This window comes from Melitaea cinxia, chromosome 21, assembly GCF_905220565.1.
Source record: "Melitaea cinxia chromosome 21, ilMelCinx1.1, whole genome shotgun sequence".
NCBI classification, from domain to species: domain Eukaryota; kingdom Metazoa; phylum Arthropoda; class Insecta; order Lepidoptera; family Nymphalidae; genus Melitaea; species Melitaea cinxia.
The window spans coordinates 2,169,940-2,222,876 of NC_059414.1; the positions used below are offsets into that span (position 1 = coordinate 2,169,940).

At 35.3% G+C, this 52,937-nt stretch overlaps 1 protein-coding gene across 1 annotated transcript; it reads left to right on the forward strand.

Annotated features, from left to right (window-relative positions):
* Positions 1-18,134: 18,134 nt before the first annotated feature.
* LOC123664122 (synapse-associated protein 1-like) lies at positions 18,135-29,142 on the forward strand. Its single transcript, XM_045598725.1, has 5 exons — positions 18,135-18,309; positions 20,876-21,015; positions 22,014-22,126; positions 23,469-23,582; positions 27,104-29,142. Exons 1-5 carry the CDS (start codon positions 18,139-18,141, stop codon positions 27,226-27,228), a joined length of 663 nt encoding a protein of 220 aa, XP_045454681.1. The 5' UTR covers positions 18,135-18,138; the 3' UTR covers positions 27,229-29,142.
* The last annotated feature ends 23,795 nt before the right edge of the window (positions 29,143-52,937 follow it).

Consider the following 52,937-nt stretch of genomic DNA (forward strand, 5'->3'; position numbering starts at 1 on the left):
ATGTATAATATATCTTGCGTTTTTATGCTTAAAAAAATCAGTTTTAGGTTTAATTTAAGGAATTACAATATAATGGATAATAATTAATTATTGGAGATACATTATAATTTAAAAACATAAAATTTCATGAGTTAAATTTTATTTTGTTATTATTTTTTATTATAATGGCTACACCGGAAACTGCTCGTCAATTCGATTCCGATTTCAATTCAATTGAAAGCTCGATTTGGTCAAGAGTACCAAAATATTACAGATTGGAACTGGAACTGTATTGAATTCGTGTTTTTGTGAGATTGGGATTGAAGTCAAGAGTAAGCCTACTGGTTTGTGGCTGTTCAATCCCCGCACATGACAAACATTTGTATTGGCCATACAGATGTTTGTCTTGGTCTGGGGGTTTGTGCAGTCCTTGTGGGTCTCCCCACCGTGCCTCGGAGAACAAGTTAAGCCGTCGGTTCCGGTTGTTATCATGTACACCTGATAGCGATCGTTACTTATAGTAGGGAATATATCCGCAAATCCGCATTGGAGTAGCGTGGTGAATTAAGCTCTAATCCTTCTCCTACATGAGGAAAGAAGCCTATGCCCAGCAGTGGGATATTACAGGCTGAAGCAAAATTACTTTGTTTACTTCCTTGGTTAAATTTATATCGTTTTAAATATCCGAAACGGGGTTAACTTATACGATAACGTGACTTACACGTATTAGAATTTGAAATGGGTTATTAGTGTTTATACGATAATATCGCGTCGTTACTTGCAAATACCATTTCTACTGTATAAATTGCGTTGACAAAAGTAGTATAAAGTACAGCAACAAAGGATTCAGGTATACGTGTATTAAAAGACGTAACTCGGAATAATGAGCTGACGAATCAGACGGCGCGCGCTCCGAGCGGCGATCAAATTAAAATTAAATTCCACTCGCTCATTGGTCGAGCGTCGAGTCGGTTGGTGAGGGGGTGGGGATGCGATCAATACGCTGCGTTACGTAAGCAGTCGGCGCCGTTCCTCTGCACGCACTGGTAACACTGAAATAGAATGGGTGTAAACGAACTCAAATGAATGCATATACTATCCATGTTTTCTTAACTAGTCCGTTTGTAACTTATTTCTGTATAATAATTAATTTAAAAAAGTTTTTAATACTTTAGAGGTTTGATAATTTTAATAACGTGGTCAGCTAATTTCAGTTTTCAAACCATCCATCGTTATTTAATAAGACTTGACACGCATTAATTTCCTTTAAAGTGAGGTCTCATTTGATTTAATGTTATCAGCGTTAAAATGAATATTAATGTAATTTTTCACAGCGGCAATTTCAAAACCTCTGTTGCGGTTCGGGTTATACCGTTTAATTTACGATCTTTGCAGCCGACTCCTTTATTCCGAGTCTGTAAGGTTGTTTTATGAGTCTGAATTTATTGCTAAATCTAAACTAGATGGAATTCTAGATAATGATATGTTTGCACATATTACAATATGACTTTATCGTTCTTTGTAATGAACCAGTATAAAATAAAACAAGAGGATCTCCGTTCGATTTTTTTATAAACCGGTCTGCAAACAACCATACGGCTCACCCGCTGGTAAGCGATTACCGTAGCCTTACAAGACCAGAACCATCGCAAGCGTGCTACCGACCCTATCCCCAATCCCGCGAAGAGCTTTGATCACCTTACTCACCACAGGAACACAACACTGCTTGAAAGCAGTATTATTTTTAGCTGTGATCTTCTGTATGGTCGAGGTACTTCCCTCAGTCCGACTGACAATATTTGAAATAGGATATTTTGTGTGTGTGCTATAAACGTTGAAATAATTCATTGTTATTACATATTTTTTTAAAAAGGACAAGGAGGAGGAAGGAGTCACGACCATTTTTTTAAACCAATATGTGTTTGTTATCCTTAAATAACAAACATATCCACATGGATAATTGTTGTCATGATTATATTTGAAATAAAAAAAATAAAATATTTTTATCAGTTTTATTAATCGATTTTCGACAAAATAAAAGTTCAGTTCAATGACTAAAATATGGGTGAATAAAGTAACAGTTTTACAAGGATTTTTTTTTTATTAATTACATCCTTGTTTTTAACCGACTTCCAAAAAAGTAGGAGGTTCTCAATTCGACTGTATTTTTTTTTATGTATGTATGTTACCTCAGAACTTTTGACCGGGTGGACCGATTTCGACAATTTTTTTTTAATCGAAAGGTGGTGTGTGTCAATTGGTCCCATTTAAATTTATTTGAGATCTAACAACTACTTTTCGAGTTATATCTAATAATGCGTTTTTACTTTACGCTTTTTTCGTCGACCTACGTTGTATTATACCGCATAACTTTCTACTGGATGTACCGATTTTGACAACTCTTTTTTTGTTAGAAAGGGGATATCCTTAGTTTAGTACCATGATAAGGAAACCAGGATCTGATGATGGGATCCCAGAGAAATCGAGGGAAACTCTCGAAAATCCGCAATAACTTTTTACTAGGTGTACCGATTTTGACTATTTTTTCGTCAATCTACGTTGTATTACTCGTCGATGAAATTGAAGTCGGTTTTTTTTTCGTTTGTGAGCAAACACAATTTTTTTTTTATGTCACTACGTCGGCAAACAAGCGTACGGCTCACCTGATGGTAAGCGATTATCGTACCTTATAGACGCCTGCAACACCAGAAGCACCGCAAGCGCGTTGCCGACCCAATCGCCAACCCCTCCAGGAGCTCTGGTCACCTTACTCACCAACAGGAACACAATACTGCTTGAAAACAGTATTATTTTGCTGTGATCTTCTGTAAGGTCGAGGTACTACCCCAGTCGGGCTGCTCCATATTTTAAGCAGGAAATTCCTGCTGCGCCCTACCTCAGTTGAAAAGAAAGAAAGTTTAATAAAAACGATCTGCAAGAGCTTAACGAGGAATATTTTGTATTATTTGATTTTTCAAGTCAATTAACTTTTCTGTCGTTTTCATACGAGTATTGTTTAGCAAAGTTACCGTTTAGTGGATTAAATGTGCCACGATTTGTGCTCCGTTACGTTCCTCTTAAGTAACTAAAACCTCTCAGTTTAAGCCTTGTTTGCGTGTGGAGGTTGTATCGATTCCTAATCCAAGATAACTTTTCCATCTCGATGATTCGCTTGGAGCTTTTATTACTTTGTGAAATATATTGGAAAGTTTGGCATGCGAGCGATTCTTTTAATAACGATTGATCGCGATTTTCCATTATGAAGGGAAAGTTATGTTTCTCAAGGTTTCTCTAATCATAAAACGAGATGATCTTTTTTGCGGTATGAATTTTAGATGATTAATGAATGATTTCTGAGATGGCCTAGACTAGGGGATATGATGTTAGATTATAATGAGAGATTTTTTATTAAGATTTTTTATTTACACACATAACAAGGTATTTATTAAAATGTTTTTAATATTTTTGTTCAGCGATAAAGGACCTTAAAGGTTTCAACCAACACCTAAAAAGATTGTTGTTTGAAATTCTGAGATCTGTGCGTTGGCTAATCCTTTAAGGGGTATAATTAGGCCAAATTAAACTCTGCACTCTTGAGAGTGGTACAATCTTTCACTTTTATTTGAGACAAAACGTTTTTTTTTTGCTTAGTTGTGCTAATTAGAACATTAATAAAAGTAGAAAACTTTAACTTTCCAAGAGCGAAGTTAAGTTAATTACACTATATTGAATACAATCTATATTAGATATAAATTTTTGTAAATGACTGTCATTTTTGAAATGTTTAAATTAAAGGAGTACGTTTAAATATTCCTTGACAAAAAGAAAGCTATAATATACAATGGGTGCTATATTCATTATATCTCAAATGTCCCACGAAACGACCTTTCTAATTTTGTCACAAAACGCCAATTACTTTAGGATGGTAATTGCTTGCTGAAAGTTAAAATTGTCGACAACCGAGATGACATTCGAATGAAAAGTGTTACGCAACTGGAGACATTAATTTGTCTGGAGGATATTGTGTTTAAGTACTTTACACATAACTGCCTAACTAATTATAAATTATGTAATACAAACAAAACTCTTCCCGATGAAGCGTATATACAAACTGACTTATGACACTGCTTTGAAGTAATAAAATTTATTTTTGTAATAGTTATTTATTACCGACTTAAAAAAGGAGGAGGTTCTCAATTCAAGTGTTCTTTTTATGTGTGTTGCTTCGTAACTTTTTACTCATCTTGATATTAATTATTCTTTTTTTTTATTCAAAAGCTGTTGCTTATCATGTGGTTCCATTTTAATTTGAACGAGAGCTTTTTTGAACTATCTACGGTATATTACTTGTCGATGTAAATCGTCAATTTTTTTTCGTTTGCAAGCAAAAACTTATTTATTATTATAGTTAGTAAATTAAGTATTATTATTATTATTAAAACCACATACTAATTAATTCAATAACTAAAAATCATTAAGCTTCGTATTCAGACAAAAACGTTTTTATAAACTAGTAGCAGTAGTAGTTCTTTGTTACCTCTTTATTTATCATCATCATTAATTATTAAAACGACAATATTATGAAGTGTGTCTGACTGTCGTTTTTTTTTACTATGATTTAACAAATTATATTAATTCTGTCGAATCTGATAAAGTCGGTGAATTAATGCGAAGTTTGCGTTGTAAATATTAATCGTAATTATCAGTGGAATTAGGTAGGAATAGTTTATTTGTGTCATAAAGTTCTTCATCCTCCTCTACCCAATTAATCGAAAACTATTAAAAAGTATAAATAATACGAAACGTTTGATTGACGGCCTTGTGGGTTCTACAATTTAATACGAATTCACGTCAATTTTTTTTAAATTCTTGTTATGGTGCAGCTGTAGTTAAATTTTTAGCTAAAAACCGATATATTTTATACTTTTGGAGTAGAATAAAAGTAATTTTTGTCAGTTTAATACTGGTTATCTACTTCAGTAAATTACATGTATATGAAATAATTTGTCTGTATTACAAGATGAGTTTTTAGTGTATTTATTTCTATATTGTATAAAAATCAAATATAAAAGACGATAGGAAAATAAATGCATATAGACAAGCATGCATAATATGCAATATTATACTATAAGCTAGCTTTGTTACAGACAACTTTTATTGATTTTACTACCAAAGTGCGGATCTTGTTAAACAAATAAGTAAAAAGTAAATAAATCGTAAGTAAAAAGTAATAGTAGTAAATTCCTATCATATTTAAATAACACTTATTTAGCATGAAAGAGCATTTTCAGAGCAGTTGATATGATTCCATGCTATACAGGCATAACTAATTAACCAGTTGCAATTAAATTAATGCAAAGAGTATGCATAATATTATTAATTCGATTGTTTGTAATGTGTACAAACTCATTTGTATTATTTTTAACGTCTGAATTCGAGTAATAAACAATCGCTCTGGTGTAGGTGGTACGCGCCAAAGCATCGGGGTATGCGGATTCGATTATTCGCTCGGGCATGATATTTTTGTGTGTACAAATATTTCTTTCCGGTTTCCGGGTCGGGTCCGGGGATGTCTGTTCTTGTGGGTCTCCCCATCGTCCCTTGCAGAGCACGTTAAGCTATCAGTCCCGGTTGTTATCGTATACACCTGATAGCGATCGTTACTCATAGGAGGGAATATGTCCACCAATCCGCAGTGAAGCAGCGTACTGGATTAAGCTTCTATCTTTGTCCTTAAGAGTGAAAGAGACAAATGCCCAACTGTGGGATATTACAGGCTGAATCGTGATCGTGGTCGAGGTTCGAGTATGTAATATTATGTTAATGGAATTAAAGAACTGATTGTTTATGTGATCTGGACTCGTGTGATCTTTGTCCCCTTTATATAGTGATTTTTACATATAGGTCTGTATAAAGCTTTTTGATGTAAAATTGCTTTACGCACGCTTGATTTGGTGAATACGTTGAGCGGTGAATGCGTGATGAGAGCCTTACGAAAAGTGTGATCGGGCGCGGCGAACGGAAATTGAAAGGAAGATATAAGTTAGTGAAGATATTCTATCTTTATAGCGAGAGATTTACGTTTCGTAAGTTTTACTTCAGTCGCGTGGTCTAAAGAACACTCGTTTTTTATTTAGTTACGATACTATTTACAAAAAGTTTCCTTTTTATAGAAATACGGTAAAATGACGACGAGAGACACGTTATATCAGCAGTTTTCATTAATAATCGACTGATATGAAACTTACTATACAATTCCAAAGCAACAATTGATATAAATGGTAAAAGTTTAGTAATGGCTTTCAGGAATGGCGTTGCTTTTGTTAGTGAAAAGTTTTGTGTAACGTTGTTCGTTCGCTTTGGAGTTATATTGGAATGGGCTTCCCTTTCTGTATTATTTACAGTTAAAACTTTATTTGCATAAACTGTACAATTTGAAAGTACATACATCAAGTTTTATTTCACTTTTAGGTCAGTTGTTTTTTTACCTCAGATATATTCTTAAAGATGTGGTCCAAGTTTAGGCTTTTTCTTTTTAACCGACTTCAAAAAAAGGAGGAGGTTACTCAATTCGACCGCATATATATATTATGTATGTTCGGGGATAACTCCGTCGTTTATGAACCGATTTTTATAATTCTTTTTTTGTTGGAAAGGAGATATCCCTAGTTTGGTACAATGATAAGGAAACCAGGATCTGATGATGGAATCCCAGAGAAATCGCGGGAAACTCTCGAAAATCCGCATAACTTTTAACTAGGTGTACCGATTTTGATAATTTTTAATTTAATCGAAAGCCGGTGTTTATCATGTGGTCACATTTAAATTTCATCCAGATCTGATTAAAACTTTTGGAGTAATCTTTGATAATGCGTATTTACTTGACTATTTTTTCGTTTACTTACGTTGTATTACTTGTCGACATAATTGAAGTCGGTTTTTCTTCGTTTGCCTGCAAAGACAAATATTAACTTATCACATGAACGTGCAAATCTAGTAAATTAGATTGTTTCCACGTAGTGTTATTCTACTAAACTCGATAGTGAACATTGTGCCTCGGGCTGTATAAATTGGCAGCGGACCAACATCAAAATTTAATATTGTTACATGTGACAAGATTGATTATTTATGGTTGCAGGCTATTGGAATATCAAATTCATTGCAATTTCAATATTGTATACATTTATACAATTCAGTTATATTTTTGTTTTGCTGATGGAATTGAATTAATGTAGGCGCACACTAGGCGACACGCGACGACGACAGCTCGACGACAGGCTGCGGCCGACATTTTTCATATGTTTTGTTCAAAGCTCCGCACACTTCGCGTCAGAGCCGTAGGTAGAGGCGTGACGACAAGCTAGGGGAGTCCTGTCAGACTGTCAGTTTATATGACACATTACTGAAGAAGTATCTTCTGTTATCAAGGCAGACAAGAACGTTAGCATAGGATGCGATCAAACGATTAAAAACAAAGCTATTTTTTAATTTAAAATCCAAATGCGTTTATTTTTCTAGAAAATTCTTAAATGTTAGATTTGTACGTAAGAACGTCCACCACATTTCAAGGTTTTCGTGGTGAGAAACATTTCTGGAAGGTTTTCTTCGTGTGTACTGCTCTTGAAACGGTGACCTAATAATATGAACAATTAACTTTTGTTTTTTGTAATTTTAAATGGTTCTAACGAGATGATTAACTTTTAAGAAAGGTATCTTTTGTTCTTTTCGCTAGGTTTTCATTCAGATCTTTTCAAAGGATGTTTTTGTTACATTTATTTGCTATGTATTGAACACAAAGTAAGAGGTTCTTTGTATTTATGTATCTACCATATTTATTTTATAAAATTTTCAATTTTGATAAATGAGTGAGCAATGTATAAAAATATCACGCCTGTACGGTCAGGTTTGTAAAAGTGCAAAAAAGGACTATTTTTCGAAAGTTTTATTAGCGTTTTTTATTGATTCTTTATATTTTGAGTATCGACTGATGCAGAATTCAAATATCAATGCAATATTTTTTTTTTACGATAATTGAATACAAATAGCAATTGTATGCTTAGCAGTTAGTTGTAATGTCCATAAAATTTAGTTAAATGGCTTCGGTTGAATGCTAAATACAAATTTTCTTGACGGGTCTTCATTGTTAATGCAATCCACATTCAGAACAGAGTGTACTTTGAAGTTGGAATTTCAGACTTGTAAATGACTTAAAAGCCGAAGCTTGAATTTGTGTGTTTCGTCCCATTTCCTTAATATAAGTTCGTTCATTTTATATTCATTAATATTTGTGTTTGATTTTATTTTAGTACCGTTTAATATAAACAACAACACGGCCTTTAGTAACCTTATATTTGTATACAAGTATTAACACAATTTAAACTAATTAGACAAATATTGCAAGGAAGTAAGATAGTTTCCTTTTATGAATCTAGTTACAAGAGTAGAATTGCATGTCTAGCTAATTGAAGCTGCCACAGCGCAAAGATAATATCGTAAAGCCAAGATAAAATCTCCCATTCTCTCGCTTTTGTTCACATTTTCGACCTCCTTTTGCAGTGCAGTTGTTTGTATTTTTCCAACGTGTACTTATAAAAGTCTGCGGAATATATTGGATATGGATTTTACAAGGAAATCGTAAAAAAAAAATATTTATGTTATTTTGTACTTTGTACCAGTATTGCTTAGATTGTAATATCGAATTGGTTAAAACCTATACAATAGTAAGTAAAACCTTATTGACGCAGTTTAATCTTAACAATAGGTTACAAGAAATAATGATATCTATGATAATAATTTGTTATACAAAAATCTGTTCCGAAATTTCAACGTACAAATTTAAGTATCAGACTAATGAAAACTGACTTGGAGACATCTCGCCAAGCAAATATAAGCGAATAGACAATATATGTATCTCATATACAAATGAGGCTTTTACGTTGTGTGTGGCAAGGGAGCCCTTATGGACGATTATGGACGCGAATGTTGACCTAATTCAGTGACGTTACATGATAAATCGTGACAGTTTGAAGTTACTAGCTGTTGACGAAATTATACCGCCTTTTCATCACCTGCTGATATAACTATTTGATGCATAATAGTATCCTAATAATAAAAGTTTGTTTTTCTTCTAATCTTTCGCACTGCGAATTAAAAAGTTGTAGTTTATTTTTTTAAGCAATTAAGGACCCCTAGCGCCTGTTTTACTACTACTATCAGAACTTATATGCGAGTTTTTTTTTTCAGCAACATTAAAAAACTGAGGGTCTGTTCAGTGTCAATTAATGATGTGAGATATTTCAATATTGATTTCATAAGAATATCAAATAATGTAGTTTAAGATTAGTTCATATTTTTTTTGTTGAGCGTGTTGTTCATATTATTCTTAAACGAATTTATGCAGGTATTTAAATATTTCTTAATTGGTCTCTATTAAGTATTTTACTTAACTTACATTAAGAAAATGTTTGCTATAATTAAATATAAACAGAGTTACCGTATCTCATCAGAAAATGAATGTTCATTAAAACGTCTCTAAATTATTTGTAGGTTTTTATTAGCCGTATCCTTTATAAATTAAATTAAAAAAAAAAACGTAAGTTTTATGTTAGCTAAGCCACAAGCTCAACGACATCCATCCTTAAACATAAAAGTCGAAGAATAAAATGAACCTAAAGCGAAATGTGTCGAGTCGATAAAACTGGTAGTAAACGATCCGTGGCTCGTACTCGTATTAAGCTGACGTATAAATGAAGAGCACCACGTGACCGACAACTTAATCCCCTTAATGGTTATGTAATTTTAATGGTATGTCTCAACATGAAAGCTGGTGTTTTTCAGATGAAAAGATTTACTCAGAGATGCTCTGATGATGTTATTGTTAATATATAAACTAAATAGAAGTTTTTTTATGCTACTAGTGTACACTTAAAGGCTAACTCAGCATGCAATTCACATTGAATAGTTGTTTCGAAACTTATTCTAACAATAAATGTTTATCTTATTACAAATTAACTCATTAATAAAAGTGTAAAACAGAATATAAAAAGAGTACAACATTTAAAACCCGTAATCATACTTACAAATAAAAACTATAAAATAGATGTAAAGGAGAAATGGGACACATTCTAAACATTATTTGTATTTTAATTTGACTAGCCCGTTGGCGCAGTTTGTAGTGACCCTGCTTTCTGCTCCGAGGGTTGTGGGTTCGATTCCCACCCCGAGTCTGGGTGTAATATAAATATTTATTTATATATTTATATATGTATTATTTATAAGTATGTTTATCGAAAAAAAAAATATGTAGCTATATACCAGTCGGCTGTTACCTATGACACAAGCATTAAGTTGCTTACTTTAGGAACAGACGACCGCGTGTGTACTGTGTAAATATTTATTTATTTATTTATTTATTTATTTATTCCAGGAAAATATCCTTATGTCCAACATAGTAATATACAGTAGTACTATTTATATTTTTAAAAGGGATAAAGTATGTTTCGAAAAATATACTGTAGAGTATGGATAATCCTCTGCTCTCTTTTAGTGAACACTTCGCCGCATTAAAAAGCTTTTCGGCGTTGCGTCATATTGGCGAAATAACTAACTTCCCTCCCGTCACTAAAAGCTATTGATTTAACAATTGAATAAAAGGGTTTTTTTTTTATACGTTTGAATGTGTTTTTGGTAGTGTTTTATGTTTTACGTCACAAAGTCGTCAACTGTATTGTTGTAATAAAACGTAGTTCTTTGATTTATCTTTTTCTAAATTAAAGTATGAGAAAGTGAGTGTGAGTTCTAGTATTAAAGAGAACACTTAAATGTATTCTTTAGAGAAGTCAGAAGAACAGGTGACCTGTTTCCTTAGCTCTCATAACAATTAAAATGATCGACCCTATTTAGCCTACTTAGCTGTGATCTTCTGTAAGGTTCAAGTACTCCCCCAGTCGGGCTGCTCTAGGTTTTAGGCAGGATATTTGCATGTTGTGCCCTATCTCTGTTATTAATTAATTACTGCGATAAATTGTATGAGGATGTAAGACTATATTCAATATAGGTTTAAGGCCTGTTTCTACCATGTAGGGCAAGGATTGGAGCTTTATCCACGACGTTGCTCTACTGCGGATTGGCGGATAAATTTCTATTATGAATAACGATCATGTATTACATACCTTCTTATGTATAATGTATTATTTATATTTTAAATACTAAGCATAAATTGCACTAAATAATTTTGATAATATCGTCTTCACATAAATATTATTTAACCACAGTATTGGCTATAAATGTCACTATTAAAATCTTTATCGTGCGCTTTACGAGCTGAAGCCAAGATCGATTTTTCGTGATATTCCTATTTTATCGGTCTTACAGGCGTTGATATCATCTGAAATTAGTGATTGTTATATCTATAAAATTTTAGCGAACAGTTATTGGTAAATTGAGACCGCGACATAAACTCGTACTCGGTGTGAGAGATTTTTAAAATAATGCATAAAACACGTCGAAGACGAATATCGAAAATTATGGCATTAAATTTGATTGGAGCCTTTTTCTACTAAATCTACTGATATATATAAATATTAAGTTATAAAAAATCTTTTAAAATTAAGTAACGGAAGTCAAAGTAAGTCACAGGGTAGGCTCAAATCCAGAGGAGTAATATACATATTTTCCCCCTTCACTTTACATTTATATTATTTTTTATAATTTTTATTCCTAACTCCAATAACTATAAATTCACGCTCTAAAAGCACCCAATTGTACCAGTATTTGAAATCTTGTAAAATGTGTAAAAAAATTCACCCAGACTCATAAGTCCAGAAATATATATCTTCTAATATATAAAATTCTCGTGTCGCGGTGTTTGTAGTTAAACTCCTCCGAAACGGCTTGACCGATTTTCATAAAAATTTTGAGTGCATGTTGGGTAGGTCTGAGAATCGAACAACATATATTTTTCATACCCCTAAGTTATAAAGGGGGGTGGGGGTATTATGGATGTTTAATAACATATATGGCAAAACAACGTTTACGGGGTCAGCTAGCACACACACACACACACACACACACACACACACACACACACACACATATATATGTGTGTGTACCATATAATATTTAATACCATACACCATTATGACTATGTGTCATATGCAGAGTTTGAATTTGGGGGATCGCTTACGCGTTAGTCAGTTGCTATGTTCTCTGCAACGTCTTAGCATATCTATAAAATAATTAATTATTATTGCCCGCAAATTGGAAGCCTTATTTTCGTAACTTTAAGGATCCTCTGTTTAGCAATAACGAAATAAAATTATTAATTTACTTTATCAAAATTAGAGCAACACAAGCATGCCAGGATCGTTAAACAATAAAAACCTATTCGTATTACCATTTATGTAAATGATATAAATTAGTTCATTCAAAGTTGTCTGGTCGAGTTATCGTTGAATATTTCAGCATCCTTTCGAACCGAACTGGCGTTATCTGGTACGTGGAAATTTACATGAATATAGGATTATGGTAAAAAGCGGTGGCCTCTTTTCGATGACAGATTCTCCACTAATTCTGCTGATACAGTGATCTTAGTTACCGACGCATCTCTCCAACAGCAGCGCGTCTTATATTCTTGCTTATAAATTTCACACGCAAAAATCGCACATAAAATTAAATCGCACGCACGCACGCACGCACGCACGATATTTGTAAAATTATTTTCCTAAGCGAGTTAATAATTTCTGAAGATTATATTTAATTTGATTTTCAAAGTTATTACCGGTAACGCTACGCATAAATGAGATAAAGGCTTTTATAATGGTGTCACAACCTTATCAATCTCACGCTTCCTCCAACGAGTCCTAATCAAATGACGAGGTTTAAGCGTCTGTGTGATTAAATTTTCGGAAACGAATTTAATCTTCTCTTTTAACGGATTGTGAGGAATTATTTTGTAGATTTGGGTTATTAAAAACAGTTGGGTTAGATGAAATGATTTACGGCTTATCTCAGTTGTCTATCTATCTCTGATTTGTTACTGTAGATAGAAGCTTGGAACAGTTCAAATAATTTTATGGCAAAATAAATCTAGTAAGTCTATGTACCTCCGTAGATAAACAAGTAAATTAAATCACTTGACCTGTTTGATTTTCATTTTCAAACAAAGTTATATAAAACTTGAGACGAGCTTTAATATTCTTAATATTATCCTTTTGTACGTGTGTATGTCACCAGATTCCGAAACGACATTTCAATGGGTTTCGTGGGTTTAAATACCCATACTCGGTATGACAGCAATCAAAATTGGCAACAGGGCATTCTAGGCAGGTCAACGTTTGCCGGGTCCGCTAGTATCGTAAAACTTGTGTTATGAGGTTTAGATGTTCATAGTTAAGGTTTTAAAGGGGAAAAAATATTTTTTAGCTTTTAAGAAAAGCTTTTTTTAATTACTTTTAATTTATTATGTGTGATAAAAATTCAGACTTTTAGCTTTAACTAATACTCTGTATATATGTACCACTATGGTTGTAACTTTTAATGAAGTAATTTAATGTACGATGCTGTAAATCTCCCACTGTCAGATAAAGACAAATTTCTCTATTAACAGATTGAAAGTAATTGAGCGTATTCTGCTACTGTACTAAAATACTTTTTATTTTTACATGTTAATTTATCCCGAGGTTACGCGGGTTTTCTCCCTGTTTTGAGTATGTGATAAATTATGAACCAAATGTATTACCTACTAGAATTTTCAGAAAATGATATACAGACCTTGGAAAAAAATGTCAGGAAGCTGACTGATATGTGATTGTTGTCTGCTATTTGGATAAACATACTTCGTGATAATGTCACATCTGTTTTTTTCAAAGTCTGCATGCACACTAGCTCTGTTGTCACGCGTATACAACATGCTCTGAATAAAATAAAATAAAAAAATATGTTATGTCTTCCCGTAGGCTCTATTACGGTAACAGTGTTGACGTGTAACAGCCCGGAGGCAGAGCGCTTTGAATGTTAAACTCTCTTTGTTCAAGGCCTATTGTCTGGACTATGCCTGTTTATGTTCGTTTTTTTTTTGCTGTCACGGATGAATAAAAATGAAAGTTTGTTGTTTTCAATAAAGGAATTAATTTAAGTTACTCAGAAGAGTAAATTTTCTTAGGCAAGCTAGCGGATTTCCATGAAAATGGCGTTCCTTTTATGTATATTGTGCAAAACCAAAAGAGGCATAACCTTTAAGTCACACGGCTTAGGCTTTAGTATTATTTTGTTATTCAGTTTTAGATTATTTACATAAAACTCAAAGGAAATGTATAAAATAAATTTTAAACCTCAATTGGTCGGACGCTTGCAAAATTAACATTTGTTCCGGATTGTTCAGATAAAGTGTATTACAAAATACAATCTCGATCCCGGTTACAGTACTTGACATGGGTCGCACAGTTAATGCGGTGAATTTAAAAACCTTTTATTTCATACCCTTTATGAAGTCAGTTATAACGTTTTGCTGATCCAGTCACTTCCACACATTTATCACTCAAGTACTATCTTCATTTTTTACACTGTTTCAAATATATTTTTACAATATATTATTTTTACAATATACAACCTAAACCGAATTACCATGGTCTGACGGTACGAACCCCAACTTTCGGAAATTCAGTCGGACTTCGTGTCCAGAGCTGGACTTAATAATTGATGACGTCAACGATTATGCTTTATTAAAAAAATAGTTTTATTCCGTATCGAATACAATACCGTAGTTTCCTATATTATCGTTTATATTTCCTATATTATCGTTAAGCCGTCGGTCTCGGTTGTTATCATATACACCTGATAGCGATCGTTACTCATAGTAGGGAATATATCCGCCAACCCGCATTGGAGCAGCGTGGTGGATTAAGCTCTGATCCTTCTCCTACATGGGGAAAGAGGCCTATGCCCAGTAGTGGGATATTACAGGCTGAAGCGTAAGTTTCCTATATAAATTAACTAGATTTAGAAATGCCACGATTTGGGCGAATTGATATAGCCGTTTGACCGGAAGGTCATTGTTGTAAAAATCAGTTTCCTAGACTATTTCTATTTATCGTCGCTGGGTCGCCGATCCTTTCGGTTAAGTGCGTATTTTCCGAACTTCTTTCGCCGATAAGCAGCTTTTGACGTTTTTTGCTCCTTTATATCTATAGTCTGCTGCGGTTATAACAGACTATATTACTTTTTTATTTTACAAGTTAGTTATTCGTTTGGTTTTAACTCTTTTCTGTCATCGAATTACAGCTATCGAATATATGTTAATGTTATAAAGCTTAAGAGTTTGTTTAGTAGAACGCGCTAGTCTGAAAAAACTTACGTCAGAATATATTAATGAAATCTTTGCTGAATTCTTTACAGTCGTAATATTTCGCGCCGTTGAAAGAATTATTTAAATGAAAAAAAAAAGATTGATTTGAATTTATAATTTTAAACAAAAAATACTACATATAACAAACTTCTATTATTCTTCAAATTATTGTTATTAAATTATGTATATATTTCTGTACTGTTGTTTAGTTAAGAAATATTTAGTAAAATCTTCTGTTCGCATTCTCAAAGGAAACGGATGTACCGGAAGAAGTTGAGAATGGCTGAGCAGGAAATGAATCCATAATTGTATAAAACTTTATCTTTTACATAAACTTCGCTATACTAAAGAGTGAGAAGATACTCTGAGTCTTTTCCCGAGATGTTATCGGAGTAATTAGGACTCCGTTTTCTTATTTGTCGACCTGCCTCGTTCCAAAATAAATCTTATGAGATAAAAATCGACGGGCTGCAGAAGCAAATTCATTTACATTATAATACCTGATATGCCTTGTTTGTCAACCGACTTCAAAAAGGAGGAGGTTACGCAATTCGACCTTGTATATAATTATTATATATTTTTTATGTATGTTCGGTGATAACTTCGTCGTTTATAAATCGATTTTGATAATTCTTTTTTTTGTTGTAAAGGAGATATCCGAAGTGTGGTACCATGATAAGGAAACCAGGATCTGATGATGGAATCCCAGAGAAATCGATGGGGAACCCTCGAAAATCGTAGTGATGAATAGTGCGTTTAATAACAATAATAAATAAATACTCTTTACTGTACACCACAAAGAAACATTACAAAAAAAGTAATACAAAGAAAGATGAACAAAGGCGGTCTTATCGCTAAGAGCGATTTCTCCCAGACAACCTTTGGGCATAGGACATGGCGTAGAAAAAGAGAAGCGGTAGGGAAGTTTTCAAACAGTTGATAAAGAATTGGCATATAGTTAAAAAACAATATAATACATACATATTCACATACATAGTATGCATACACATATACAAATAAATATTTTCGTCTACTTACGTTATATTACTTGTCGATGTAATTGAAGTCGGTTTTTTGTTTCGTTTGCTAGCAAATACAATTATAAATTTTATATATCAGAGAAGACCTATGTATTGTAGTGACATTAATCTCCGTTAAGTCTCTGAATTAGTTTAAACACACGATGAAACGGATAAATCTATACGTCTGTGTCGTGTAATAAAACATCACAGCGAAACACTAGCACACCAAGGTCCCCGATGAGCTTTCATAGGCATCCATCTCTGTCATCCGGTTATTTGGATCGTGAACGCAACCGTAAGCGAACAAAACCCCGGTATGACAAATCATTTCTGTATACAAAATGCAAAAATAACATAAGGAATAGCTACGATAAGGTGACAAAATGTAAACTTTACTAACTTGTAAATCATGTCTATTTGCTCGTATAATAATTGACAAAAAAGTTAGATAATGTTCCATATTTCATTTATTTATAACTTATGTACGTTTTTTAAGTAAAAAGAAAGAAAGAATTATATAAATTCAGAATATCGCAAACACTGCATATTATTAAGAATTTCTTAAAAACCAAAACATAAAAAAGTATTGTTCAACAAAATAATGAAAAAAAATAAAATAATAAATAAAAAAAATGTGATTACAAATGTCACATATTAATGTATCATTTTAAATAAAGTTAAAAACAAGTGTTAAAATGCTGTGCATCAAAAAAAACCTAAATATGAATTGCAAATAAAATGCCTTTTTAAGTTTTTCGATGAAAATTCTATACATGGAGAGCAATGGTGTGGTTTTCTTTGTTTGTCTCATTCGATATTTATGTGGTGATCTTGTATAGGTACCTACTACATACTACTACGAACCGAAGTTATATTTATTCATCTTATTTGGGGTAGGTAATTTTGCACAACACAACGAATTTTGTTATCATGACTTTTGTTAAAAAGATTTACAAATATTATTTTTTTTTGTGATTTTTCATGAAGAATTTTGTTTGTGATTTATTGATGAACTTAAAAGATTTTTATCTTTTATGTTACTAGCAAAAACAAATGATGCACTCTATGCTATCTATTATGTCATTCATCAACAAGGGATGAGGAAAATCCGTGTGATGATGTATGTGACACGTTAGCGTTTCTGACGGTTTAGTGGAGGTCAATATTACCCGAAATTCATTTCTGCTAATCCGGGTATACGGTTATATTTTATTGTACGCGATTTTCGCTTCCCGGGCCGGAGATTTAGAGGTAATGAGGCTGTGTTGTGTGTGAACATAAATACGTGTTTATCAGTAACATACAGCCGATGAGACCGTAATGAATTGTGCGCTAACTACTAAGCTAACTACTGACTAGAAGATTGTACAGAAGGATAAAAAGTATCCTATATATTTATATCCTAGTAAAACAAACTATTTGTGATATATAGTTTTTCTACGATTTTAGATAATTAAATATTTTGTTAAAAAGACCACGAATACATATATGTATTAGAATAAAATTATATAAACATGCTCAAGTATCCTGCTTACTATTTAATCCTGGAGAGATAAGATATGTCAGTGTAAAAAATGTGATTTATATGTAAAACGTGTCATGTATCATGTTTAATGGATGTCATTTGGAGTTTACGATATTCCAGCACTATTGCGAGTGCCACAGTCACTGGTGTCAGTACGCTGTTTTTGAAAGTTAAAAAAAATAATTTCACGTAACATCCCACTGCTGGGCCTCTAAGATAGGCCTCTTTTTCCATGTAGGAGAAGGTTGGAGCATAATCCTCTACATTGAATGGTGATGAATTTATGTTTGTTTCTTCAACAGAGCATTCTGGGTGAATTTAATCGCGAACAAGACGCGTTCATCAAAGGGCAGGAAGGTCGCGGTGGCGCTGCCGTGCCTCCGTGGGTAGGAGCACCGAACGAAGCGGCCCTCAAGGAGGAGTGCCTTTCTCTGTCTACTGTAAGTTGTTACTAACACTATCTGCTTTTTTAATACAACTAGGTCGGTAAACAAGCGTACGGCCCACATGATGGTAAGCGGTCACTCTTAGCCTATGAATGCTTGTAATATTAGAATCATTGCAAGCGCGTTGCCGACCCTACCCTGGAGCTCCGGCCATCTTACTTACCACAAGAACAACAACTACTAGTACTAAAAGAAATATATATTATAAATTTACAATCTTACACATGATGGTAAGCGGTCACTCTTAGCCTATGAATGCTTGTAATATTAGAATCATTGCAAGTGCGTTGCCGACCCTACCCTAGAGCTCCGGCCATCTTACTTACCACAAGAACAACAACTACTACTACTAAAAGAAATATATATTATAAATTTACAATCTTACGTCTAAATCTATTCAAGTTTTATGTAGCAAGTATGTAGTAGGTAAGCAAGTGGTGTAGAACTATTACGGGATCACCACCACGCAGATCTAACGCACCGCAGGTGTGACTGTAATATTTATCGAGATGTAGCTCTGTTGAACTTACGAGTTTTCAATAGAAGAAAAAATTGGATATATTTAAACAAAAAGAAGAAAGAAGAGAAAATAAGGTGATAAAATTATGTAAATTCATTGCAAAAATTAAAGTACTTTATTTGTAGGATATATTTTTATTATATTCGTAATGGACATACATTTTTAGTTAGATTGAAATCCATACAAGTGAATGAATAAACTATAGGTAAAGACGGTAAAAAGTTACAGTAAAAAAAAAGTTAAGTACGGTTAAAGTTAAGGTAAGGTGCTTCAAGCCTTCAACACCAGAATACTCCACACCTACATATATCTTGTGTAGGTCTCAGGATAGAGTCCATACAAGTGTTCATTAGTGAAATGTGCGGTTCATAACGAGAGAGTTATCTCTACTAGCCAACGGGTATAGCGAATTGTTTCGTGTTTCTGGACTGTGGATTTTAATTGGGCCTATCATTAAACAGTCCGATAGAGTAATAGTTTTGTTTCCGTTTTATTGAATGACAGTTTTTAATAGCTCTGCCAGCGTTATAAAACAGGAACAAATTGGTTTCAATAAAATATTACAAGCGAAGGGAAATAAAAAACGTTGACAACAATGAATTCAAAAATTGTATGTGGGATTAAAATCAAAAATCCACAGTGGTTAAAAAAGTGGTTTAATCGAATACACAAAAAAATAGAAATGTATATATAAAATAGTACTTACTCGGTAACAATGGGCACGGCTAAATGACAAGTAAAAAGGACGTATTTTAATTAAAAAAAAACTCTTTGACAAAATCTCTTTGATTTGAGGTAATTAGCCTCATTCGAAATCGTTTACAGTACCAGTTCGTTAATTAACAATTTGAACAATGCAAATCACAAAGCTTACCTGTACACATGTATTTTATGTGTGTTTTGTATATATTTTTTTGTTTCTTACCTCAGAAATAGAAAATAGTATTATTTAGTATGTACACACACTACCCAGCTTGAAAATATTTCTATTTTTCATTAGTTACGTAAATTTAATCTACCCAACGTCTGAATATCTCGATTTTAAATTAATGCACCATAATCCGCCAAACATATGAGCCAAATGGTATGACAATTGGCAGTGAAAGCGTAACAGGCAGAATGAGCTTGAATTAATATTAGTGTAGATTTACGAGTACGGATATTAAATATGTATGTATGTTACACATGTTACATGTTATAGTATGTTAATTTGATCTCACTACTATTTTATATGCAAAAATTTCGACGTATTATATTTGGTGAATAAAAATGAACGAAATTAGGTCAGTGATGGGTAATAATCTCGCATAGGATAAGGATTTTTCATTCAAGACGTTTCTTTGTCTTATAAAGATTCGAATATTCGATAGCAAGTACTTGTCAAGAAGGAGTATTAATAAAATTTCCATTCCAGAAGAGAAGATCGAAGATAAACTGTCAAACAATCCTTAACTAACAACCTGCCGACGACTGCCTTTCATTAAACAAAAGACAATATAGTCTTCAATATCTCATACGATATGACGACCTCATTCGTGGCGTCAGCGTCAGTAAAATTCGTTTGCTTGCGTCAGTATTGCGATTGTGCGAATTCTCTGATATCTGCCTGATTGGTTGAGTATATACTGGTATCTAAAGCTAAAATTACTTGGAATAACATATGTATCCCGATCACGATTCAGCGTGTAACATCACACACTTCCATGTAGGAGAAGGATCGGAGCTTAATACACCACGCTGATCTAATGCGAGTTGGCGGGTATAGTCCCTACTATGAGTAACGATCGCCATCAGGTGTACATGATAACAACCGGGACCGACGGCTTAGCGTGCTTTCCGAAACATGGTGAGGAGACCACAAGGATTGCACAAACACTCAGGCCACGACAAACATCTGTATGGCTAATACAAATGTTTGTCATGTGCGGGGATCGAACCCGCAACCACCAGCACTACAGCCCAAAACCAGTGCTGTGACCGTTGCACCAACACAATATTATAAATCGTTTTCATTAACGTTGTTCATTTTCTAATCTCTAGGACCGGAGGAATTTCGTCCGCGCGCCTCCCGCGGGTGTGGAGTTCGATTTTGATTACAACAAGATGTACCCCATCGCTGTCGCCATCATGAATGAAGATCCAAACCTGTCGACGATGCGCTTCGATCTCGTACCCAAAGTGTGAGTTTTTGTCTGTATTAGAATTTAGATAAATAAATATCTTATAACACACACACGGTCGTCTATTCCTAAGCCAAGCAACTAATTAAAGCTTTTGTTATAGGTAACAGCCAAATGATATAGCAATTTTTTTTTGTTGAATATTGATAGAAATAGTACATAAAGTTAATTCTTATAATACACCCATACTGAGGTGGGAATCTAAACCACATCCACAGGAGCAGAAAGCAGCACCACTACAAACTGTGTCAACTGGCTAGTCAGATATACTCAGCAGCATTTTTTTTTGAAGTGCTGAAAAATTGGGTTTGTGGTGAAAAAAAGTGGTGGTTGTTGGTTGTATTATAATTTGTATTTTGACTATCATTGCCATTGTTAATTTAATAATAACAATCTTCACATTTGTTTTTATGTCTCAGAAAGTTTTGAATTGGTCGAGCATTTCAGCATCCAATTTCTCTAATTTTAATAAACATGAACTGAGATGGAATATCACAGCGAAATAATCTCGAACTTGTGAAAAATGATCTCTTTTTTTCTGGAATATTTCTGGAAAAAAATCGGAACTTTTTGAAAGTTAATACCGTCGTCTAGTTTCATATATTTTTAACAGATATCTTTACATATTTATTTATAGATTTATGTTTATTAGTTAAACAGTTTTGATATTAAATAAATTTAAGTGACATACATTTAACTATGGAATCTTAACATAATAATGAAACAAATTACTGAATTATATTTACAACTGTGTAACATCTTACACACATTTTTAATATTTTATTTATTTATTTTATTTTTAATTTATGTACACCATCACAAGTACATGTTACACATGCATATTTTAAGATATTTACAGACTGTAAAGTTGTGAAGTACAGTAAGCGGTCTTATGGCTATTTCGCCATTTCTTCCAGACAATCCAAAATTCCAAATAAAACAAAAGAAACTTTTTATGATGTGTCCGTGAAATTGAATGATATTTGTATACTTGACAGTATAACGGAGGAGAACTTCTGGCGGAACTACTTTTATCGCGTGTCGCTGATCTGCCAAGCCAACGAGGCCGACGCCGCTGAGGGCCGCCAGTCCAGCGCCGACGACTCCCAAGGTTAGATTTAGCCCTTATTGTATTAACTCATGTACTGAACCTATTTATTGTTTGGGTAGGCTATTTTAAATCACAATCACAATAGGGGCTATCTATAAATTGTGTCACACGTTAGGGTAGGCGGTCGACGAAGTGTGGCAAGGGATGGGGAATGGTCGAAAAACCGTTAAATTTGTGATGTAGTTTATTGAGCTATGAGTAACAAATTCTGTAGTTTCACAAAACTAAGTAACTAATAAAATATAATCGTGGACGGAGATTATGATAAGCTACTTCTAATATTAGTTTTGAACCAAGAATCTGCAAGAAATTAGAGAGGAGCTACGAAAATTAGAACATTCTTTATAATTCCTTATAAAATAATTATCTTTTCGAATAAAGTAGATATTCAAATTATTAACTGCTAGTGTTTGCTCCATTCAAACAATCTTTATCTATATATTTTTTAAAACTACTGAACATAAAGTTTTATAATTCTTGAAAAGTGTTTGGTGATTAGTTTATTTTCTCGTTTTATATGTGTATTTCTCCGTAAACTAGGCAATTAACTGTCTCATTATAGTTGTTTAATAATTTGTTTTAAAGATAATCACCTAATTTACCGCTCGCCACCGTACAATATCCATTGGAATAATAAAGGTTTATTTAAATCAAAAACGTTTCTATAAAACTCAAAAAACAGTCTCCTACTTGTCACAAAACAGTCGCCTGGCGAAATCTCAAATATCACCGGCTCAAGTCTCACATTTATTTAATTTGTTTTTCACAATTGTATAATAATATTTAAAGTCTAATGTAATTTTTTCAATAAATTTGACGCACAAACCTCTTACGCTTACTTAAAACTGACTCGATAACACTTAATACAATTATCTTCATTTTTACGTATTACTTCTTTACTTTCTAAGTTTGCCTAATTATATATACTTAAAAAAAATATCATTAACCTATGAAAAAACTAACCACGGAATTGTTTGTCGAGACGAAATTGGCTTAAAGTTGTCCAGTTTACAGAGAAATGCCCATTTATTTAAATTAAATATTTTTACCAAAACAAAAATGTAGATAATATAGGAAAAAATATGGGTATATTTTATTAGGTTACTAGAAATCAATATATTTCGATTTACCAAGTTGTTATTAAAGGTGAGTTTTCTATAAAGAAAAAAAAAAAAATCTGATCTCACACCAAACATTCACTCATGTACATACATGTGACTATTAGTTGCTAATTTCAATATATCTTAATGGTTTCCCTCATTGTTACGCTTTTTTTCACTTTACGATTCATATTTTTAGTTTTTATTTTTATGTTTTTTTTCCTTTTCCCCTAAACCCTCAGATGACAAAACGGCCAGCGACGACCTTATAGCTAAAGAAAAGGCGTTGAAGGAGTCTATAGCTGACGCTAAGAAGAGAATTAAATCTCTCAAAGTCGATAGAGAAAATGATGATGGTAAGATGGGATCGGTGCGAAATATATTGTTAAGTCAGTTGCCCAAAAATTACTAAGAATTTAATTTTTATTTTTATTTTATTTCTAAACCAACTGTTTTTAAGATATTTTGGAAGTATCAATAACTATTAGAAAGACAAATAATTATAAAATATAACTGAGACGTGACCTCCGGGTTTTCATGTCTGTTTGTTTGTAAATATAATTTTTAATCTTATTCAACTGATTTGATTTACAAGTTTCGATTTAAATCTGAGCAGTCGTTGTTTAATTTATTTTGAAGTTTAGATTTTTTTTTTTCATTTGAACTTATTTTTTTAACATTTTTCTTTTGATATTTTTAATCTCTTTTGAAGCTATTGTCATTTTACTAAATGTATACTTTGTGTCAGAGTTATTTTGTCTTCTTATAATTTTATTATGTTGCTAGTATTCACCGTTATTTAGTGACTCATATCCAGTTACGAAGGCGCTCATTACGTTTATACTAAATATTTCAGTGAAACCAACTTTGAGGAATACATGTCGATATTTCAACGCATGCATTTCTTAACGTACATATGCAATATAACTCCGATAAATAAGTTATCCGAAAAAAAAATAGTTTATTTTTAAATATGTTAATAGGTAACCTGTATATAAGTATTGTGTTAAAATTGTTCTTTTCTTTCGTTTTCGGAATGCAGCTTAAGGCCAGGCACGGACAGCAAGGATCATCACAAAACAATTGTAACACCACGGACTTGAATACTATCCTCTTAAACGCTTACAACACTCTCATTTGTATCAAGTCGGTTAATATGATTTATCTCTTGAGTTCTTTCAACTGGATGGTATTTGAAGCTCCGCTATAGATGCTTGCGTTTAAATTAATATTTCCCGTTAAATTGTTTCGAATCTTGATAAGGTAATGCCATAACAGTATTAAATTGATATCCACATGTGAAATAAATGACAATTTACTAACTATAATAATATGTTTGTTAACAGACTATTTTTTATTTAATTTTAAATCGTAAAAGTTAACTTATTACTTGTCCTTCAAACACTTATATATTTAACTTAATAAACTGATGTTTTAAAGTGTTAAATGTTTGTTGTAACACGTTATGTAACTAGCAATATTCTCGAAGAAAAGTTCTGGCGTTATCAAATTCAAGTACCACTGTTGGTATCTATACATTTGTATTATCGTTTCGAAAGTTACATTTGTATAAATATTATGCCTCACGCGGCCTACCGTTTATTTAAATTAAATTAAAAGTTTTATGATCTTATATCACTATACTATCATATCCACATTGTCGTTGTTATATCGTGTGTCGTTTATGAAATTGGATGTTACATGACAATATATAACTTTTTATCCTATTATAATAAATATATATATAAAATTACATGTATATATTAATAATGTTTTTAGTTTTCTACTATTCTATTTCCCGTGTTTAGCTTTACAGTAAATAGCTGTTTTCATGTAACTACGACGTGCTTTTATCTCGTCGTAATAATAATCTGAATTAGAACTGTCGTTTCGATTAGCGAAAGTTTATTTTTAAAAGTGACATCAAAGATTAGTGTTTAATGAGAAAAATAATTATCTTCAATGTAAACTGAATGTTATATATATGCATAAGTAATTAAGATCATATAAAATAGCATCACTGTTCTGTAGTTACCAATTGTTATATGTGGTTTTAACATTGCTACTACGATTTTCTACCCTATGCACTTCGCTTAAGGTCTTATATCGCTTGTTATCCTTCGTCTTTACTTTGTTTCGGTTTTAAGTATTACTCAAAGTTGGTTTTCTATTTGTACGACAGCTATCATACGTTTTGTTTTGTTTTTCTTTTTTCTGTTTCGCGTAGCAATGTTGAAACTATTTACTTTACAACTGTGTTGTCAGAGATTCGTCTTCGTTGAAAAAAAGTTAAGAAACGTACTTGATATTGTTGGTGTCTTCTTTGAATTATCGTGTCTTAGTGAAAATCTTTATAAATTTTGCTGTTGGATAAATAAGGGATCTCATGAAACCGATATCTCTAAATGACATACAGATCTGTGATTAATAGAAAACATGTATCGATGGATATGATTTAGTTGTGTAGATACATTCATGTCTTATGACGTCATAATATCAACTTTACCTTCTCATACATTAATTTGATGTCTATCTATGTTTGGTTCGACGCTAGTAAGAATAGTTCAAATAAGACCTCAACGATGGTTAAAATATAAAGGAAGAAATATTTCAATAATCATAACCGCCACGTATCACACACGGCGTGACAGTCAATTACTTCACTTTGCCTCAGTCGTCTCCCTCACGTCTGACAACACAATACATTTCTTTTCATAAATTATTTACAACCTAAGACTTCATTATATGTCTAATAATAATCCAAGTGTTTATAACGTTGTGTAGATTTAGTCGGTAAAATTAAGACGGTGACGTAACGATACGGTGACAGGTGATATGGCAGGCCTACCCGACATCGCCGGGTTATATGTTCACATTAGCTTACAAGGTAGCAATAATCGATGGTTAAATTGTTTCCTTAAAAAAAATTCGGTGTACTTTCCTTTTATCTTTTTAGACGATGTAAACCTAATAGCGTGATATTGTAGACACCAAATGTTTAAATGCTCAAAAATTGTAAAAGCCATATCTTGTCTATGACATGGTCATCGAGAGGAACGACTGGTTGCTTTGTAATGTGTTGTACTTAATATATCTTCATCGATTTCTTTAAATATTGTCCCCTCAGCGGTTATATAGATTCTTTTAGATCCCATAAAATCTTTAGCCTGCGATACTGATATGATTTAATTTCTTGAAATTATAATTATGACGTTAGCGATTCCGTTGAAAACCTCAGGATACTAGCGACGACGTAGGCGTAACACTTTCTATTGTCAATACTTAAGAAATGTTTAGTGAAATTATAACATTATAGATATTAATGGCATTTATAGTTAGTTATTATGAATTGAAATAATTATATTATTCTAAAATAATATTGGTCTTGTTATTTAATACCACAAGTGATATTTCCATAACGTAGAACCCTAAAGTCTATCGTTTATGTAGCTCTTAGCTTATGTCAACCTTGTCAGTTCAATACCAATACGATAGAGAAGCAATAAACACTTACAAGGTATTATGGAATAAGTTAGTGCTCTTCAAGAAAAATCGTTTAGAAGTGATAAGTAGTATTTGTTATTGTAGCAATGACGTCCTAGTAGATTAATATTTAAATGTACATTTATATTTGCGTTTGAACGGATTCTAAGAGAATCTTTTTACGATAGCTAAATAAATCATATAAAAATAACAAAAAAATGTTTATTGGTTCGATGAAAATTAATAGAAAATGAAAAGTGCGATGGAAGACAAAGTAGCTCGGCCCAAGGTATACCTTATATAAAGAATATTATTAAATGATATATGAATCATAAAGTAACATAATACTGTTTGAAAATTATTAATTATAAAATATAATGTTAATGAATTACAGAGCAATGGGAGAAAGAGTTAGAGGCGGAGTTGAAGGAATACGAAGTGGTCGCTGAAAAGACTAACGATGATAAGTGGGAGAAGGAATGCGAAGACCTACTGGGGGAGGATGTGGATCTCAAATAATCCAGTAGACGCAGTAGACCGGAGAAGACCGGAGAGGAACGAGTAGACCGAGGAGACCGAGATCATAAAACGTAGAGTATAGTGGAAATAGCATGTGCATATTTTTAGGTTTATTTGTGTTTATTATTTTAAATTAGTTCGTGTTTGCAATTTTTACAAATTTTGGTGTACTGTTTGTAAAATTAGGAATAAATGTTTACGGTAAATTCTTATTCACAATTTTTTTGTACCATATTTTGTTAATATGTACATGTTTTCCTTTCATTATATATATGTAATTATGTCAATTACTTGTAAGTTTGTAAATATTATTTTTTATTATGTAATAAAGTGTATCCGCACTTAATACATATTACAATGTAAAATCTGGTAGTAAATAAAACATGTAAAACAGACTGTAAAAACCTAAACAATTATAAAACAATAATAAACCTACCTATAAATTATTTAAAACGTATTAAATAATTTCAACTAATTAGGACAATTAAACAACTCGAGTTTTGTGTGTTTTAACATAATCGTTGGAGGTTCTTTATATTCAAAGGCAAGATGAGTCTCTCTTGTTATAAAAAGGTTTGTATTTAATATATCTACGTAACATAAGATTAATAACTAAACGTGATCGAATATTTCATTGTTTTAAATTTTGTACAAACAATACAAGTAATTCTCAAAGTATTTCGTCACGACTGAAAGCTATTAAGCCCAAGAATAATAATAAGTATTTGCGCACTTTGTATGTAAACTAAGCAGAAGGCTAATCTTTCATTGTCTTTATATCTCCGCTTCGAGTGCTAGTGTTACAAAGAAAAATATTTAAGATGATCTTCAGAATGCTGTGTTATTTTATCATAACTTTTTTTGCAGTTTCAAAACCTCTTGAATATTTGTATGAGTCATAAAAATGTATGGGTAATAAAAATGTATTTGTCATACAAATAAATATTCTTGTATGGATGTTGTCTGTTTGTCGCTTATTGTGTCAGGCCTCCAGTATCGTCTACAACTGGACAATGAAAAATTAATACTTTGGTTTACGTGTTAAACGTGATATTTACAGTAATTTTTATTATTGGTCAATTTGCGTTCTCAATATTTCGTCATTAATACTTCAAATGGTCTTAAACAAACGTAGTAAATGTCGCCTTTTACATATAAATCATAGTTAGTGAAAACATTTAACTAAGAATTTGATAATTTTTAATACGATTTCTCGCTACGTTTTTTAAAATCATATTCTCTTTTTATTCAATCTCTCTTTTCATTTTCTCAGTAAGAGAAAAGAGAGAAAGAAAGTCATACGTTAGAATGTGTTCATTTTTTAGAGTTTGATATTTGTCTATAAAAGAACTTGAACTAGTCTTGAACTTTCTCTCTTTAAATATTTAATCTATGCATCGCTTGGTCTTACTGTAAAGCATTTAAATATAAATGTAAGATTTTGTATGCATAATATAATTTTAAAATAGTGTTTATATATGACACTGATTATATACAGATTATAGATATGGATATATATAACTGGAAAAATAATTGATAATATCAGTATTTATGTACAGAATAAAATGCAAGCGAACCACAAACGCCACGTTTCCATTTTTTATTACGTGTGGAACGCCCCTTTGTCCAGGGTGCACCGCGAGGAGGTCACCGACAAGCACCCCAAACGCCACGTATCCTTCCTCAGCAATAGTCAATGATTCAAGCCAATTGTGAAGCTATCTTATAACTCCTGCTTGTATCAGTTCTGTATATATTTGTTTGCAATTATACTCAACATTATTTTATTTAATAAATTCTTAATATATATGAATATATCTCTATTTGAGAGTAATATAATATTTGTTAGATGCTGTTGTCTATAAACATTCCTTAACTATTTGTGAAAGTGAAATATAATGTTTACCAAGTTTATTGTTTTTTTTTTTTTAAATCAAACCTTTATTTATTAAGGCTAAATATAATGTTATCTATACGATAAAAATGTAACACACTCACACGTTTACCTCACTCGTATATCTTAACTTTTTTTTTTTTCGAATTGTTGAGTACTGTTGGCCCTAGCGGCCTTTACTGCGTCACTGGTGAGAGGGGCCGGGCACTTGGCAAACCGGCCGCGAAAGTATATCTTAACTCGTATAATTAAGTATGGAATAATCTTGATAGCGCGATTTAACACACGGTACAACGCCATCTATTAGTAAATGAAAGAACTAAATATGTAACTACATCTCCTACGTCAAGTTCAGGCTTTTTACTACACTACTTATTTCGTTGATTAAAATTAAATAAAAATTCTTTTTGAAAACAAATTTACCATTTTTTGAATCTGACTACAATGGCTAAAATCGATTATGTTGATTTATCTAAATATTTTTTTTGAACTAAGACAAGTATGTTTTAATTTAGAATTTTATTTTAGAATGAATTGCAAAAAAAGTATAATGTTGGCAAAACATCGTAAAAATTAAATTCCAATTTTCTCGAATTAGATCAAATATATTTCTTATGTATTTCGATGAGCTGAGTCTGAATGTCAAGTTGATTTTGCCCGAACTCTCCTTCGAACTTGGAGTGAATTCCAAAAAAAACGCATTAAACGCATTAATCGGTAAAAAAAGTGAAATATCGCAATTATGCTAACGAAAAAAAAAAACTTAAACCACGCCATATTGGGATTCAGCGTATCGAAATACATAACCATAGACGGGTCTGGTCAAAGATACAGAACACTTTTTGTTGTGCTCCAGTGTAATTATTTAGTGTATTCATTCAATTCAAAGCTTCAAATACTGCTAAAACAGCACGGATGATTTCGATTACAACCGCAAGTGAATTAAAAAGGTATTGTGCCTTGGATGCGAGTTAAGCTCGCTACGTCATGTTAGGGTAAGGTTTAGATTTTGAAGGTGGCGTAAGGGTTGCGTAAATCAGCGCTTTTTTTGTTTCGAGCATTTTTGGCTTTACACCCTAGACCCATTTTATAATGTTCGTGTAATTCAATATGTGTTTAGAAAATAAGAATTGTACGATAACTAGTCCGTATTTAAAAACGGAATTTCTTCTTAAAGGTTGAAAGCCTCTCTTTTTCTTTTGTTCCTTTTAAATTTTAAAGAACTTGCAACATGTTTCTGAACGAATTCGTACATGGTCTTTCTATCGAAATGAATAATCATTTTTGAATCTCGAAGAGTCGGAAACTGATCCAACAAGAACGTAAAATTAATTTTTCGGTTCCGAATCTATGTTCGCTCAGGTGAGTTTATTTAAAATAATTCTTCGATTACGACTTTTATTTTTAGGCGTGAGTCCATATTTTTTAATTAAAATTTCTCTAAATAGCATCTTAATAAAAAATGGTGTCACAATAACGCATAATGCATTCATCTTATCCGGTAAGATTTATATCTAGTTTCTCGGCATATGTTCTTCTATTGGTTAATTCCTACCTAGTATTGATTATTTTTCATTCCTCAGCTATTCTTATATAGTAAGACATGTTCCATCCCGCTAACAAGGAATAATTAATCTCATGAACCCATATATTTTGTAACTTTAAAAATAAAAATTACACTTCAGCCTATCGCAGTCCACTGCTGGACATAGGCCTCCCCAAGTTCGCGCCACACATCCCGGTCTTCCGCAATCCCCATCCAGCCTACACCGGCAATCTTACGTAGATCGTCGGTCCAACGGGCCGGAGGACGTCCCGCACTGTGTTTGCCAAGACGCGGTCTCCACTCTAGGACCCGTCTACTCCAACGGCCATCGGTCCTGCGACACAGATGACCAGCCCACTGCCACTTCAACTTGCTAATTCTGTGGGCTATGTTGGTTACTTTCGTTCTCTCGCGGATAGTCTCATTTCTAATCCTGTCTTTGAGAGAGACCCCAAGCATAGCCCGTTCCATTGCACGTTGAGCGACTTTAAACTTGTGGACCAGTCCCTTCGTCAGTGTCCACGTCTCGGCTCCGTATGTTAACAAAAATTAATAAAACTTAAATTCCAATATCACTAATACTGTGAAATCCTTTCACAGGGTTTTTTTTTCAATTAGGCTATCGTATATATTTGCGTATATATTTTTATCTGACTTATCTATTGAGTCTATTATACTATATCATATTGTAATACTGCATAAGAAGGAATATGTCAGTGGAGTATATTGTTATTATCGTGATGATTGCTATCATCGTGACTGTAGTAAATAGCCAATCTCTCCTCGACTATCACCGTTCACTGCAGGTAATATCCAGATCATATACGGTAGGTATAGTAAGATTTTCATTCTAAACTATATTGATTTTAAGGACTTTACAATCTCATAGTGAATTTGACTGTACTGAGCAAATTATCACCGTGAACTTGTTGTGAATTATACAGATTATAATGCTAATTTTTGATTATGTTTCGCTTCAGCCTGTAATATCCCACTACTGGACATGGGCCTCTTTCCCCATGTAGGAGAAGGATCAAAGCTCAGTCCACTACACTGCTCTAATGCGGGTTGGCGGAATGTTTGATATTGTGTAATTGCTGTTCTAAACTACATCAATTTAAGACTACCTCCTTATAGTGAATTAGTTGTTTATCATCAATCAGAGTGAATTACTGGTGTAGAGTTTTTGCTGTAACTAATGGCTTCTGCTGTAATAATAAATAATTAGTAAAACTATTTCTTGTGTTTTATTCTAAATACATCATTCGCTTATCGGAGTAATGTTTTGGCGCCCCTATTAAAAAAATTTTTAGATATTCATTCCGCTCCAGGGTAACAAGATCTCACGTCCCTGTAATATTAAATTTAGTCTCATAGCTAGCTCGGTTAAATTTTAGTAAACCAACCTGGTATTGCTACAGAATCATCAAAATCGGTACACCCAGTGAAAATTTATGACAAATTAATACTAAAAAGAGGTAATGATAAAATAATGTACACAATATTTTATTTAACAAACACATATATTATATAACGAAAAATATCTTGTCTATGAATATTGTGCCGGCTTAAACTCTTGTTACTTGGAAGGCAAAAACAAAAGAATAAACATCACTTTATAAGCAATTTCTTTAATAAATATAAATTATCACATCATAATTATATTGAAATCGTTTTAACAATGACTCACTTTGATTACCTACCTAAATTATACTTATTTAACTTTTATTATATTATACATAGCCTTGCCCTAAATATGGTTGCAAATATATTTTTTTTTCTATTGCACATAACATTTATTACTACGAGTATTACAGTGTGTTAATTAAATACACTAATACGAGTATCAAACTATTAAAAATATATAAAGCTTATTCGATTTGGTTTTCATTGGCTGCAAAACAGTCATTCAAACGTTGAGGCCAGTTATCAATAGAAACACGTACTCTTTTCACGGGAAAATTCTTCACTGCCAATCGTTCGATTGTTTTAGGGAATCCAAATTATCATGGCATTTCTAACAAGCCATAGCATTCATAAGCCATAAATGATGTGTGGCTACGGCAGTAAGAATATAGCCAGCTCCTCTCTTCCCGGGGATGTCGTAAGAGGCGACTAAGGGATAACACAGTTCTATTACCACCTTGGAACTTATAAAGCCCAACTGCTGGCTTTGAAATACACATGCCGAAGATAGGCAACAGCGTCTTTGGTGCGACAAAGCCAGCCCTGCGGTTACCAACCCGCCTGCCCAGCGTGGTGACTATGGGTAAAACACATGAGTTCACGCCATTCTTGGCACGAACTTGTGGAGGCCTACGTCCGGCAGTGGACCGTATCAAGCTGAAGTAATGATGATGATGATGATGATGATGATGATAATGATGATGATGACGATACTATATAAAACTAAACATAATAATCCAGCGGATTAAGATCGGGACTAGACGACGGTTAGTCTTCCGCTCTGATGAAGTCAGGAACGTTGGTTTATAACCAAGATTGGGTGTATTGAGCTTTATGACCCAGCGCCGAGTCTTGCTGAAAGGACCATTCTTGATTACTGAATACGGTGTTGTTATGGGGCTTTACTAGAATGGTATCTTGATACACTTGTGCCAATGTTTTGAACCTTTTTCACAAAAATTTTGCTCAATCACTCCTTTATAGCTCACACCCCACAAAACCATCACTCAAGTGGGAAGTTACCTACTTTGTGTAATGCAGTCACAGCGATTCGGATCTTTATCACCCATTTCATATCACAAAATGTTTTACAATGTATTGGCACGAAAATAAGAAAACACAATGAACAATCATATAAAAATGACGCATTCCAAATTCAATTGTAATATTTTGTTTATTTATAATTGTAACAGTATTTATGGCCAGACTATGTATATTTGCAAGTTATACTTACTTTAGGCCTAATGTGCAGAAATAAATAAATCAACGCGTCACACTCAACAGCCTCCAGTAGAATTTTCTCCTGTGTCGGGTGTCCGGAAACACACACAATACACAAGCACAAACGCCCAGACCATAACAATGTTGTCATGTTTGTCACGTACGGGGATCGAACACGCGACTTCTAGTGCAATAGTCAGTGCTGTGACCGCTTCGCCAACGTGTCGTCAAAAGTTTTACTTTAGTCGTGTTGTAAAAAGCACACTCGTTTTTTTTTTTTGTACGAATAACCTTATTTAAAAAAGGGCTAATACGATGTGCATCATAATTTTAGATAAACGTCACTACAGGTTGGCCTGCGATTCATGTAATAAAGCCGTACCCAGTACCGTCTTCTCCATAAGGGCACACAGGGCCCGTGCCCAGGGCCCCCAATCTTCAAGGGGCCCCGAAGGACTGACAATTTCTCTTACACATTTATTATCAAAACATTTTGGTCGGGCACATTACACTTTTTTCACAGACTAGTAATCTTATCAGAAGATATTTACAAGGCATATATACTACGCTATTACATCAATGGTCAATAAAAACAATGTTATTATAATTCGCTTTTTTACTCTCCAAAAGGGCCCCAAATTCTTGTGTGCCCAAGGGCCCCAGCCTAGTTTGAGACGGCCCTGGCCGTACCCAATATTTTTGTTAAAAATATAATAATAAATAATAATTGAAAGTGTTCCAGATATACGATAATCATTTAGTTCACGTCTAGTTCTTCGCATTTTGTAAAATTATTACTACGTAGGTTGTTATAAATGTAATTGCCTGAAAAATTAAAGAAAAAATATTTTTGAAAAAGACTATTTAGTGTGGAATAACATCTCACCCGTATTCGAATTTCTACATTTTTAATAGTATTATATTTTACTTTACTAGGTAACCCCGCAAACGTTGTTTTGCCATATATGATAGCACCTTAATCCTCCCCCCACCCCCCTTATAACTTAGGGGTATGAAAAATAGATTTTGTTCGATTTTCAGATCTACCCAATACGCGCACAAAATTTCATGAGATTCGGTCAAGCTTTTTCGGAGGAGTTTAACTGCAAACACCGCGACACGAGAATTTTAAACATAGTGTTACGCACACACAAAGAAACTAGCGCCATCTAGCGGCAACCATAGATGGCGTTAGAGGAACTACTGTGGAACTATATAGAACTATAGTCTCGAAAACCGGGTACATGCGCGAACTTTCCAGATGGTCTGGGCCTCGTCTCGGCCGATATAAATAGCCGCAGGGAGACGAGCGAGTTCAGTTCAGTTTGAGCGATTTTCGAGGCGACTTCAAAGTGAAAACTAGTGATCAAGAGTGGTACTAGCGAAACCTACGACATTGGCTACGACTTAGGACATCGTTGGTGCTTATTGTTTGAACCTAGTGCTAGTGAATAAAGTCTCCAAAAGAGTCAGCAGGTCTTTCTCCCCAAATCCTTCGAACCCTAGCACGTAACAACTGGTGTCAGAAGTGGGATTTGGAGATGCCATTGACTTCGAGAGAGGACTTCAAGGAGGGCGTCAGGACAAGGGCACAACGAGTTGCGGAGGCCACACCCACTGGGGACCAAGCTCCACCCACTGTGGGCCAAGCCCCGCCCACCGACCACGCCCTTCATGACCCGCCCACTGACCACGCCCCAGGGCCCCGCCCACTCGGGCTCAGGCCCCACCTACTCGGGCTCAGTCCCCTCCCAATCGGGCTCAGGCCACGCCTATTCGGGCTCAGGCCCCGTCTACTCGGCCTCAGGCCCCGGCTACTCGGGCTCACGTTCGGCCCTCTCATGGGCAGGCCCCACCCCACTTTGTCTCAAGTCCCGCCCACTGGATCCACCCACCTTGCCACGCCCACCAGCGACACCGTAGCTTCTACAGACCCTCAAGTGGCTCTTCAATTAAGAAGTTTAATTGAATTAATGGAGCTGCAAAGGGCTGAAATTCGTAGTGCTTTGCAAGAATCACAAGAGCAAACAAGTTTCAAATTGCAAGAATTACAAGAGCAACAAAAAGAGCAATAAAAGATGTTAGTGACGCGGTGACTAAGCTTCGAAAAGATGTTGACGTAGTGGAAGAACGAGTTACCGGGATAGGATTGGATGTTGAAAATGTGAAAACCGGCCTCACTGAACGACAGAAGAAAGTAGTACGCCTTGAAACCACGGGAGTCGCGATGTCTAGTGGAAGTACCGGAGTGGCGCAAGGACCAAGAGTGAAAGTGCCTCCATATGACGGCACTACTCCGTGGAACGCTTATCGTCAACAATTCCAGACTGTGGCTACTGCCAACGGATGGACGGAAGAGCAATGCCTGACCGCTCTCACTGTTGCGCTTAGAGGGCAAGCTTTGTCGGTTCTGGAAGCACTGCCACATACAGGAAATGGGTTCCAAGACTTGATGGAAGCACTTGAATCCCGATACGGGGAACGACACATGGAGCACGTGTTCCGTGCCCAACTGCGTGACAGAGTCCAACGCTCAGTAGAAGGACTACAACAATGGGCGTTGGAAATTGAAAAACTCGTCAGGAAGGCACACCCAGGAGCCGACACCAAGATGGTAGACACGAATATTGTTCAAGCATTTGTCGACGGAATCAAAGACCTGGAGGTCAGAGCTGCAGTGAGGCTTCGTTACCATACCTCGTTAAAAGAAGCATTGGCGCATGCTTTTGAGGTCGAGGCTGTTCGTCATGACATACGGCAGACTCATAAGATCCGCGAGGTCTCTGCGGAAGTCAAGGAGGTCAAGGCTCCTACGAAGAAAAGCTATGGAGTCATGTGCTACAAGTGCGGCGAAAGGGGCCATCTTCAGCTCAACTGCCCGCAGAAGGAGACCCAGATAGCAAGGATGAAAAGAATCGAAGAACAAATGGAGGAGCTGAAGAAGCAAAGGGCTTCATCCCCTACCCGGGATCAGGGAAAACGAATAAAAGCCAGGACTAAGGGGCGAGTACTGGCTGACGTGGAGGAAGCCCCGATAATTGTTATCTCTCTGGCATGCAGCGGTCTGCAAATAGTCTTGCGATTCAGGGGACTATTAACGGGACGGATTGCAAAATGATTCTAGACACAGGAGCCTCTAGAACAATAGTGAACGTAAAGCTGGTAAAAGCCGCAAGGGAACACAAGAGGAGAATTAACTGTCGGCTTCTTATGGCCTCCGGTCAGCTAATACCCGTCCTGGGAGAAATGTCAGTTACGATGTATGTAGGGGGTCCTCATACTCTCATAACGTTATCGTGGCTGAGATTATGGATGATTGCATCTTGGGTTTGGATTTCATGAAGAAACACAACTGCAGAATTAATGTCACTGACGGAGTTTTCAAGTGTGGTGAAGAAGAAATCTTCATTCTTGGAGGCGCTTGCGGGAAAGTCGCATGTGTAAAGAAAGTCATTATACCTGGAAGAGCGGAAGCTCGGGTGTTGGTGAAACTACCGCCAGCTGGAAAGAAAAAGTCAAACAGATGCGTGTTGATCGAAGACACACCTACCAAGACATCGGCGCAAAAACTGATGACGGCGAGAACCCTTGTTAGTGGAAGCAGTAACGCTGTGGTGAAGTTTTTGAATCTTGATGATCGCGAGATCTGCTTGAACAAAGGTGACGTCATTGGAAAGTGCGAAGAAGTTGTCTGGATGAAAAAGTGTAGTTCGATGACAGGCGCAGACTTGGCAAAGAGCAACACCTACGGATTAGTGACTGAGCTACTCGATGACTGCAAGAGCAATCTTACTTATTCGCAGAGCATGAAAGCCAAGAAGTTTTTACAGCGCTATGCGAATATCTTCTCCAGTCACGAAGGGGACCTTGGAAGAAGTGGTCCAGCACAGGATAGATACCGGAAGTAAGAGACCAATTCGTCAACGAGCAAGACGGATACCAATTGCAAAGGAAAAAGAAGTTGAAGGCCTTTTGGAGGACATGAGAAGGAATAAGATTATTGAACCGTCTGCAAGTCCATGGTGCTCACCTGTTGTATTAGTGAAAAAGAAAGATGGTAGTACGAGATTTTGTGTGGACTATAGGCGTCTCAATGATGTTTCTAAGAAGGACAGTTACCCGTTACCTTGAATCGACGACACTTTGTATACCTTGAGTGGCATGAAATGGTTCTCAACCCAAGATCTAAAATCTGGATACTGGCAGGTGGAAATTCATCCAAAAGACAAGGAGAAGACAGCTTTCTCGACAGGTAAAGGTTTATGGCAATTTAAAGTCATGCCCTTCGGATTGTGCAACGCACCTGCCACATTTGAGCGACTCATGGAGTGTGTACTGGCAGGCTTAGTTGGAGAGGCTTGCTTAGTCTACTTAGATGACGTCATCGTTGTCGGCCGTGACTTCAAGGACCACTTGGAGCAAAACTTGGAGCGAGTTTTCGCTAAAATAGAGGGGGCCAAATTAAAGTTGAACCCGAAAAAGTGTCGTTTGTTCAGGAATAAGGTCAGTTATCTCGGCCATGTTATCTCCAGTGATGGAATTCAGACAGACTCGGAGAAACTGGAAGCAGTCCAAAAATGGCCTACCCCTAAGGACAAAACCGAAGTGCGGGCATTCCTCGGTATGCTCATACTACAGGCGTTTTGTTAAGGGATTCTCAGAGATAGCCAGGCCATTACATCGGCTGACAGAAGATAAACGACAATTTAGGTGGGATGGGATTGTGAAGATTCTTTTCAGAAACTAAAAAAACATCTGTATGACACACCAATCTTGGGATATTCACAAACCGAAGGTCGGTTTATAGTCGACACGGGTGTTATCTCAAAAACAGGGTGAAAGAGAAATGTTATTGCTTATTTCAGCAAATCTTTATCCAAGCCAGAGATAAAGTACTGTGTGACAAGAAGTGTGAACTCTTGGCTGTTGTAAAGACGCTACAACGTTTCAACAAATATCTCATCGGCAGACAGTTTTTACTGCGAACTGATCACGCAGCCTCGAAGTGGCTACTGCAATTCAAGAACCCTGAAGGTCAAGTAGCTCGATGGATTGAGCAGCTTCAGGAGTACGACTTCAAGGCGGAACACTGCAGCGGAAAAATGCATGGGAATGCCGACGCACTCTCATGAAGGCCGTGTTCGGAAGACTGCAAACGTTGTGTTAAGCAAGAATCTAATGAAGTAACATTAAAGCTAACAAGAACAAGTCCTTTGGCTATCTGGGAGAATGATGCTATGAGGGAAGTTCAAGAAAGAGATGACGACCTTCGGCACATCATCACATGGAAGAAACGGGGTGACGTAAAACTAATCTGGAGTGAGGTTGCACCCACTGGCGCTGTCACTAAGGCGTACTGGGCTCAATGGGACAGTCTGATACTTCAAAACGGAATACTCTACCGGAAATGGGAGAAGACTGACGGCAGAGAGTTCCGCCTTCAGATAATTGTCCCAAGAACGAGAGTACCAGATGTTCTCCGTGAAATACATCGGCGTATCAGGAGGTCATTTAGGTGTCAAGAGGACATTAACAAAAGTGCTAGAATAATTTTACTGGTTGCATTGTCGAGATGATGATGTACAGGATTGGTGCCGCAATTTACTACTTGCGCTGCTGTAAAAGGACCACAGACCAGGAGCCGTGGGAACCTGCGGTTGTATAACGTCGGTGTAGCGTGGGAACGAATTGCAGTTGATGTAGCGGGGCCGTTTCCTGTAACGGAATCGGGAAACAAGTATTTTATGGTCATCATGGACTACTTCACCAAATGGCCCGAAGTGTTCGCCATACCAAACCAAGAAGCTACAACAGTCACTTCTAATTTAGTCGAAGAAGTGATATGTCGCTTTGGTGTGCCTCTAGAAATCCATTCTGATCAGGGCAGGAACTTCGAATCGCAAGTATTCCAGGAAGTGTGCAGAATTTTGGGCATGCGTAAGACGAGGACCACCGCGTACCATCCACAGTCTGATGGAATGGTTGAGAGAATTAATCAGACCCTTGAGAGGCGTTTGGCGAAATTGGTAGACGACAAACAAAAGGATTGGGACAAGTATATACCACTCTTCCTTCTGTCGTACCGAACCGCCGAGCATGAGAGCATAAAAGCTACCCCGGCGTATGTTAATTATGGTAGAGAATTACGAATACCAGTAGACCTATTGACTGGAGGGTCACCGGAGGGACTAAATACCGTACAAGACTATGTCAGCGATTTAAGGGAAAAAATGCGCTATATACACGCATTGGTTCGGGAAAATGGGTTACAGTCAAGTGAGAACATGAAAACCAGATACGACCGGAAATCGAACACGAGCGGCTTCAAGGAAGGGTCACTGGTGTGGCTGCATAACCCAATCCGCCGGAAAAGGAAATCTCCAAAGTTGCAGACCAAGTGGGACGGTCCATACAAAGTGGTTACCCGACTGAATGATGTGACTTACAGGATTCAAAAGCAACTAAGAGGGTCATTCAAAGTGGTACACATAGACCGTCTGGTGCGTTACCATGGCAGTAACAACGATGCTCGGGACGAGCATCTCTAAGAGGGAAGTAGTGTTACGAACACACAAAGAAACTAGCGCCATCTAGCGGCAACCATTGAAACCACACAAAGACGGAGACCGCATGAAACTCTCTACTCAATACTAGATGGCGTTAGAGGAACTACTGTGGAACTATATCAAGTGACTAGTAATCAAGAGTGGTACCAGCGAAACCTACGACATTGGCTACGACTTAGGACATCGTTAGTGCTTAGTGTTTGAACCTAGTGCTTTGTGTTGGACCTAGTGCTAGTGAATAAAGTCTCCAAAAGAGTCAGCAGGTCTTACTCTCCAAATGCTTTGAACCCTAACACGTAACTATACATTAGATGTAAACAAGCGTACGGACTGTCCCATGGTAAGTACTATGGACAACAAGGACACAGAAAAAATTATAATCATTTGGTCGCCCTACCGTCGCTTTGCTTGCATAAGACACGAACGCGGAAAATTTGAGAACAGTATTATTATTTTACAGTGCTCTTCGGCGAGGTTAAGGTACTGTCTCAGTCAGACTGTTCCAGATTTCGATGAAACTTATTAGACGATGCAATGGTGTGTATAGACGTTTGAAAACGAAAAATAATATCGTGTTTTCACTTTCTTATTGGAATGAGCAGATTATTTATAAATACATTAAAAATTACAATAAATCAAATACTTTTGTGATAAGTGGCCGCTGCAGTGTGTATATCCCTAGTGGCGATATCTGAGGCTCATTCAGAATCACTTGTTTGGACATCAAGTCCAGTTCAATTTCAATTGTTTTCCCCACAGGTGTCATTTCGTGGATCAGGCTTGCCAAATTAATCCGTAATCTAATGATCTTGAAAAAAAATTGCATGGTTATAATTTTTTTTTCAACATTTATATCTATCTATCGGTAGTGTGTTATTTTGCGTAAGTTTTTGTTTAAATTATTCTATTTAATTTATTTTAGACATCAGCTTGATAGAACGGGAAAAAACCATATATTGATATTCTTTTAAGAGAGAAAAACTCTAATTATCTTTTATAATTAATTAAAAACTCAATAGCCAAATAAATTAAAGACGGTTTAATAATTAAAAGGTAGTTTGTTCATTAGCTTTATCTGCTGTATTTAAAGTTCTCGGGTAGAAACAGAATTAGCTTTCTATGATTAATCCGAACAAGCTTTAGGTATTCTCTAAGCTCTTATATTATCGTCACCTATCTCCGAAAAATCTACATTATTTATCACTTCAGCCTATCGCAGTCCACTGCTGAATATAGGCCTCCCCAGGTTCACGCCAGGCACCCCAGTTTTCCGTAATCCTCATCCACCCTACACCGGCAATCTTACGTAGATCGTCGGTCCAACGGGCCGGAGGACGTCCCATACTACGTTTGATAGGATTTATGGTTCGTATAATTTTACCTGTTTAGTTATGTGATGACATGGCTCGATAAATATGATTGCAGTACTTAAATGGTACGAAGTCCAAATAAATTGCTCGATAATATCACGTCCACTATATTCGGCTTTAAAGCAGAAGAATTTTTGTTATTTTTGCAATATAAGAATTAATTATGTAATAATAGTATGACAAGTAAAAACTACATTTTTGCAAGCACAAAATGCTAAAACTACGAAACTAACATAAGTAATTCCTTATTTAGAACGCTAAACCTAGAAATAACTGTGTGATGAGGCAAAAAACCCTTATAATATGAATGAATGTGCATATCAGAACGATTTAAGTTTTTTTATCGTACTTTAAAATGTATGTAAGGTGCGTGCCTACTGCTGTACCTATTAGAACTAATATCCTATTTGTTACGAAGGTACAAGAAAAATTTGTCATACTCTAATAACACTTTTAATTCTACTGGACTTACACACAGTTTTTATTTCAAAAATCCCGATATTTAGGCGTCGTTGCAGGCGCCATGGTCACGGGTGACTGAGGAGCTGAGAACTAGATGCTATTTTGTGGGTAGGCCGCAACGATCTGCCCTTTTGATTTGTCGCTTATCGTTAAGGCGCTTGCACACTATACTTTCGGAGTCTTCATGGGAACTATTTACCGGAACGCGTATGTTATTTCTATACAATTCCACTGGATGTAACGATTCTGACAATTTGCAGCCGTCTTTCTAGTTGAAATTTGAATACATTTTTATTTCAATCGCCTCTCTGACGAGACTTGGTACTAAATGGCGTTCAATCGCAAGTATCTTCGGTACATGGAACTCGATCCAGTGAATTGTGTCTTATTGTAGTAGATGTTTTGCTATCAGCGAATTATTGATGTGCATGTTTTTGAGATATGGATTTCTCGGTTTGTCCGATATATGAGCTTCTGAAGCTGCAGCCAACTTTATGGCCTCCTGTTTTTCAAAAACATACTTTAGTGATCACATATATGTAGATATTGTTCTTGCTGCAGTCAACGTGGCTTTTTTAGGTAATATTTTCCTTATAGTCTGTGAATTTTGTCAGCGACTCCTTTCACGAATGGTACATATGCCGGTGTCTGTCTACCGTTCGTTTTCGCTTTCGTATTAGTGTAGGATGGTTGATGGTCTTCTTGACAAACCCATTAAGCTTGATAGCTGTTTGTAAATACTTTAGATCGTCTTTCAGTTGTACTGTATCTTAAAGATTACACTCTTTGCATCAGAGAATCAGTAACAGCATGAAGATGCGGCGGATGATAATGAGAAGTAACGAATAGATACTTGTAAGTGTGAGCTTGTTTTCTGAACACTGTTTGACCCAATGATCCATCTGAATATACAGAACTTTTGATGTCTAAGAATGGAAAGCCATTATCTTTCTCCTTTAAGCCTCCTTTGCAGTAAGTCCCGTAGAATAAAAAGCGAATAAAATGAGAATAAAAATACACACACGCGCGCACACACACACACACACACACACACACACACACACATACACACACACACATACACAAACACACCTGCGCACGCGAAGGCAACCGCAATTTTCTTAGTGTACATTATTTTTAGCAATTATCAAAATGAAACCAAATTTTCTGTAAACAAATATCATAGGTACGTACATGATAAAAAAGTTCCATGAATAAAATTTATCGAAGAGGTAGTGACAGATGCCATAGAACTGTTAAACAGCATGAACATGTCTAGGCCACTATCTTTGTTTATAGATTCTACGAGCTCACAAATCGATGTGTAAAATTTCATGATTTCACGTACATGTTCACAATTAGATCTTATAGCATATGCTGTCACTGAACCTGAAATAAAAATAAATAAATAAAACAGCGATCTGTTTATTAGTAATGGTTATGAATGACGTCGATTTTCCTGGCCCACGTCTGGTGAGGCGGGAGTACGAGATACGCCTTTCTTGAGAACCTTAACGATGAAAATAAAAGAGTTATATCTCCTCTCATAAATCTGAGGAGGTAGTCAACATTATTTTAAAACTACTATTGAGAAGCTTTCTAGTGAAGTTTGAACTAGCGATTTAGCAACACAGTAATTCTTGCACTAAGATTCAAGAAGCGATCGAATTTTTTAGAGGCTCAATATACTGAAAATGCAAGTGCACCAATACAGCGTCTTTCTTAAAAGTTTAACATACATAATAATTACAGCACATGCAAAATTTAAAAACAGTAGTCAAAGAAATTATAACGAAGTTAAAAGAAAGTAGCTGGATGACCTGCCGTAAAAGCTTTAGAGAAGGTTTTTAATGTCCAGCTTATTAGAATTGCACCTCGAAAGCGGATGTGGTTGTATTCTTCTTCAAGAATGTGATAATTTTTATCAATTCAGGAATAACAGACCAGTCTCACTTCATAGTTACTAATCGTCGAATTCCTACTACTGGAATAAGCTGGTTTTTGAAAACGACAACTAAACTGTGGATTACATCCATTCCGATCAGCAGATAGTAGGTAAAGATATATAAATAACAACATTGTTCTACTTCTTTTAAATAGGTTCATAATGAATACTAATTTAGGACACGAAACTGATTCGTTGCGGATTGGCGAAAATACCACTGTATATTTTATTTAAAAACATCCATATATTACCAGATTTCAAATCTTCGATAATTTGGCGTAAGTTTTCGTTAACTGCCTCTATAGAATGAACTATTTCCTGTTTAACCAATAATTTTTCCATAATTAATAGAAGTAATCTAATAGCTTCAAATAAAAACAAGGCTTTTATAGATCCTAAAAGTCCTGAAAAAAATGAAAAAAGAGTTAAATGTTCTAAATGTTTTAGTATAATAATATTTATCTTTATCTAGCACGAAAAAAGCATGAGATTTGAATTTTCTTTTTAACACGTTAAAAATAAAATACTCCAGACCAATTTAGAAATAATATAACATAAATAAATAAATATCAACACAATACACACACGGTCGCTTGTTCCTAAAGTAAGCAACTTAATGATTGTGTTATAGATAACAGCCGACTGGTATAGCTACATTTTTTTTTAATTTATATTTTATGTTATAAAATAATAATAATAATATTATAAAAAAAAAACAAAACACCCGCCTGCGTAAAGAACAATTAATATAAAATCAACAGAAAAGCCCGGAAAAAGATAAAAATTCAATAATTCCACAAACCCAGCGAAATAAATCGAAACAATATCAAACACTTCAAAATATCAATACGATGTTTCATAAAATTTCGAAGGACTACCGTTTTTTTAATAAATTTTTTATTTATGTCTTTTTAGTTAGACAAACTATGACTATGGGCAAAACGGACGAGCTCATACCATTTTTGGTGTGAACTTGTGGAGGCCTATGTCCAGTAGTGGACTGCGAAACTCTAACGTGTGATGATGATGATGATGACGAGTTAGACAAATTACGTAATCAGTTCAATTCATTAAAAGAGCCTACATCATGTGGTTGATTATGTAATTTTTTAACGATGAGAAAAAACAGAGGAAGTTCTAAAGTAGCAGCGTATACATTTTTTATGTTTGACCATACATAACTTTTTATAGAGTAGTTCGAATTTGATAATTCTTTTTTTATTGAACAGGCTGAAATTGATCGTCTCTTATCAAGCGAGGAAGAAGCGTGGCTTGCAGCTTGCTTGGCATAGGCATGGGAAAGAACAAAGTCCACATTTTTTAAACTTTCTTACTGTATTTTTTTATTAGTATTACGGTAATAATAATCACGATATATTTTTTTTGAAATCCTTGTTTTGAGTCCTTTAAATTCATACTCATATTGTAGTATTCGGAAACAAATATTTTTTTCCTTAACTACAATGGCTTAGCACAGCCGTCATGTTTGATTTTATAGCGTCACCTATCTAAGAACACTTGAGCTGCAAAACAGTTATATCTCAATTATGTAAATCCGTTCAGTGCTTCTAGAGATATGAGGTAATAAAGTATTCTTTTTTTTTACATACATAAAGATGCGCGCGAAAAACGTAACCCTCTTATTGCAGTCGGGTAATAAATACGCCATGATTCGTGAGTCGGGACAAAAAGTAACAAAACATATCAAGTAATTTCACAAAAATTAAAATATGATAGAAATTGTTGTAACTAAATAAATATAAACTTATATTGTGCAAAACAAAATAACTAAAGGGTTTGGTTATTAAAAACTTATCAAACATTGAAATCAAAGCCACAAAGTAATAAAACATTAGGTCTCAGTCACACCATCGGCTATGTTCCACACGCCAGTCCAACTCAAGTCTTGTTTTATTTTTTGGGTAGGGCGTCGTATGAGCAGATACATCACCCTACACCTGTGATACGTAGGCGAAGGTTACCACCATGCTGTCGTTTTGTTTCAAGCTAACCGTATCACACCATGGTGATATGGCTTTCACTACTACTATCCGTTTCTTTACATTTAATTTTAATTTGAAGTCTTACCGTTAGTGAAGTATAATTTTACTTCTATATACACTAAGAAAATAAAAATCCACATCAAATGCGCTGGTATTGATTTTGAAACTTTATATTCCTGGTATATGCTAACGCTATTTACTTTGTAGTTTATCTGTAACGTTTCACGAATTAATATCGATTAAGCGTGTGCCACGATTGTTTTCTAATGTTTACGCGAATTTTACTCATTTAATGAAACAACTTTTTTCGGATTTTATCGCGGTTTATTATTAACTTTTGATTCCCGACGTTTCGGATACTTTACAGCAAAGAGTATAATAATATATAGGGAAACCTTTACAGCAACCATGGTCACGGGAAACTTTACAGCAACCATGGTCACGGGAGGACTGAGGTGTAAGACATCCCAACGTTACAAAGTTATTCGAAACTACCCGACATACATCAATATCTTATTTAGTCCTATCTACGCAGAATGTGCTAATTGAGTCTTTAATCTGTGGTGAATTATGCTTGGTTTTTGATTTAATTATATTAATAATGGGGTCCCAAGCAGGTGGTAATTGCCAGCCATCTTCTCTATTGAAATTTGGATCAGACATCCCAACGTTACAAAGTTATTCGAAACTACCCGACATACATCAATATCTTATTTAGTCCTATCTACGCAGAATGTGCTAATTGAGTCTTTAATCTGTGGTGAATTATGCTTGGTTTTTGATTTAATTATATTAATAATGGGGTCCCAAGCAGGTGGTAATTGCCAGCCATCTTCTCTATTGAAATTTGGATGTTTTTTAATTTCAATAGCCTCACGGATCATCCTTGGTTGGAATCGGTGTTCTTTTGCGAGGATCTGTGGTTTATCGAATCTAATATAATGGCTAGCTGAGTCTAGACTGTGTTCACAGATTGCGGACTTAGTATAGCGACGATGTTTTAAGTCAGCTATATGTTCCTTAACGCGAGTTTTGATCGATCGTTTTGTTTGTCCTATATAAGAGAGACCACAGTCACAATCAAGCTTGTATACTCCTGCATCTTGTAAGGGTATATGACACTTGACAGGTGGTAAAAATTGACATCGTTTTTGGCGGCTTGAAAAAAGTTTTCCCTCAACCATGGTCAGGGGAGGACTTTTTTCAAAAAGTCCTCCCGTGACCATGGTTGCTGTAAAGTATCCGAAACGTCGGGAATCAAAAGTTAATAATAAACCGCGATAAAATCCGAAAAAAGTTGTTTCATTAAATGTGTGCCACGATTTTCGAACGAACAGAATTGTTATTTAAATTCGAAAACATGACATGTAGTCTGTAATACATAAAACAGTTAGTTCACTTTTCTGTTTTCTAAAATATTTTTAACATACCCACCCTACCTCCATTCCCTCCCAGGAGCCACCTTTCTCACCACAGAACACAACACTGTTTGAAAGCCCTCCCCCCAAATTTTTTTATGCTTTCCTACAATAAGGGCATCAAATGCTTCCGTGGGAGATTTACCTTTTTAGATATATATGAATTCGAGGAGAAAACGTAAGCGCGTATTTACCTTTTGTAGTGTGACCAATAATTTTAATACCCTTTTAATGCGATAAAAAGCAAAAAATGATCCACTTCCAATAACAATTCCATTATGAATAGATATAGCTATAATTCCAATTGGAAAAACATCTCTAGAATATACATATTCATAACAGTTATACAATGTCACTATAGCTAAAACAAGAAATATTCGGTTATACATATTCTTAGGTATATAGAAACATATCTAAAATGATAAAAAGTGCTTTTTTGGGTCGCATGCTTTACTCAAATCTTCTTAAACCATGACAAGTACATCACACTATTTATGCACTTATTTTTCCATGTTTTTGCCTCTTTCGAGTTTTCTAGAATATAATCGAGCTCTATTGTAGGAATGTAAAATAACAGATATCGCATTTCTCTTACCTATTAAAAATGACAATACACAATTATAAATGACAACGCGTCGAGACAGTGTTCCCACGTATTTGCCGTCAATATTTTCGAGTTTTACCGGAGCCAAACCAAGTACACGTGAAATTCGCCACACAAACGCCAAAGATGCTGGTAGCATGCATTTATTATATTCCATGTTTACATTCGTCTTCTTCTAACGATATAAGTCATATGAATATCAAAGGGGTAATTGACAGAAACCTCTGCTTGTTTTAACGGTATCATTAAAACAGTGCTTACTCTAAGGACACTCTTAAGTAAGACTGTAACAGGCGTTATTTATCCATCAAAGACTAGACGTTCCGTTACGGTTCCAGACGCGAATAATTTCGATACATTTTATATTATCTGATATTAATTTTAACTCGTCTGTTTTTATGTATCTTTTTACAAATCTTACTAATACGTTTCTAAAAATGTTAACCAAAAAGTAACCTAGTTGAAACGAAGTAATATTCCCAAAAATATATTCGAACAAACGAAGTCTGTAAATTTGTAATATTAGTATAAATATAAAGAAGGTCAGATCATAATCCTATTTAATGACAATATTTATTTAACATTTTTCCTGACGTACACTTAATGACACGTTTTTAGTTTTATTATTCAAAATGAAACATTTTACCATTATATTTACTTATTCTGATGAAACGAAAAATAAATATTGAAAAACCGTTATGGATTTTACATTACTACAATATTTATTACGAGCATGTAATCTATGAAAATAATAAATAACCATTATTTTTTTACCCGACTGTCGAAAAATATGTTTTAATTTAAATAAATAAATAAACGATTCACACTCAACGGCCCCCAGTAGGATTTTCTACTGTGTCGGGTGTCCGGAAACACACACAATCGCTTCAGCCTGTAATATCCCACTATTGGGCATAGGCCTCTTTCCCCATATAGGAGAGGCATCAGAGCGTAATCCACCACACTGCTGCTGGCGGATATATTCCCTACTATGAGTAACGATCGCTATCAGGTATACATGATAACAACCGGGACCGACGGCTTAACGTGCTCTCCGAGGCACAGTGGGGAACCACGCACAATACACAAGCACAAACGCCCAGACCATGACAACATCTATATGGTCAATATAAATGTTTGCCATGTACGTGGATCGAACACGCGACCTCTAGTGCAATAGTCAGTGCTGTGACCGCTGCGCCAACGCGGCAATTTAACCATATTATTATTGCCCAAAGAGTATACTTATCTTTGATTCCTTTTCTATCTTATATCTAAGGAGTTGATTGTCAATGTATTTCCTTTTACAAATGCGATAGGCGTAATTTTACAACTATTGTTTACATTCCAAGTAATTACCAAATGATTCGCTTGGCTTCTGCTTCCTTTTATTCAATTTATATCTTTAGAAAATTACATTAATACATTGACTTGTATTTTTCATATTTATTTGTTTCGTCATCGATCAGTGGCAAAGTTAGTAAAATTCGAACGGAATTAATGCCAATCATATTTCTAAGCAGTGCTAATTTAATTTTGTTGTTACTTATGTCTTTTTTATTGAAATTAAATAGAACAAAAGACGACCGCCATATCCGGCATTCTATCGCCGCATTGGTCGCTCGCAACTCGCAAGTCAAAGATAGGCGGAAGTTTCACCTATCTCTTTATTTTGTGAATTTTCTAATATTTCTTCACATTTTATGATATTTTTTTACCAAAATTGTATCACTTTATTACATGAACTGCACAAACGAATGTAACAGAAAATGTGAGTATGTATTGAGCGTATGAAAAAGATGAGAAAATAATCGTCAAATACCGAACTCAAGATCTCACTCGTAACTACTCCTTATACGTAGGTATAGTGACACGCGCTCGCACTCACAGCCAATCTCAATGTTTATTTGGCCAGGGGTTGGAACTTTCGAAACTGTTCGGATACTGATGAAATATCCTATAATAGCCACCATAATAACATATAAGAAATTCAGCTTTTATACTTTGACGTAAGTTGTGATACAAAATTTTGCAAGTGTCTAGGGTGGGTAGGGTTGCCAAATTTTTTTTAACAAAAAAAAACGTATAAAATGGTTTGGATAGGAAAAAATAAAGTATTTGGAAGTAAAAAAAAAGTATTTTTCAAATTTTATGTTTTTATTGCTTTAAAAACGTATTTTTGTGTGCCTTTAGCACATGCTAACAATTTTTTGTTATGTTTAAATGTTTCAAACTTGTTTAAGAATCAATATTTAAATTTATATAAATAAAAATTCGTTTCTAATTAAATTTATTGACGTTATATTTCTCTCTTCTCGCTACTTTAAATTCATTTCTAAAAAAACCCTTTCAGTGAAAGCTTAAGTAGTGGGAACAGAGAGTAAGAATTTTTTTTTATATTTGGTAAGCTATCAGGTGCATTTTTAAGTATATATTGTCATTTTGCAACTGTACTTTTCACTGAAAATTCTTTATTATCATTTGTTTTTTTTTTTTTTTGGATCTCTTTAAGTCTTATACATTCGGAATATATATCCTGTATCTTAATATTTAATCCGTCTTGTAATTTAGTTTTTATAATTATCATTTCAAAATGTTCAAATTTAACCGCATTTTTTAAGGACACGTTAGGAAGTATTGAAAGCCAGTTATCTTCGCTAAGGTCAAACCATTTTTCCAACCATTGATTCCTTAACTACATATAAACAAAGCCAACGGTCAATTTTTCTACAATATCGTTGATAGTGAGTAGTGACATCTGTGACAAATATCAGATTGTCACCTGTCTTGTCACATTCAAAACACCACATCTGACATCTAACGTTTCGTTCAGTAATTTTAAATCCTTTCCATCATCTGTTTTACCTTATGTGTACCGTTAAATAGTTAAGTACCCATAATGAGTATTTTGTTTCACGCATCACAGTAAAGATTGAAAATAAAGTATTTTCACATACTTTATTTGTATGCAAAAGTATAAAGTATATTTACCAAAAATAAAGTAGAATACTTTATTATAAAGTATGGTTGGCAACCCTAAGGGTGGGTGGCTAGAGGTTTCCACTATGCTGACAATGGGTGACGTCATTTATAATATTACTTCGAACAAAAAATTACGAAAGTTAGTTGGCATTTTGTACACCTTTGCTACCTGGTTGGTCAAATTTAAAATTGGCCATTGCTTCTAATTGTGTTGGGAGCATGCGCTAAAAAACTTTTAGCCTTTATAAAATGACGAAAGCCTAGCTCACGCGGGCTCTTGGGCTATAAATTATTGTTAAAAATTATTTTGTCTTTTTTATACAACGAGGTCAGAACGACACGACGTACGATTTACCTTATAGTATGCAGTGGCGTGCATAAAGTTTTTAGACAAGGTAGGCAGTCAAAATAATATGAACAGCCACACTGCACTTAGGTACTTATCGCAATTTTTTTTTTTATTTTTTTTTTTATTTTAATGGAAACAAACAGTGTATAATATTTTTTATAGACGAGCACATATTTGGAAAATCATCACCAGAACAGTTTCCAATGACTAAAAATACATAATAAGTACGTTGCGTAGATGCGCCTTAAAACCAAGCAAACTTACATGAGTCAATGAGATTAGAGAGAGTGTGAAATTATTCAGGATATTCGAGGACACCCCCACAGCTGCGATTTCGTGTTCAGGTCCCCGAGCACCAGTACTTCCACGGGATGGAACCTTCGCACCACTAACTCGACCTGGTCGAGGAACGTCTCGAACTCGGCGTCCGACTTGTCGATGAGAAGTAGACACTGACGACATCCATCTCCCCCAGCAGTGCCGCAACGCAACCCGAGCCCTTCACAATACTCGTAAAGGGCGGGGCGCCCGCGGTGACCTGAGTCACGATGGCCACCACCCCATCGCGATCAACGATCCAATCGTCCCTCGGCGGGACCGAGTTAGGCTCGGTCACCACCGTCACCTGCACGGACCACTATACCAGGCTCTGTACGATGAGATCCTGAGCCCTGGCAGAGTGGTTCAAATTCATTTGCCTTGCCTCCTCCACTAGGCAGCGGATCCAAGCCGTTCTGACGCTGGTAAAGTTTTGGCGGATTTCGCCAACCTTCACTGAGTCCACGGCGCATCCCCCGGCATTGATGATCACGCCGGCTAGTTCCTGGGAAATGACCGAATCGTCCAATCCAGCAATCCTCAGGTTGGCCCACTTTTTCGGCCTAGTGACCGCCACTCCCTCGCCGACGATCTCTTTCATGCGCCGGGCCAGTGCCTCCGCCTTTTCTTTACTGCCAGCGCCGGATAACTCAAGCCTGCGCGCGCCCGTCTGCGAGACCTTATAGCGTGTCTCAACACCCATTCTCGCTATAATGCCGTCGGCCTTTATGGTATCCAGTACCTCGGCATACGTCTCTGCACTGCCAGGCAGTAGAGTCAGTTGAACCGCCGCTGACCTGGGCAGTCGCAATTTCGGCGCCTTCGGCTTATTGGTAGGCTTCTTCCTATTTTGGGGCTGTCCGGTCTTCTTGCTCTTCCTCGCCACCAAGTTCCAGCCCTCCGACAGAGCGACCGGAGCAGGCGGTAGGGGGCTAGGTTCGCGAGGCGCAGTCGCTTGTGCAACCGCACCCGTCTTCTTCTTATTTTTAATTCTCTTGGGACCTACTTTCGTGGCCGGCTGAGAAGTTGGTGCCTACCCTGGTCGCACCCGCACTTGGGGTAGGAGTCTACCGGACGCCTCCAAGTGTTTAAATCGGGCGTCGAGCATTTTGCTCACCCCGTCCATGATTTTCGTGACAACCACTTCGTTCACGGCCTCCTGATTAGAGGTAGAAGAGCCTGGACAGCAGGGGCTCTGTTATGTTTTGGTCAGGAATAAATTCTATGGATCGTACGGAGTTAGTCTTCATCAAATACGGTACACTGACTGGTCACCGATACATAACGAAAATTCTACTTCCTTATGCACAACCCGCTCAATTTTTATGGACGACAACGCTCGCGC

Coding starts and splice junctions, on each gene's coding strand:
- LOC123664122 (XM_045598725.1), top strand. CDS start 18,139: ATGGTGATGAATTTATGTTTGTTTCTTCAACAGAGCATTCTGGGTGAA. Junction 18,310..20,875: donor AGTGCCTTTCTCTGTCTACT/GTAAGTTGTTAC, acceptor TCTAATCTCTAG/GACCGGAGGAATTTCGTCCG. Junction 21,016..22,013: donor TTCGATCTCGTACCCAAAGT/GTGAGTTTTTGT, acceptor TATACTTGACAG/TATAACGGAGGAGAACTTCT.